The sequence below is a fragment of the Protopterus annectens genome, chromosome 12.part0, assembly GCF_019279795.1.
Source record: "Protopterus annectens isolate FY-2018-M chromosome 12.part0, PAN1.0, whole genome shotgun sequence".
In the NCBI taxonomy this organism is placed as follows: domain Eukaryota; kingdom Metazoa; phylum Chordata; order Ceratodontiformes; family Protopteridae; genus Protopterus; species Protopterus annectens.
This window is the reverse complement of record NC_056746.1, coordinates 756,144,456-756,216,544: the sequence shown is the minus strand read 5'-3', so window position 1 is coordinate 756,216,544 and position 72,089 is coordinate 756,144,456.

Genomic DNA, 72,089 nt, shown 5'->3' with positions numbered 1-72,089 from the left:
AACCCACATCCTTCTGCATCAAAACAAGTACACAACCTGTTGTGCTATAGTATTAACTATGAATGAATAATCAATAAAATTGTATATAGTTTTAGTAATTTCACTTTATTTGTTAAACATTGTTATGTGAATGCTTATGTGAACACTTTTTGAATTGTAAATATCTTTATGTTAAAAGAACATGTAATTGTTTATATTTATTTCTTTAAAATCAATAAAATTGTTTAAAAAAAACAATGAGTGCATTGAACTGCTCCATTGAGCCCAAGAGTAAAAATGCATTTATTTGTAGTATCCATGCTGTTCAGGTTCAGCGTTATGAATTGCCTTGGTGATTAAGTGCCTCTGGCTGTGCATATGGAGTGCACTTTCAAACCTTTCCCTGGAGTTTGGACCTGGTTTAGAAATGAATTTATTCCCTTCTCCAATTAAAACTGAGCCCGCATCCACCTGTCACTGTCATAGGATTACAGGAGGTTTCTAGGCTATTGGACCTAATACCTCTACAAGCCTAGCCATGTTATACCCTTTTCCTTTATGGAGCAAGATATATAGTCTATGTCTGTGTGCAAATCTAAGATCAGCACTGGCTGCCCCTAAGAGGCACATAGGTGAAACCCTGGTGTAAATGTACAGCTTCCGATTCAGATATCTAGGTTATGCTTACATAATGTCATTGAGAAGCTCTGTTTTACATGAATTGGGAGTTTGTTCCAGAGGAGTGGCAACCTCTGAGAGATATATCTGTCTCTCCAGCATGTCCTATTAATATTGCAGACTAGGTTAAGATTTCTAGAGTGAATGAATCTTGTCCCATTGGATTCGCAGATGTGCAGCAGCTCCATCAAGGCAGGGTCTGAGATTGCTCTGTAGGCCAGGCACAAGTCTCCTCTGAGCATTTTATATGATACTGAGTAAAGTGATAGGGCCCTCAGTCTGTCCATGTAGGTCATGCATTGTAGGCCCTGAATTTTCTTGGTGAGAAACCTGTGATGTCTCTCCATATGTTGCAGGTGTCTGGTGAATTACACAGAGAAGAGAGCATTGTACTCTATTATTGGTCTCATGAGAGCCGAGAACAGTAGAGTTGTAACTTCCTTAGCTTCGGATGCTATACCCTTGCTTATGAGGTGTGCAATGTAGGATGCCTTCCTTATTACTGCGGACACCGGATGATCAAAATTAAGGTTACTATCAACTTGCATTCCTAATCTCTCAACACTGGGTTTGAACTTAGGGAGGTATTATCAATGCTGTAATTAACAGGGGTATCTCCTTTGCTAAAAGGGATGATAATGCATTTTTTTGCATTTAGTTTAAGTCCATGGCTTTGACACCAGTCATTTGTCTATGTAAGCCTATTGTGTAGTATGTTGACATCTTTGGGGGATTCGATGATTGCACCCAGTTTGCAGTCATCAACAAACTTGGTAAACCATAGGCCATCTACTTTCACCTGGACTTCTGACAAATAGATACTAAACCCTAGAGGGGGCTAGCACATATCTCTGTGGAGCACCACTGGTAACAGGTCTGCTAGTAGAGGTGGTATCCCCAATTTTGACTGTATGTGTTCTGTTTGTGAGCCAGTTGGCAACTCATATAGTGACGTAAGGGTTAATCCCAAGCTGGGTGAGTTTCTCAATGATGCCTGAGTAAGGGATTGTGTCAAAGGCCTTGGCTAGGCTAAGATAGGCAGTGTGAACTGTTTTGCCTTCATCCAGGGCCTTAGTGACATTCCTGAAGAAGTCCACCAGGTTTAGCAGGAAAGATCTGCCCTTAATGAAGCCAGACTGGGTTGGGTCAAGAGTTTGAAGGTCACCTATAGCTTTGTTGATAACTTGCATGATGACTCTCTTTGTGGCCTTGCAGATAAGGCCCATTAGGCTTATGGGTCTATGCAGGGTTGGTTGAGGGACCCCCTTTATACAGGTGGATTTCAGTTTCTGTTTTCCACTCAGCTGGGACAAAGCCATTGCTTAGACTGAGATCAAAGAGCGTGCTCAGCAGTTCCACTAACTCCTGTTTTAGACCATTTAATAAGCAGCCTGGGATGTTGTTCGGTCCCATAGAGGCTGTGCTTTTGGCCTTGGAAAGTGAAGCTATGACCTGCTCTCTGGAGATACAAGGCAGAGGACTGGTGTTATGGGGTATGATTGTTGGGGACAGGGGGGTAAAGTTTTTGCCAAACCTGTCTGCTAGTGGGTTGGCAATTTCCTCATGCTCAGTATAAGTGGTGCCATCTACAGCTAGTTTGGCACAAAGCTGGGCCTTCCCTTTCAGATTTTGGATGTAGCTAAAGAATGCTTTGTGATTTTCCTCAGCTAGGGGTGCTTATTTAGTTTCATAATTAGCTTTAGAGGACTTTACAAGATGTCTAATCTGCTTATTTATGCTTTGGATGGAGTTCTTTCTTTGCTGGGGCCATTTCCTCTTGTTTTTTGACAGCAGTTTCTTTCTCTTATTGCATAACCTATTTATGCTGGCTGTCCACCAGGGTGGTTATTTTTTCATGAGAATCTAGATTTGATTAATTCCAGTACAGCTGAGCCTACACATTTATATAGGTGTTTATACAGGACATTTGTGTGCACCCCAGTATAGGGTCATTGCTGTCACTGTTGGCAAGGGGCCTACAACTTTTGATGCCATTGCTCAGTAGAATATAGATTGCTTTGGTGAAAATTTCTTAAACTTTTTGCTCCTGAGGGTGGGTTAGATATGATAGGTACTTCAAACAGGACAGATTTATGATTGGACTTTACCAGGGAGGGCTCCACACACAGGGTGATGCAGCTATCCCCCATGCTGGTGAGTACTATATCCAGAATGTTAGAGTCCCTTGTGCAGGGCTGACTATCTGCTCCAGAGCATTTATGTTAACAAAATCCATGAACCTTTGGGCGAGCGCATTTGTGCTCATATATATTACCCAATTGATGGAAGGATAGTAAAAGTCACCCATGGCCAGGGTTTTTGGTTGTGCTGAGAATGATTCAAGTAGGTCCAGGTAGGCTGTGTGGTTTTCATGGTTCATGCTGGAGGGCCTACAGCTAACAATGATGTGGGGGAGCTTTCCTACAGTTAGTTGGACTTGGAGTAACTCTAGGGAGTTGTATTGTTTAACCAGTCTAAAGGTGTATTTGTCTTTAATGAAGATGTATACTCCTCCTCCCTTGTTTTTTTTCATGTTTGTTTTCTGGTATGAACATGTGGAAGGCATTATAGCTCTGCATGGCCAGGGTACTCCGTGAGGTATTGAACCATGTCTCTGTGACTGCACAGACATCAATATCTTCCCAGGTGGGAAGTGCTTTAGGGGAGTGCAGTTTCTGATTTAGACTTCTAGCATTAAGCAGCATAACCTTAAATTTGTTTATAGAGGGTGTTTTTATGTCAGGAATTTTGTTCTTATGACATTGCTTAAAAAAGACACTAAGGGGGAGGCAAGTACCTTTGCCAGAAACCCAAAGCCTAGAGGTGACAGGGGAAGACCATCTCTGGCAAAGCATCATGATCTGTCAACCATATCATCCCAGGCTGTCAGATACTGGCTCTCCCTGGACTGACACCACAAGCTAAGCCAATTGTTGAAGTCGACCATTTTTGGTTTGTACTGTGGCATCATCCCGGGTGAGGAAATAATGCTGCTTAGGGCTAGGGACATACCTGCCTGGGACACATAACTGAAAGCTCCATTATGTCTCTCTTCATATAGTCCAGTGAGGTACATCTAAAGTCATTCACAGCAGTATGGACTATGACAGAGTCATAACAGTGCTTCTTGTTGACAGACTTAAGTGCATGCGTGATTTGGTGGATCCTGCCAACAGGCAGGCAGCTGACCGTTACTTTCTCCTTGTCCAGCCTAGTGAGGGGGACATCTGTGTGCCTCGCAATGGAGTCACTTATGACCAAGACATTTAGTTTAGATATGTTTTGCCTTTGGGGCTTATTGGGTGAGACACTGATGTGTGTGTTATTATGTGTAGTGTGTGCTGTTGGGAATATATTGTGTGCAGAAGGTCTGCGCTTGGTAGGGATTTGATCTTTTGGTATATTTCTAGTAAGTATCTCGGTGTATGTGGGTTTATGTATTGTGTGCTTGGTATGTGTGGGAGGAGAAGTGTGGGTGCTGACAACCTGCTTGGTATTTGGATTGTTGTTACATGAGAAAGAGAAAGAGAGAGAGAGAGCACTGATTCCAGATTCATAGTATAGCTACATCTCTCACATATTGTATTTGCATGTTTTAGGAGTAGTAGGTTGTCTGCATACATGAGGCATTTGCTGCATTGCCTCTGGATTCCCATGTTAGTCAGGCTGGCTGGAGAAATGGTGGGAAACTGACCTGCCATTATGTCAGGTGTATTGTGTAATAAGTGGTGGAGGGTGGGATAGATGGACTAGATTCTGCTGTAGAACTAGTAAAATCAGTTAATCTATGGGAAGTTTAGGGTAGAAACCTGCAACAGTGCCTCAAAAAGCACAGCTGGGTTGCTCTCTGGGAAGCTGTACACAATTACATTGCCCACCGAGAAGCAGGGAAACTTAGGAGGGTTCCCTGGCAGTTATCTAGGGGAAATTTGACTTTTTAAGCATTTGTGCCTCTACACGGCAGTGCTAACCCTCATTGTTCAATGCACATCTACACACAAAAGCTGTATTTAAATGTCAACCAGTAAAACAGTTTTCAAACAATCTCACCAATAGGGAAGCCCAAGACTGAGCCTTGTGCCAAAAATCCCCAACTCAGATGGGTCCTTAACTACACTCTTCTGCCACAAGGGTATAGGAAGGCCCTCTTGATATAAGATGGCTGGCTTTAGTGCTCAGAAAATGCCAGTCTAGAGTTAGCAAGTCTGAATCTAGCCTATGCTATAAATTGTTCAAGTACTATAAATAGGCAGTTCATAAAAGACAGTCACAAACAATAAAGGTAGGTGGCAATTCAGTTGGAAACACATGATAAAAACAGTTTAAAGCAGCCAGCAAAACAGTTCAATTAGTTTAAAAGTCCAAAGAAGGTAATCATGTAAAGTTTCAGTGCCTTTATATTATGCTAACGATATTAGTACAGTGTGTGACATAATTAGAATGAACTGGTCTATTTTACAGACTGAAGAATGCATTAGAGAGTTGGTAGGGGACAAGCCTAGTTTTGTTTTCAAAAACAAGAAGTCTTTGAAAAGGCAGTTATACCACAGAGGCCACTATCAAGTGACATCTCATGCAAATGATATACCTGGTATGCAATGTCGTAATAAATGTAACTTTTGCTTATACATTGATACCTCTGAAACTTTTATTCATCCACAAACAGGGGTGGTCTTTAGATTCAATGTCCAGGCTGATTGTAGAACCATGGATTTTGTATATCTTGCAAAGTGTAGTGACTGCGTGAGAATTTATGTCTGGAAGACGAATCATTCCCTAATGTAACACATCAGGGAAAATGTATATTATATACGCACTAGAGATCTCAGAAGTGCGCTTGCTTAGAATGGAATAGAATATCATAATAGCCATTTCTTTCACTTTAAAGTTATAGAGAAGGTCACTAAAAGTACATGATTGAGTGATCATTAGAGCTTTACTGAAAGCCAGGAGCTATACTTGATAATTAAATTGCAGGCTGATAAATTACCAGGACTCAATGGTAGGGTCTCTTTAAGACCTGTTTGAAGGCTAGAGATTTATTCAGGTGATTTTAATGTTTTATTGTTCATCAGTGATATGTGGCTGATTCAAAATTTTATTCAAGTTGATTATACAATAGCTGGTAGTTTTTCTTCTTTATAAATGTGTTAGGGTATGTTGATTTGTATGGTCTGATAAAGCATTTGTAATAGTATAAAAGTGCTTACCTGTTTGATGTGAATAAACAACTTTGGTTTTATTCAGCTACCTTTTATCATGTTTCTGTGCTGAAAAGTCTTTTCTTTGCAACAGTGCAAAGAAGGTTAAACAAATACTTACTTTCAGTGGAATTCACAGGGTTACTTGGATTTCATTCAGATAGACTTCAGATCTCTGGCTAAGGAGGCCAAACTCTGAGTAGCTCTGGTAGACTAAGTACAAATCCCAGCAAATGCTGTGTTTAAATATCAACTAAGTAAAAAGTTTTCAAACAATCTAACCAATAGGAAAGCCCAAGACTGAGCATTGTTCCAATAATCCCCAACTCAGAAGGATCCTTAACTACACTTTTCTGACACAAGGGTGCAGGAAGGGCCCTCTTGATGTAAGATGGCTGACTTTAGTGCTCAGAAAATTCCAAACAGTCTAGATTTAGTAAGTCTGAATCTAGCCTATGCTATAAATTGTTCAAGTTCTACAAATAGGCACTACAAATCAGTCACAAACAATAAAACCATTTTAAAGTAGGCTGCAAAACAGTTGTAAACAAACAATAAAAACAATTGTTATTACAGACGTAGCAGAGGAAGCTGGCATTTTTGGTAATATGCAAAAAAATTAAGGAGCTTAAGCAGGATAAATCCAAGACAAATGGCAAGAAAACACATGCAGCAAAAGAAATCCAGCTCAGGAGACCAAAGAAAATTTAAAACATTGCTATGAAGGTTAGAATTAATAGGTATAATTAAAATAATTAAATATTATAAAGCCACAAACATTTTTTTCACAATAGAACTACCTTGAAGCAATACATCCTGCATGAAAAATGTTATTTTTTTAACATTATTATGATAGTTAGCTTAAAACATGTTTCTCTTTGCTTGTATTTAATTAAGCCTCACATTTATGTGGGCTTTGACATAGATACCCAAAGCTGCTCTTGGGTTGGTGAGTTTGATACTGATTGCTGAGAATCTGCTTTCACCTGGAGCAGTTCAGTACTAAAAAGACAAACAATAAGTATTGTTTTTGGACATCTCTTATATGCTGTGACTGTACTTTAGCAGTTTCTTAAGCTATTTACTGTCAGTTTTGCACTTTATAACAAAAAAAATAAATAAATAAACTGCATCTATAACTTGTAGGAATATTGTAGGTAGTTTGTGTGGTCTTGTTACACTTGGCCTCCAAACCAGCTATTCTATATTAAGAAGTTTTTTTTTTCTGCACCCTTGTGGCAGAAATGTGTGGCTTTAACCTGTCTGAGTTGGGGATTGCTGGTGTGCTTTCCTGATTTGAAGTTAGCTTAAAACTTGTTTCTCTTTGTTTTTATTTAAGCCTTTAATTTGCATGGTGCTGCTCTTTGAGAAACTCAGTTGTGAACTGAGCAGCATTGCCTAATTGATCAACCTTAGCCTATACAAAGTATAAGTCCCTGTTGTCTAGGCACTACCAAGACAGTCCTGTCAAATGAACCCATTCCCTTCCCTACTAAAACATACAGTAAGAGCCTGCTATCATGGATAGGCCCTACTAAAACATACAGTAAGAGCCTGCTATCATGGATAGGCCCTACTAAAACATACAGTAAGAGCCTGCTATCATGGATAGGCCCTACTAAAACATACAGTAAGAGCCTGCTATCATGGATAGGCCCTACTAAAACATACAGTAAGAGCCTGCTATCATGGATAGGCCCTACTAAAACATACAGTAAGAGCCTGCTATCATGGATAGGCCCTACTAAAACATACAGTAAGAGCCTGCTATCATGGATAGGCCCTACTAAAACATACAGTAAGAGCCTGCTATCATGGATAGGCCCTACTAAAACATACAGTAAGAGCCTGCTATCATGGATAGGCCCTACTAAAACATACAGTAAGAGCCTGCTATCATGGATAGGCCCTACTAAAACATACAGTAAGAGCCTGCTATCATGAGAGCCTGCTATCATGGATAGGCCCTACTAAAACATACAGTAAGAGCCTGCTATCATGGATAGGCCCTACTAAAACATACAGTAAGAGCCTGCTATCATGGATAGGCCCTACTAAAACATACAGTAAGAGCCTGCTATCATGGATAGGCCCTACTAAAACATACAGTAAGAGCCTGCTATCATGGATAGGCCCTACTAAAACATACAGTAAGAGCCTGCTATCATGGATAGGCCCTACTAAAACATACAGTAAGAGCCTGCTATCATGGATAGGCCCTACTAAAACATACAGTAAGAGCCTGCTATCATGGATAGGCCCTACTAAAACATACAGTAAGAGCCTGCTATCATGGATAGGCCCTACTAAAACATACAGTAAGAGCCTGCTATCATGGATAGGCCCTACTAAAACATACAGTAAGAGCCTGCTATCATGGATAGGCCCTACTAAAACATACAGTAAGAGCCTGCTATCATGGATAGGCCCTACTAAAACATACAGTAAGAGCCTGCTATCATGGATAGGCACTTTCCCATCATCTCTCAGACCAGCCTGATAGACATGGGCATCCTGAGACAATGTAGCAATTGTCTCATGTATACTGACAACCACTTACTCCTGAAACAAACAAATACTTTATGTGAGAAATGTAGTTATACTATGGAATTGGAGGTAAGACTTTCATATAAGGATATATCAATGCCAAACAGGTTGTCAGCACACATACTTCCCACACTAAATAAGGGCATGACATTAAAAATCATGCCAAGGTACTCGCTAGTAAATTACCAAAAGATTAGTGGCCTCCCAAACATAAACCACTTACACACATAACAATGCAAAAAACAACCTCAACACAGTAACACACACACTAGTGTCTCAACAAATAAGCTCATAAGCCATAGCACCACAAAACCTAATGTATTGGACATAGGTGACTCCCATGTGAAACACACAGATGTCCCCCTCATCAGGCTGGATAAGAAGCAGGTTACAGTTAGCTGCCTGTCTGGTGCCAGGATCTGTCAAGTCACTCAAGCACTCAAGTCACTCAACCACATGTACTGGTATAACTCCATCATAGTCCATGTGGGGATGAATGATTTGAGACTTACTTCACTGGACTATATGAAGAGAGACATGACTGAGCTTTCAGATTATGTGTGATGGGCAGGTATAAGCATACCCTTAAGCAGCATTCTACCTTCTCCAAGGATGATGCCACAATACAAACAGAAAATGATTGATTTCAACAATTGACTTAGCTTCTGGTGTCATGTCCAAGTGGATCCAATATCTGTTAGCCTGGGGAGACACGGATGACAGGCCACACTGCTTTGCCAGAGATGGATTGCACCTGTGTCCTCTAGGATTTTGGCAACCAGCAAAGGCATTAACCATCCCTATTGTGCCTTTTTTAGGCAGTGTCAAAATAATCAGTCTCCCAACATAACATAATCCTCTTTAGATAAACTCAAGGTACTGCTGCTTACTGCTATGAGTCTAAAGAAGAAACTGCACTCCCTGGAAGCACTCCTTACTTTGCAAAATGCTGACATCTGTGAAGTCAGCGAGACATGGTTCAAAGGTGTGTAAAGCGCCCCGGCTATACAGGGCTACAGTGCCTTTCATACATTCAGACCACAAATTGAGCAGGAAAGAACCAAAAGAGGAGGTGTATCCATCTTCATTAAGAATAATTACACCTCAAGACTGGTCAAACAGTATGACTCTCTTGAGCTACTCTTTGTCCAATTAAATATAGGCAAAGCCCCTTCCACATCATAGCTAGCTATAGGTACCCACCATGAAACAGGAAAAGCATATCACATACCTGGACTTACTGGAGTCACTTGCCATGCAGCCCAATACCTTACTCATGGGTGCTTTTAATTATCCTACCATTATCTGGGAAACATACACAACCACAAACATGCTGGCTCAGAGGTTCTTGGACTTTGTTAATGCAGATGCTCAGGTACAGCTAGTCAGCACACCCACAAGAGGCTCAAATGTCCTGGACAAAGTACTCAATAACATGAGAGAGTATTGCACTCCACCCCATGTGATGTTCTCCCTAGTAAGATGGGACCATAAATCAGTTTAATTTGATGTAATTACATGACCCGTTACCCCACTGAACTCAAAAATGCTTAAGAATTTTTCAAAGACAAACTACCTCCTACTAAGTGATGGTATAAGAAGTTTCAAAGCCCCGTCAAATGTAGATAATACAGACTCTTTTGCAGAGGTGTACACCAATGCCCTGCATAACCACTTAAGCAGATGTATAGAATCAGCTGTACCTGACTAGATTAATACCAGGTCTTCCTGAAAAAACAAGGCACCCTGGTAGACCCCAAGTAATAACAGGCTATATAACAAGAAAACAAAAGTAATGTCCAAGAACAAGAAGGAGCTGGCTCAACAGACGAAGATATCCCTCTCTAACTTAAATGAACAAATTAGAGATCTTGCTAAGTCCTCCAAAGCTAATTACAAAGAAAAATTGCCTCCCTAGCTAAGGAGAATCACAAGGCATTCTTTAACTATATCCAAAACTTAAAAGGAGATAACCAGCTGTGACATAGGGCAATATTGCCAACCCAGCTATAATTAATGTCATTTGTGAATATTGATATGATTCATACAGAAGTATGTGTAAAGGTGTAAAGTACTGGGCTAAAATGTAACCTCAACCTGCCCTGCTGGCTTAGAATAGAAATGTATATAAACTATTGTAATTGTGTAAATCTATATGTTTTAACAGTAGAAACTAGAACCGAGAGGGTTAACTTGCAAAACTTCAAGAACATAAGTTGTCTTGAAAGAGACATAATTACTAGGTTTGAGATGTAGAAGTGTTTTATTGTTTTATGACTTGCTAGCAGCTGCAAAGTTCTGAGAGGTATGTATTTTTCACAGAGAGATGCTAAATGCTACAATGGGGGTTTAACTTGGGAAATGAAAGTCAGGTGACAAAAAGTCATGTCATCCAAGCTAACCCAGCAGTAATATTTGACATTAATTTAAGAACTCTCTCAGAGAGACTGTGCATTTTGTATCTCGTCTTTGACCTAGAAACATTCACTCATCACCACCTTCTGCACTTGCCTTGCTGTAAGTAGGTTTTTAGGGCATAATAACTGTTTTAGATTCAAATAGGAATATAGTAAAGTATAGCTTAGATGTTTTCTTTATTTATATGAGACTGTCCTGTAGTGTTGTTTAAATATTTCCTCTGATTTTGAACTCTGATGTAACTCATTACTTACTGAGTATTGTCTTATTCTTTTACTATTTAATTATTATTAAATATATTTAAACCTATCTTTGTGTCTGATATTTGTGAGACATATTTAAACTCTTAGAGTACTTGCATATATTTATCGTGACACTGTACAGGCCCCTCCTACATAGCCTTGCTTTTGGTGAGACTACCATTTGGATTATTAGTAACATTACACAGTAGGACTGGACATACTTTGTTAAGGGCCTTAGAGTAGCTGATAAAGAGATGGCTGGTGGCAGCTGGAAATACCTTATAGTTTGGGCAGAAGGGGGCATAGCTAGTAAACCTGTGGCAGCCTTTCCTAGGTGTGTGTGTGTTTGTGTGTGTGTGTGTGTGTGTGTGTGTGTGTGTGTGTGTGTGTGTGTGTGTGTGTGTGTGTCTTTGTGCTTGTATATAAATCAAATCTCAAAGTGTGTGTGTGACAGCTACTTGGGCAGGGACACGAAGCACTGGTTGGACAGAGAGGATGCTGGAGGTTTTGACTTGGCCACTCAGCTGAGATCTTAACCCTATAGCTCTGCCATTGGGGACTCTTATTGGGGATCTGGAGAAAGAGGAAGAAACCAGCCCCAGGCTGACTGTGATCTCTGTGTGCTGTTAAGGTAAATTGCACTTTACTGCGTATGCACTTGTCATCCTTTCAGTATGTACATTCCCCACTGTTCCAGTGGTGAGGATTGAGGTTCCTTGATTATTGGGCCAGTGCAGGGGCATCGCACCAGCTATGTGCTTAACTGGTTGTAGATGGCACCCATACTCAACCAGATGTATTAGCCAACCTGCTAGTGGACAGATTTGGAGCACAATTCATCACCCTGTCCCCTCTAGTCACCCCCCCCAAAGTATACCTGTTGCAAGAGGCCCAATCGCCATCCTATTCCTAGACCTTGTTTACTGTTTCTGTTTGTACATTCTGCTAATGCATTGACTGTCACTGCCTACCAGAATGAATGTTCCATATACCCACCATCCTTTGTGCCAAAAACTGCCTCTTCTTACCTTACCTGTACTGACCACATGCCACTTTTATAGTTTGTTTGCTTCCCCTCAGTTTGCAGTCGTGTAGTGCTAGGATATAGAAACTAGTAAAATCACTGAAATGTTATTTGATTTACTTGACTAATTATTATTTCAGGAAACTAATTTCTTTTCATTAGTGTAGAACTGAAAAACAACCCAAAACTAAACTGTTTTCATCAGTGACATTTTCTCAGTCATATGGAAAACTGTGGGTCCTTATCCCTTTGCATCTAAAAACTGTCCCATTTAAAACACTCCACCATGTTTCTACAAATTGAGCATGCAAAGAATTTAAGGTCAGCAAATGGCACAACCTTCCTTTTAATTCCACAGTCAAGTTACTGACCTAGTGCTTAAACAAGATCCTCAAAGGCTGCACCACATCTTTAAAAGCAGACCTCTCAAATGCCCATGTTTTATAGAAATATTTCTATTTTTAGGCCTGATTGAGGATGTCCCTATTTTTGGAGGTATGTTCTTATTTTCCATCTTGATTTACCACGTCACACAATTTTCTGAATCCCCCCATCTCATGTGATTTTTGAAACTGTTAGTACACAGAAAACTACACTACATGACCAACATAATGGGGGCAACAATAATTTAAAGAAAAAGAACACGCATCTTGCAACTCTCTTTTTCTGAAGCAAAAAATAAATGACCTTGTGTTGTAGAATTTTGTGACACAGTTCATTAACATCTACAGATTTTACACTGTCTCTTTGATAATATGCTTATATTTTTCTATAATTTTTGTCACTGTGTTTTTTAAACCTGTGTTTATGAGTAGTATCCCATGTTCCTAATGGAACTGGAAATAGTCATTGAAGGTTGACATTCAAATATTATGATAATTAGATGTCCAGCATTTTAGCTAAACATTCAAGGGCCTTTGTTTATATTTTCTATCTCTGCAGACTGAGAGGTGTGTTTAAAAGGCCAGACAGAAATGCAAGTAACTCCAAAGCATGCCAGCCAGCAGGATCTTCATCTTCCTTCTTTGGCAAGCTCCTGATTGATATAAACTGCCTAACATGGGACTATTGGTGCTGTTTAAAACAGGCTTCCCCTTTCAGTCTGAAAAGCATTTTTTGGGGCTACCATTTAAGTTCTAACATCTGGTGTATCTCTATTGAACCACGAAAAGCAACAAACAAAAACTTGTAAATGGAAACAAATGAAGCCGGATACAGAACTTGGATATAATTCACACTGTTTTAATTTAAGCGCTTTTCATCTAACTTGATAGTTAGACGTCTTCAGACAAAACACCATTCAAAAATTCAAACTTAAATAAACTTATTAATTACAGCCATGTGATGGCAAGAGCCCAACATTTAAAAGGGCATGACATTTAAAATAAAAAAAAATGTTAAAAAAGCAACAGTTTAAAATAGAGCAGCATTATTTCAAATTAATATATATATATATATATATATATATATATATATATATATATATATATACTAATTCATGTAACACCTTAAATAATTTCATATACATAACCATATAAAAATAAAAAATAAAAACTATTTAAATTAATTATATAAATACATGTATTATGTATATCTAAATATTTAAACTTAAAACTAAATGTATTAATGAAAAATATATATATATATATATATATATATATATATATATATATATAAAGGACTAAATATAAAAATACATATAAATAAATATCTATCTAAATATCAGTTTCATCTAAACATGCTTTTTAATTCTAACAAACATATTAAAGAGCATTTATCGTTTAACCCTAGGTAATAATATGCAGATAATCTAATTTGCCAATACAGCTCTAACTTTTCAAATATAAACTAGTGAGTCCACCTCTATCACAATGTTCAGTTTGTTGTATAACCCAAAATGTAAAAGTGTGATGTGAAAAAGTTTTAACATGTTGGCTAAAGCATTTTCTTCCTTTTGTCTTTGAATGCTATATAAATGCTCATAAATTCTGTCATGTAATCTACCATCAGTCTTTTGAATGTAGAAAGATGGGCAGAATTCACATTTAGCCACATGAACAACTGATCTAGAGTTACAATTATATTTCTTCTTACTTGCAAGCCTAATATCATTAATAATTAAAATAGCACCAATTTCTACATATCTACAATAAGGGCAGTTACCACATTGTGTCATCCCAAGGTGTCTACTTGCTAACATTTTATTTTTTTTCAAAAATATTTTTAAAATTCAAACCTTTTCTATAGAATTACTTAGGTCTGTCTCTCACTTTGCTAATAACATTGGCATCATCTTGAAGTAACCTCCAATTTTTGTTAATGATGTTTCTAATGTGCTCAATTTCCACATAATATGTCATAATAAAGGACAAGCCAAATTTGTTACTGTTAGGTGGAGTATTCAGATCTATATTATTCACACCCATTTCACATGCTGTACTCTGTTTTGCAAGAATGGGGATATATAAACCTACATTCCTTCTATTTTTAACTTCTTCAATCAAACCATCTACCAGACCCTCAGGATAACCTCTTCTAACAAACATACTTTTCAACTGAAGACATTCTGAGGCAAAATCATTAGATGTAGTGACCATACGTGCAGCACGCACTAACTGGCCTTTCACTACAGAGCACTTTTGTTAAAATGGATGAGAACTGGTAAAATGAAGGAAAGTATTGGAATATTACAAGACTGGCTTGTTACCCCTTTAGGTCTGTCAGTGAACAATAATTCTCAAGAAAGGGGAAACTCAGTTGTAACTGTTGCTATGCTTCCAGCTCAATTGAATGAACTAGATAGAAAATTATTGAAATTTAAGAAGCTGAATCTTGAAATTGAGTACTTTAACATTTATATACAAGAGAACATAGTCCCTAAAGGACTTCACTTTTGGCAATATCTGACAGGATTAATTGCGGATTCAACATTTTATGTAGAATTAATTGAGTTGTTCAACAAACAGGGTTTGCAATTGCTTGAAGTTATGTGTCGGGATTACCATAATATAGAAAAAGAACTGCAAGACTATTGTTCAACTTGACACTGATATCAAGTCTCATGTTGATTTTGAAAGATACAAGTATGATTATACTCATGTCTTTAACAGTATAGATCAACATATTGTGAAGTTACAAACCTGTTAAAATTAAAAAGCTGGAAAGGGATTGTTTGCAATATAGTAATAAATCTGTGTATCCTGCACCTCCACCTTCTCAGGAATGGCATAATATGGATGTTACTAACAGCAATGTTTCTAATTCAGGTTTGAGTGTTAATAATACTCAAAATGCCCTCCCTCTAAGGGAAAATAATGACATTGGATAGGATTTTTCTAATGAAGAACCATCTACAAGTTATGCGGTTAGTAGTAATAACATCAGAAGGAGTGAACGTATCAAAAAACAAATGACAAGCTCTAATCAACCTGTTTATAACAATAATGACAACCAACGTGTACAAGGTGATGACAACCAATACAACCAGTATAATCAACATTCTAATTCTTCATCATGGCAGGGTTTTACCTGGGGCAAACAACGTTATTTTCAGAACCAACGCAGGAGGAACAACAACAGGAGATAACATTTGAAATCGCATCTAGTGAAACTCCAGTTATAATTACCAACACTGGAGGCAATTTTTCTATTTATAACTATTCTTCTTTTCATGTGTCTAGAGAATTGGCTGACATTTTTGCAAAAGGACTAACATTTGTTCCTTCAAGAAGAATGGACATTGCAAAACTAACGTGATTTGAAAATGTTCGTGAGAAAATTAAATTTACAGATTTTATTAGGAGTAAGTAACATGAACAACAAAACTTTTAGAGTTTCTAGTTGTTACAAAACACCTTTACATGTTGCTTTTGAAAGAGTTTGTGAATTAGATTTAAGAATGCTTTATTGTAACAACAATAAGAACTTCAGTGTTCAGCATAATATGATATAATATGTGGAAAAACAGCTAGTGAATGTTTTATGTGAATCTCAGGTCAGGGTTATGAAACCTGACATAGGAGGGGGCCTGGTATTTATGGACATAATAGATTATAATAATAAAATTAAATCTATTTTAGATTCTGAAGTCTATTAACTAGCCTCCCTAAATTAATATAATGTAGCTAACCAGAGAATTAAAATTTACTTTAATGATTTATTCATTGAAGGTAAAATTGACGTTAGTATGTATAATTATATTCAGATGTTAGCACCTATTATTCCAACTATGTTTGGTTTACCCAAAATACATAAGGGTTTAACCAATCCTTCATTTAGACCACTTGTCGACAGTAGACAATCAACAACTTATGCATGTGCAAAAATGGTAGATAACATTTTACAGAAATATGTAATGAGAGAAGAGAAGATAACTAAAGATTCTTGGTCATTTTTGGAAAAATTGAATAGGATTGATTGTGACATGAGTTTAAATTTTGTCACAGTGGATGTAAAGGATCTTTTTACTTGTATCCCTCATGACCAAGGCATTGAATGGGTTGGTCAGAGAATGAGAATTTTCGGTGCACCACAAGCTGAGATTTCTTTGATTGGAGAGCTTCTTGATATAATTCTTACTAATAATTTCATCATATTTAATAAGAGTTTTTATTTACAAATCAGAGGAGTAGTGATGGGTTCCCCCTGTGGGTCAAGCTATGTGAATTTAGTTATGTCACAGTGGGAGAACACTTTTGTTTTCTTGGAGGAACAGATATGTAGGAATATTAAATTCTATATTAGATATTTGGATGATATTTTTATGCTGTTTAATGGTAATAAAAATGAACTGATTGAATATTTTAACAACACTTCTAACTTTTTAGAATTTACTAATGATTTTCAGGAAGAACAGATTTAATTTCTGGATGTGTTTTCTTAAGAAAAATCGATTAGAAAGTACTTGGGAAGCAAATATATTTAGAAAAACTACTTATTAAAATACTTTCCTACATTTTACCAGTTCTCATCTATTTTACCAAAAGCGATCTGTAGTGAAAGGCCAAGTAGTGCGTGCTGCATGTTTGGTCACTACATCTAATGATTTTGCCTCAGAATGTCTTCAGTTGAAAAGTATGTTTGTTAGAAGAGGTTATCCTGAGGTTCTCATAGATGGTTTGATTGAAGAAGTTAAAAATAAAAGGAATTTAGGTTTATATATCCCCATTCTTGCAAAGCAGAGTACAGCATGCCAAATGGGTGTGAATAATATAGATCTGAATACTCCAACCATAACAAATTTGGCTTGTCCTTTATTATGACATATTGTGTGGAAATTGAGCAGATTAGAAACATCATTAACAGAAATTGAAGGTTACTACAAGATGATGCCAAAGTTATTAGCAAAGTGGGAGATAGGCCTATGTTAGTCTATAGAAAAAGTATGAATTTTAAAAAACCTTTTTGAGAAAAATAAAATGTTAACAAGTAGACACCTTGGGATGACACAATGCGGTGACTGCCCTTATTGTAGATATGTAGAAATTGATGCTATTTTAACTATTAATGATATTAGGCTTGCAAGTAAGAAGAAATATAATTGCAACTCTAGATCAGTTGTTTATGTGGCTAAATGTGAATTCTGTCCATCTTTCTACAGTGGAAAGACTGATCATAGATTACATGATAGAATTTATGAGCATTTATAAGCATTCAAAGACAAAAGGAAGAAAATGCTTTAGCCAAACATGTTAAAACTTTTCCACATCACACTTTTAAATTTTGGGTTATACAATAAACTGAACATAGTAATAGAGGTGGACCCACTAGTTTATATTTGGAGAAGTTAGAGCTGTATTGGCAAATTAGATTATCTGAGTATTATTACCCAGGGTTAAACGATAAATGCTCTTTAATGTGTTTGTTAAAATTAAAAAGCATGTTTAGATGAAATTGATATTTAGATAGATTATTTATTTATGTGTATTTTTATATTTAGTCCTTTAGATATATTTTTTCATTAATAAATTTAGTTTTAAGTTTAAATATTTAGATAGACATAATACATGTATTTATATAATTAATTTAAATTGTTTTTATTTTTTTATTTTTTATTTTTATATTGTTATGTATATGAACTTATTTAAGGTGTTACATGAATTAGTATATATATATATATATATATATATATATATATATATATATATATATATATATATATATATATATATATATATATATATATATATATATATATATATATATATATATATATATTTACATACATACATGTATATATATATATATATATATATATATATATATATATATATATATTAATTTGAAATAATGCTGCTCTATTTTAAACTGTTGCTTTTTTAACATTTTTTATTTTAAATGTCATGCCCTTTTAAATTTGGGGCTCTTGCCATCACATGACTTTAATTAAAGAGTTTATTTAAGTTTGAATTTTTTAATGGTGTTTTGTCTGAAGAAGTCTAACTATCAAGTTAGACGAAAAGCGCTTAAATTAAAACAGTGTGAATTATATCCAAGTTCTGTATCCAGCTTCATTTGTTTCCGTATCTCTATTGAACTTTGCAGAAGAAAAGCTACCTATATTGATCTACAGGGTGTTCCTGTTTCCTTTTTAGTTGAACACTTTTTCAGTAAATCTCCCTGTGGAACATACTGTAGATATTTTGTTGAATTACTGCTTTGTGTCTATATTTGCGGCTGCATGCTGTGAGTCCAGTCATATTTTTATTAATACAGAAAACTTTAAGTACTTTTTCTAAGTATCATATACCTTAGTGCATTGCTAGTTATATGTTATATACTCAGAAACATTTATAAGCAGCCACTAATAAGTAATGTACTATAATGTTTATAGTTTGCCTCTTGTTACTATGCGATAACTTTTGTTTTAAGCAGGACAAATGCATTGTATCTGTTCCTGATGCCCTACATAATCTTTTTGTCTGGAATTACAGGAATGTATACTTGATGTCTTAAACATAATTCAAATGGACATATTTTGCTTCTTTAGGCCTTATTATCATTTGAAATTGTTTTCAGCCTTTTTCTGCCCACACAGTATACAATGGTTCTGCTTTTTTATGTCCTTATACACATCTGTTGAGTCTTTTTTGTTTTGTTTTATTTACTCTGTCCATTCCACCCAACTTTCAACTGTTATTCGTTCAGCTTTATGTACTTTCCTTTGCACCTAGTGCTGTTTGAAACATCCTTCTCTTCCTGTCTCTGCAGTGACGTTATCTTAAAGAATTAAAGAACATTTGTAGTCCATTAAAGTGGATGATGAGAATAATGCCCTTTTTAAAAATGCAAATGTCTGCTCTCCTTTTAAGAAGTTTTATTTTACAGTGTTGGACAATGTCCCTTTGTGGCAAATTAAGTTACAAGCTTATATGTTTCTAAGACGTAATGAATCCATTAATATTAAGTATTCATAAAGTGAGAAAAAATGTGTTAGGTAGTTGGATTTTGCTGATTTTTTTTTAATTTTTAAAGTTTTAATTTAAATAAGGTTTTAAGGGTATATGAAAATAAATTAATTATGGTTTATTTTTTTTTTATAAAAAAACCCAAATTTGAAAAATTTTGTATGCTTATCTTTTTAAATTTGTTATTGATTGTAATTGCTTTCCCATTTTGATTGGCTTGTTATATAAATTGATTGTTTTGCATAAAGTGTTTATTCTGAAGACGTCCAGAGTTCTTTGATGGACTAAAGTACTTACTGTAATAAATATTTTTTGCTATTTGCAAGGTTTCCGGTCTAAATAAATTTTGACTTTATTTTCCAATAAACATTTTCTAGAGAGCTGATATAAGCAGAAGTGCATTAGTTAGAGTATTTGCAATTTTACATTCACTTAATTTAATACATGTCCAAAGAATCAACTGTTTGCATTTCAGCTAGTATAGTTAATTGTGGGTACATTCCTAAATCAATAAACTTGACATTTCATATTATTTAGAAAAACATATGAAGTTAAATATAATATACCTCAGTAGGAGTAATGAGTATTGTTAGTAAAGGTAAAAGTCAAAAAGTTGATATATGATAATGAGTATGTACTGCTTACGATTTTGTGGTATGATACGTATGTTCATATTAACAATATCGAATATAGTAGAAATGTATCTATCTGGAAATTATGCAATGAATTTAATGCATTTAACCTTAGTAAAGAGCATCAGTCTGACTTGCTTATTATAAAAGATATATTTAAGCAACAATGTAACCATAACAAGAATCTCTCATATATTAAACATATGCAAATATAAAAATCTTTAGACAGCTCCAGAATCAACTTCAGAAACTAGTCGCCAGTGATAAAAACAATTATATGCCAACCTGGAAGGCAACAACAAAAACAACCACAATAAATTCTGCTAATCCATTAATTCACTATTTAATCCAGGAACCAATAACTCAAAGGGACTTTAATCTACACCCAGACAAATCAACTCTTCCAACTTCCACCATAATTAATATATATTTTATTGATAGTATAGCCAACCTAACTATAAATAATTTATGCCAAAAACACCATTAAACCAATCTCATATCAACATCACCCCTACAACACCTTCACCATTAAACCCAGTTTGTACCTTTCCTCCTCCTATCCAAACTTACTAATTTCAAAACCCTACAATAAATTCTCATAGGTTTCTACTAAAACATGTCTGTATAAACTTCATAAAAATTTCATATACAAATTTAAACCCATCTCAAATTCTGTTGACAGTCTTTCTGCTGAATACCTTAAACCTGCTGCAAAGGCCACCACTTGGTATTCTAATTAACAGATCTTTTACAGAAGCACATGCCCCAGTCATCTGGAAAAAATCATTCATAATTCCATTGCACAAAGGAGGAAACTTCACTGAAGTATCCAACAATTGTCCCATTACTATTTTGTCACCCCTGTCCAAAATATTAGAAAAATGTGTCCATAAGCAATTTCTTAATGGTCTTCTCCAAAATAAACTACTAACTTTAATTCAACATGGCTTCAGACCTGCCCACAGTGCTACAATCGCTCTCCTCTTTTTTACAGATATCATAAATAATGCTACAGACTTCAGCAAATTTGTCTCCTGACTATTTTTAGAACTTACTAATACATTAAACACTTTTTTCCCATACTAAAAGCTTACACCAACTGTCTGCACTTGGTCTCTCCTTCAACTCCTTGAAATAGTTTACAAGTTATGTATCTATTTGTTTTTTATTTATTTTATTTATTGCATTTGTTTACCAGGAAGATCCACTGGGCCTAAAAGAGCCCATTTTCAGTGGAGGCCTGGGGAGAAAAGCTCTGACAAGAACATAGATACAGAAAAAAATTAAATATTAATCGGTACAGAAGTAGAACAGTGTTACGCATAGTGATTACAGTAATATACAGAATGCATACATAAAAGCAGGAATTTAGTTGGTTTGATTACAGTAATATATATATACATAATATATACATAAAAGCAGAAATTTGGTTGGCTGTCAGATGAATTCAGTAAGGTATAAACAGAGATTTATTAATCAGCATTATTGTACCAGTATCAACAATTGATGAAAAAATAAATAAATACGGAGAATGTATCATCAGTCACTAATAGCAAAAGCATAGGAATTTAGTTATCATATAAGGAGAAGGAAGAGGTTAGGTTATAGAGCAGGTACATAGCCAGGAAGACAACAGACTGTAAAATGGCAGGTCTCTCTTTCTCTGTCTTTCTCTCTGTGACTACCAACCTACTATGACTGGCATTCCTCAGTGCTGCATACCTCTTCCTGCCAAGGGTCTCTAATTTAATATGCAGATTGAAATCTGGCTTAATTATTCCGAACTGTAACTCAGCCCTAAAAAAAAAGAAGAAAAGAAAAAAACTCCTACACTTTACCCCAAAAACCCATTCTATGGACATATCAAATTTTAAAATTTAATCCCAAAAATAACACAGTAATTCAAGTAGACCCACATACCAAGCTTATAGACATGACAACTGATGAAAACCTAAAATTTGATCTCCACATCTAGAATAACATAAAAAACATCAGAAAATGGGTATGCTCTATAGGCATAAACTTTATCTAAGCACTCCTACCAGAATCCCTCTGGCAAACACCTACCTAATACCTTCACTCTTATATGGAGCTTCTAATCTCCAGATTTCAGATCTCCAGATTTTAGAGATCCAGATCTCTAATCCTCTGATCTCCAGATCTCCCTCAAACTAAAACTGGAATCTTGTTATAATAAAATAACTAAATTTTTTACTAGTTCCACATACTATTCCCACCACTACTTCTGTGCAGTCCCTTAAATGGCTTGAACTACCATAATACTTCACCTACCTGCAACTCTCAACAGCCCATAACATTATTTAAAAACCCACTGCTTGCCCTACTCTTAGTTCTGTTCTACATAACTACCTCCCCACAAGATACCTATGATCCGAAGATAAACAGCTTCAGTAAACTAAACATATCTGCTGGAAAAAGCCTTTACTCTTATTCCATTGCCAAAGTCTGAAATAACCTTAACACAAATATCAACCTGTAGTCATTCAAAAATGCATTAAAAGAATTCTTAAGCAAAGCTTGGATCTGGTCCTGCTCAAAACCCACTTGAAAGAAATAGAACCCTTCCTACCTTTACCCTCCCCCCTACCATTACCCTTCTCACCTCTACTTTTCTTATGGTCCTTAATTTATCTTAGTCTGCTCCTATATTTCTATCATCCTATTACTGTCCTCTATCTAAACTATACTCTTTCCCATCAACCCACTTTCAATACAGCTTGACATCTCTCGCTCCCTTATTTCCTACTTTCTACATTATACAAACCTCTTTACCGCTCTCTCTCTCTCTCTCTATCTCTCTCCCTTATTTTCAACCTCACCTTTTTTCCTATCTCTCCTGTCATATCATACTATCCTCTCTTTCAAGCTCATTCTCAATTTTATATTATTGTGTTTTATTATCTCATGTGTTAAAAAACCTATACAGAGAAGAAATTCCCCCTTTAAAGAAACTACTGTTTACTTTACAGGATTTTAGCTCAGTCCCACTCACCTGCTTTTACTCAATGAATGACTCTGTGATTCACTGATTATAAGCTAGTGAGTGGGACTTAACAGAAAACCTGGAAATTTTGAGCACTGGATAGTATTTTGAATGAGTACATTCATGCAGGTCCAGTTTGTAGCAGGTATTTTTTAAGTCCTGGCAAACAACTAACCAGATACTGTCCCCAGTTTCTAAAATATCTATGACTTTTGTCTCATCTTTTGACCCTTCCCCATAAGAAGTATTGTTTTTTTTGGCAAATCATTGAGGATTGCAGCAACTTGCAACCACTAAGAAAGATAAATGTGAGTTTCAGATTTCACTTTCTTATTTCATGAAAGTGTAATGCAAACTGTAATATTGTAGCAATGTTGTAAAAACAATACTGAAAATCTGTTCCTTATTTCTGGTCTTTGTCAGAGACTCTTTGAACAGGTGTTTTATATATCTATATCTGTATATATACATATATATAATAGGTTTACTATCAAAATATGAATTGGCAGTTACACGAATTTGGGATGGTCAAATTCGTGTTTTCCACTTTCCATAATGCCGATCCTGAAATGTTCAAATTCTCATTAGTGAATGGTAGTGTGCATTCGTTAATATGGGAGTGACATTTTTATAACAGATTGCACTACAGTGCAATCTCAGAGTTGTAATATATAATATGCAGGGGGTGTGGAGGATGCAGCCCCACCACATTGGAAGTACATGGGGGCTTGCCCCTTTGCAAAACTGTAAAAACTTGTGCTTAAGTATAAATCCTATGGCTGCTTCAGGACAAGTGCCTGAGGGTCTGACATCACCTCCTGACATTTCAAATCAGTTCGAATGCGAATATCGAGGTGATGCTTTCTGACATTCTGTAAAAATGACATTCCCAAATTCAAAATGTCAGTCTGGGCAATTGAATAGATTCTGGAGAGTCAACATATATATGTGTGTGTGTATATATATATATATATATATATATATATATATATATATATATATATATATATATATATATATATATAGATATAGATAGATAGATATATATAGATATATATATAGATATACATATATCTGTATATTTATATATATATTTATATAAGATACAGATATAGGTATAGATATTAGTGTCTGAGGTATGCACAGGCAAAGCAGTTATAATTGCAGAGGCTGTCTGCAGAGCAAAGTGACTCTGTTGTTTGTTGACTAAATTGTCATGCTGTCTTTGCAGGACTAATGTGATTTGTGTGAAAAAAACTTGGAATACTATATATATGTGGAAACTGTGTGGAATAAAGTCAAAAATAATTATGTGGCCATCAATTTTATCACAAACAGACATCTGAAGTATACACAGAAGTGGCTAGAGCACCTGGGTTGGACTGCCTGAGGATGAAAGTAACTGAGCTGCTTATTTGTTGGTCAGTTTAAACTGTCACTAATATGTGTTTGCAAGAATGGTATGCATTTGTGTAGAGTGAGAGGGACTATTTTACAGTATGGTTGTATGATGCAAACTGAAAATAATTAAGTGTGACTATTATTTCTTTTCATCTTTATTTATTAAGTTTTTCTTTTGTTGATTAGGTTAGTCCCACTGTGCTAGTTGCCTCTTTTCTGCAGAGATGTAAAGTGGTATTTATGCTGCTAGGGAAAATTTGGCCAGGACACCAGGGAACTTCCCCTACCCTTGAATAAATGATTGAAAGAATTTTGTAGTAAAATTGTATTACGGAAATTAAAAAAAGAATGTGATAGAACAGGCTAGAAAATAATGGTGTGTTAACATCATGACAGCCTTTTATTTGGTGGATCCATGGAAACAGAAATAGCTAAGTAGAAAGTAATAATGATGAGATACAAAAATTATAAAACGATTAAAGAATTCAGTGTTTTTTGTGGCGGTTGTCCGTAGGAAAATTACCAGAGGGGGCACATACAAGAAAAAACAGGATAGAACATGTAATAAATGTAAAGAAAAGGAAACTACAGAATATGTTTTTTTTAAATGTGACAGAATTCAAAACAGTGTATAGAAGTATGTAAACATGATTTGATTAAAATATATTTAAATTTTGAAATGTTAAACATGGACATGATAGAGTATGGGTTTTGCAGAAAAACAACTGTCTCCAGCTGAAAAAATGTATAGTCCAGGCAAATCCAACCAAAGCTCTCTTTTATTCCAATAAATGAACCAACGATAGCTGAGCGCTTTCATCCAGATACAACTGGACTTCATCAGAACTACATAACAAAACACCCACCTCCTTATTATACAAAAAATTCCCGCCTAAAACGTAAATTATACAATTAATTATTCAATTAAGAAAATACAAATTTAAAAACACAGTACAAGATCTATTATAATGCACTTTACATTTGGGTTAAAATGATTCCGCAATAATTAAAATAGTTCAACTATATGTAATATACTCTCATCTTATTAAAGTTAATTTCTAAGAAGGGTTCCATACATTTTATAAATATTTCATCTGCTAACACAAACATTCATTCTAGTTTTAACTCGTGGTTAGAAATAATGTCAATAATATGTCTTCCTTGTCCATTATTATTAGTTATCCCAAAGTTATTAATATTTAATGTTTATTACATAGTCATATTTATAACCTATTCCATAGAGAACAAAGCACATATGAAATTTTATTCTATATGTACATCTAAAATTTTATTCTATATGTGCCTCAACAGTGTCAAGATGTATACAACTCTTAATATTATTGTTTTAATTTTTATTTTCATTTTTATTTTTATTTTTGACATTACACGAAGCATACCCTTATAGCTTAAGATTTACATTGTATTACTTGCCTACTATTTTAACAATGGCTTAGTAGGTATTGCTTCATTAAGTCCTGGTACTACTGCCGCATTAAGTCTAATCTGCCATCTAACTTCTTTGTCACTCACTAGTGCCTTAATATTTCCTCCACGTGGATTTGGTTTCACCAATTCCAAAATGGCAAACTTAAACCCTGTGCAACTTTTATTATTCATAAGGTGCCTAGACAAGGCATTATTGGGATCATTCTTTTTTATACAATACAAGTGATCATATATTCTGTTTTTCAGAAATTGATCAGTTTTCCCAACATAATAATTCATACATGTGTTGCACAGGGCTAAGTATATAACATGCTGGCTCATACAGTTCCCATTCATAAATCTAATTCTTGTTTTAACAGTATTATTAAGTGTAACTGAATCCTTTTCAAGAATGTAACTACAGTAGTTACAGTTACCACATTTTTTAGTACCCACCTTCACACTCTTGGTATTACTACTAAAAGAATTATAATTAATATCTAACTTGCGTAAATGCATTGACTGCAATGTAATACCTATGGGCTTACGGTTTTTAAAGAGCCAATAGGTATAGAAATGAATACAGAGAATGTTAAAATCTGCAATAGCATGTTTGATGATTTTGGAAAACGTGTCATGAAATTTATTATAACCAACAATGATATGAAATTAAGTAGCCTTTTGAGTGAGGCAGAAGAAATGAGCAATAGTATCACTAGGGATTTGTTATTCCCACAATGGGAAGTACTTTACCAAAAACAGTATGATTATGCAGAAACAAACAGCAAAAAAATGTTTGAACGAAAGAATAGGAAATTACAAAGAGATATTTTGCAGTATGAACAGGGGAAGGCTTATAGATGGAGAAGTGGAAATATAAGAGGTAAAAATAATACATATGCGAAAGAGAGACGAAATTCATATAGGCCCAACATCCCTGAACAAGATTTTTTATGGGAGAATGGGGAAGCGGAAAATTGGCCGACCCTGAAGAAACAGGGGAGGGGGAACCAAAGGTGGAGCAATTACAGATAATGAATGAAGTGTGGAACAATGAGCCCTTTAATGCAGGGGAGATGTCAGTGATAGTGCCAGTTAGGCAGACAATTGACCCTACATTCCCCAATATATTAGAAGGAAGGGGGGATGTTAAAATATTTAATTATACAGCATACAATATCAACCCTGAACTACTACAAATTTTGACCAGGGGAATGAAATTCATCCCAGACAGATCAATGGACCTTACTGATACACTAGTTGAGACCAAACTGTTTCTTCGGAAATTAAATCTTGGAATTTTTTTCCAATCTGACACAGAATATAGATACAATAAAGGTTTAAGAAAGAAGAGTACTTTTACCCCCCCGCTTGCCAAGACATTAATTTCCTTTGAGAATGTTATAAATAAGGAAATATATTCATTGTATAATAAAAAGAAATATAATAATAAGCATAGAGCAGCAAACCAGCAGGCTATTCTAACTTTGGAGAAACTCAAAGAGAATAATGTAAGAGTATTGGCAGCAGATAAAGGGGGTGGGATAGTACTATATGATAACATCAAATATATTAATAAAATGTTTGAAATATTATATAATACAGACCAATATGAAGTATCATCATTAAATGAAGTTAACATTTCATATAGACGTATTGACTCATATTTGGAAGAATTTTTATTAGAGAACAGAATAGATGAGGATCTGTACAAATATTTAAAGGTGGATTTCCCCATACTGGCAACAATTAAAGGGATCCCTAAAATTCATAAGGACCTATCTGATCCTCCCTTTAGGCCTATTATCTCTGGAAGTAATAGTAAAGTATTCCCCTTTGGGAAATATATTGATTATAAATTGAAGCATGTATACACATCTATAAAACACATAATTAAAGATTCATGGGAATTTTTGGGATTATTTACACATGATTTATGGAAATCTGAACAGGGAGGGGAACCAAAGGGGAGCAATTACAGACAATGAATCATCTAGAAAAATCATTCCATAGTTCCATTGCTGGAGGAAACTTCACTGAAGTATCCAACAATTGTCCGATACTATTTTGTCACCCCTGTCCAAAATATTAGAAAAATGTGTCCATAAGCAATTTCTTAATGGTCTTCTCCAAAATAAACTACTAACTTTAATTCAACATCAACTTCAGACCTGCCCACAAGTGCTGACAATCTCTCCTCTTTTTTACAGATATCATAAATAATCTACAGACTTCCAACAAATTTACATCTCCTGACTATTTTTAGAACTTACTAATACATTAAACACTTTTTCCCATACTAAAGCTTACACCAACTGTCTGCACTTGGTCTCTCCTTCCAACTCCTTGAAATAGTTTACAAGTTATGTATCTATTTGTTTTTTATTTATTTTATTTATTGCATTTTGTTTACCAGGAAGATCCACTGGGTACTAAAGGGCCCATTTTCAGTGGTGGAGGCCTGGGGAGAAAAGCTCTGACAAGAACATAGATACAGAAACAAATTAAATATTAATAGGTACAGAAGTAGAAACAGTGTTACGCATAATGATTACAGTAATATATACAGAATGCATACATAAAAGCAAGTATTTAGTTGGTTTTGATTACAATGTATATATACATAATATATACATAAAAGCAGAAATTTAGTTGGCTGCCAGATGTATTCAGTAAGGTATAAACAGAGATTTATTAATCAGCATTATTGCACCAGTATCAACAATTGATGAAAAAATAAATAAATACGAATGTATCATCAGTCACTAATAGCAAAAGCACATAGGAATTTAGTTGTATCATATAAGGAGAAGGAAGAGAGTTAGGTTATGGAAACGCAGGTACACCAACCCGGGAAGACAACAGTCTGTAAAATGGCAGGTCTCTCTTTCTCTGTCTTTCTCTCTGTGACTACCAACCTACTATGACTGGCATTCCTCTGTGCTGCATACCTCTTCCTGCCAAGGGTCTCTAATTTAATATGCAGATTGAAATCTGGCTTGATTATTCCCAACTGTAACTCAGCCCTAAAAAAAAAGAAGAAAAGAAAAAAACTCCTACACTTTACCCCAAAAACCCATTCTATGGACATATCAATTTTTAAAATTTAATCCCAGAAATAACACAGTAATTCAAGTAGACCCACATACCAAGCTTATAGACATGACAACTGATGAAAACCTAAAATTTGATCTCCACATCTAGAATAACATAAAAAACATCAGAAAATGGGTATGCTCTTTAGGCATAAACTTTATCTAAGCACTCCTACCAGAATCCCTCTGGCAAACACCTACCTAATACCTTCACTCTTATATGGAGCTTCTAATCTCCAGATTTCAGATCTCCGGATTTTAGAGATCCAGATCTATAATCTTCTGATCTCCAGATCTCCCTCAAACTAAAACTGGAATCTTGTTATAATAAAATAACTAAATTTGTTACTAGTTCCACATACTATTCCCACCACTACTTCTGTACAGTCCCTTAAATGGCTTGAACTACCATAACACTTCACCTACCTGCAACTCTCAACAGCCCATAACATTATTTAAAAACCCACTGCTTGCCCTACTCTTATTTCTGTTCTACATAACTACCTCCCCACAAGATACCTATGATCCGAAGATAAACAGCTTCAGTAAACTAAACATATCTGCTGGAAAAAGCCTTTACTCTTATTCCATTGCCAAAGTCTGAAATAACCTTAACACAAATATCAGATCAAATATCAACCTGTAGTCATTCAAAAATGCATTAAAAGAATTCTTAAGCAAAGCTTGGACCTGGTCCTTCTCAAAACCCACTTGAAAGAAATAGAACCCTTCCTACCTTTACCCTCCCCCCCTACCATTACCCTTCTCACCTCTACTTTTCTTATGGTCCTTAATTTATCTTAGTCTGCTCCTATATTTCTATCATCCTATTACTGTCCTCTATCTAAACTATACTCTTTCCCATCAACCCACTTTCAATACAGCTTGACATCTCTCGCTCCCTTATTTCCTACTTTCTACATTATACAAACCTCTTTACCGCTCTCTCTCTCTCTCTCTCTCTCCCTTATTTTCAACCTCACATTTTTTCCTGTCTCTCCTGTCATATCATACTATCCTCTCTTTCAAGCTCATTCTCAATTTTATATTATTGTGTTTTATTATCTCATGTGTTAAAAAACCTATACAGAGAAGAAATTCCCCCTTTAAAGAAACTGCTGTTTACTTTACAGGATTTTAGCTCAGTCCCACTCACCTACTTTTACTCAATGAATCACTCTGTGATTCACTGATTATAAGCTAGTGAGTGGGACTTAACAGAAAACCTGGAAATTTTGAGCACTGGATAGTATTTTGAATGAGTACATTCATGCAGGTCCAGTTTGTAGCAGGTATTTTTTAAGTCCTGGCAAACAACTAACCAGATACTGTCCCCAGTTTCTAAAATATCCATGACTTTTGTCTCATCTTTTGACCCTTCCCCATAAGAAGTATTGTTTTTTTTGGTAAATCATTGAGGATTGCAGCAACTTGCAACCACTAAGAAAGATAAATGTGAGTTTCAAATTTCACTTTCTTATTTCATGAAAGTGTACGCTAATGCAAACAGTAATATTGTAGCAATGTTGTAAAAACAATATTGAAAATCTGTTCCTTATTTCTGGTCTTTGTCAGAGACTCTTTGAACAGGTGTTTATATATATATATATATATATATATATATATATATATATATATATATATATATCTGTATATATACATATATATAATAGGTTTACTATCAAAATATGAATTGGCAGTTACACGAATTTGGGATGGTCAAATTCATGTTTTCCAGTTTCCATAATGCCGATCTTGAAATGTTCAAATCCTCATTAGTGAATGGTAGTGTGCATTCCTTAATATGGGAGCGACATTTTTATAACAGATTGCACTAGAGTGCAATCTCATAGTTGTAATATATAAAATGCAGGGTGTGTGGAGGATGCAGCCCCACCACATTGGAAGTACATGGGGGCTTGCCCCCCTGCAAAACTGCAAAAACTTGTGCTTAAGTATAAATCCTATGGCTTACCCCTTATTATAGTCTAAAATGTCGCTTATGTGAAATTTTGTGTATATCCATGCATTTTATGTCACTATATTTATTTTAGAAATTGTAGTCAATTGTAGGTTAAAGTATGATTGATTTTTTATTAATGTTATTTCAGTAGTGATTTTTTCCCCTTTTTTTCTCCTTTTTTAAAAATGTTTTTTATTAATGTAATCATGTTTTATTGCAATGTTTATTTATATTTTAGTGTGATATTATTAAAGTAAGGAAAGAGATAGGATAATGTTCATTATATGTAGTGATGTTGTATCCCTTTAAAGGTGAATTAAGGGAAGTGATGTCATGGATGTAAGAGTTTAAAGGTCAAGGTGGCCATTTTGTAACTTGGTGTAGATGCATTTAACTATTTCTGAAGAAGTTGGTCTTGGGACTGACGAAAAGCTATATTTTTAAGGCTTAAAAAAATTGGTGGCTTTTTACAGAGACTTTTATTTGACTTCAACTATTTGGATTATTATCTGGCTGACAGACTTGCTGCATTGTAGTTTGGTTCGTTTCCAGGATTCCTTTTGGGAGCTTCCAGGCCGTCTGTTTCTTTTTGTGTGGTTCAAAAGTTTTGTTTGAGTTTCCATTTTCCATAAATACTATGGCTGCTTCAGGACAAGTGCCTGAGGGTCTGACATCACCTCCTGACATTGCAAATCAGTTCGAATGCGAATATTGAGGTGATGCTTTCTGACATTCTGTAAAAATGACATTCCCAAATTCAAAATGTCAGTCTGGGCAATTGAATAGATTTTGTTTAGAGAGTCAACATATATGTGTGTGTGTGTGTGTATATATATATATATATATATATATATATATATATATATATATATAGATAGATAGATAGATATAGATATATATAGATATACATATATCTGTATATTTATATATATATATATATATATATATATATATATATATATATATATATATATATATAAGATACAGATATAGGTATAGATATTAGTGTCTGAGGTATGCACAGGCAAAGCAGTTATAATTGCAGAGGCTGTCTGCAGAGCAAAGTGACTCTGTTGTTTGTTGACTAAATTGTCATGCTGTCTTTGCAGGACTAATGTTATTTGTGTAAAAAAACTTGGAATACTATATATATGTGGAAACTGTGTGGAATAAAGTCAAAAATAATTATGTGGCCATCAATTTTATCACAAGCAGACATCTGAAGTATACACAGAAGTGGCTAGAGCACCTGGGTTGGACTGCCTGAGGATGAAAGTAACTGAGCCGCTTATTTGTTGGTCAGTTTAAACTGTCACTAATATGTGTTTGCAAGAATAGTATGCATTTGTGTAGAGTGAGAGGGACTATTTTACAGTATGGTTGTATGATGCAAACTGAAAATAATTAATTGTGACTATTATTTATTTTCATCTTTATTTATTTAGTTTTTTTTTTGTTGATTAGGTTAGTCCCACTGTGCTAGTTGCCTCTTTTCTGCGGAGATGTAAAGTGGTATTTATGCTGCTAGGGGAAATTTGGCCAGGACACCAGGGAACTTCCCCTACCCTTGAATAAATGATTGAAAGAATTTTGTAGTAAAATTGTATTACGGAAATTAAAAAAAGAATGTGATAGAACAGGCTAGAAAATAATGGTAGATTAACATCATGATAGCCTTTTATTTGGTGGATCCATGGAAACAGAGATAGCTAAGTAGAAAGTAATAATGATGAGATACAGAAATTATAAAACAATTAAAGAATTCAATGTTTTTTGTGGCGGTTGTCCGTAGGAAAATTACCAGAGGGGGCACATATGCCATACAAGAAAAAACAGGATAGAACATGTAATAAATGTAAAGAAAAGGAAACTACAGAATATGTTTTTTATAAATGTGACAGAATTCAAAACAGTGTATAGAGGTATGTAAACATGATTTGATTAAAAGATATTTAAATTTTGAAATGTTAAACATGGGCATGATAGAGTATGGGTTTTATGGGACAAGATCCCAGAATGAAGCTAAGAAAATGGACAAAATCATATTCTATGTAACATGGACTACACAGAATGAAATCTTAATGAAATCAGATACAATGGAAAATGGTCATTGACAAAAATACTGGAAAATATGTTTTTTGTTGGTGGTAAGAGAGTGGAGGGATATTTAAAATGAAAATATCAATATATTGAATGATGTTAAAATATGTAAATATGTAAAAATAGGAATTGTATATATGTATGCAAATTAAAAAAATACCTTTTGGAGGAGAAGAACTAAAGAACTCTGAAGGGCTAGGTAGTTCCGCAGGGCTTCTACTGTAGTTTTGGAAACTCCAAGATGGAGAAGAGTGCAGCAGAGATATAGACAGGATCTTTAGAATACATAATGAATGAAGGAGAATGAGACAAATTAATTGTTGCAGAGTTGGAAATTGGAGGATTGGAGACACAACAGCGCTAGATTTGATGAACCATGTAGAGCCAAAGGAAGGAGAGGAAGTGAGGTGTAGTACATGGTGGAGAGAGTATTACAAGAGAAAGAAACTGAAAAGCTGAAAACAGAAGTAATAGTTGGTGAATGGAAAACACTGGAGGTATTGTTGACTGGTGGAGTAATCAGTTTTAAGAGCTGACCTCTGAAACAGGGTTTCTTTCTGTTACAAGAAAGAAGATGCTATGCAGTTGTAACAAGGCAAGCAAGAATGGAAGAAGGAGTTGGTAGGAACACAGATCTGCAGTTTCTCAATAGCCACAGAAAATATGACCAGTGTTAAGAATAAAAAGTAAAAACAATGGCAATAGGAACAGTCATGACACTATGGATAGTATTATTTTGTCACCAGGAATTTATATTAAATATATAAAAACATTAATTCTTTGGGAGCTGAAAAATTTGGTGAAGTGACATTTTAAAGCTTTAACATGCTGGAAACATTGATGACTGAGACTGAAAAAAATAAGATTATATATTTCACAGCTTGGGACTACAACTACAAAGAAAATAAATCTGCAGTTTAGGATTTCAGATATGCATGAACATGAGTTAAAACTGTATTTTTCTTTCACTGTGTAGTAAAGTACATGATGTTAAAAAATGTGCGATAAAAGAAAAGTATGCACTTGTGGATGGGAAGTGTGGGTGACATTGAATTTTAAGGGTGGTATAATTCAGCATATTTCAAATACAATAATTGCAAATGGCAAGAGAAGATTAGTTATGTTCTAGAGCCAAACTAAAGCATGTATTTCTGTGGGGATGAAAATCATTGATACAAGATTGTAACAAGATAAGATGTGGCTAAAATGGTGAGAGGGGCCATAAAGCAAAAATGTAAGCCTTTTTTCCTAGAAATTGTAAAGAATGTGGACACTTCTGGTTTGACTGTCCTATATTAGAAAAGGAAAGAGTAGGTGAAGAGAATGCTTAGAAGAAAGGCAAACAGTTGAAAATATTACTCTAGAAGATGTAAAAAATGGGTAATAGAGAAGGGATACCGAAGAAAGGTTAAACAATGAAGAGGTAGTTAGAAAAAAGAATGATAACTCAAGCATTTGCAGATTTAGAAAGTAAAGAAGAGGGAGAAATGAGAACACAAGAAGATCAAGAACAAGATAGTGAAAAATCAGTTGGTCAGTTGGTAGAAGACTTAGGAAAAGAAAAAGAAAAATGTGATCTGGAAGTAAAACACAAAAAAGGAAAAGGATGATATAAGAAGTTTAGCAGTAAATATGAATAAAATGATATAAGAGGTTTGGTAGTGGTGGAATGGTCTAAAAAATAAACATCACTTTTTGGTCAGTAGGAAATGAGACATGTTCCAAAATAAGAATTCTTATGAAAATGATGAAACAAGAATTGTAATTGTAACAATAATAGTATCAGAAAGGGTAGTACCATGTGATATAAGTATATGACAACAGGGTGTGAGATTAATAGTGATTTATGCTTGTGTTAATATGATGGAAAGAAATTAGTTGTTTAAAGAAATAAAACAATGTGTTGGTAAAAATGCCAATATTGATGGTAGGAGATTTTATCTGTAGCCTGGGGGAAAAAAAGGGAAAGTAACACAGAATATTAAGTTGATAAGTGAATGAATAAAATGTGGGAAATTAAATGTTGGAAAGAATAGAGAATGAATATAAAAGGGGAATTTTTAAGACTGAAATTGTTTATATGGTTTCCTTTAAATACATGAAAGAAATAACGGGAAGTGCAGATGGCAGAATTTCAATAATCGAAGAGTATGGGCTACATTAAAGGAATACAGTGAAATATAAAGGATGGGAATGGATAAAGAGATGAACTGCAGAGCTTAGAAAGAGAAATAAGTGATAGAGAGAAATATTAGGAAAGCTGAAATGACAATGAGACCATTTTATAAATAAAAGACACAGTGGTAGGTAATATACAAGCATGTATATATATATATATATATATATATATATATATATATATATATATATATATAGATATACACATATACACACACACACAGTCATTTTCTAGAATGATGAGAAATAGAAGAAGGAGGTGATAGAATAAGGGAAATAGAAAAACAGATGTGCAAAAATAATAGAGAAAATGTAAAAAAATGTTATATAAGCAAATATTAACTTAAAGGAAAGGAAAATGAGCTTTCCCATTATTTTTGGGAAAGAGGTTAAAAAGAGAGATGGAAGGATGGCTGCTATCTTAGATGGCAAAGTAGACATATAATACAAACAAAAAGATACTATGGAGGAGATAGAACATTTTGTAAAGAAGAATAGTAAGTGAAAAAATATCTGCAAAAGTAAATATGTTTTAGAAAATGAAGTAACAATAGAAAATGTGATAAAAGATGGTAAGAATGATTCAGTATCAAGACTGGATGACATAAGTTATGAGTATTACAAGGAAATGAATAAAAACAAAAGAGCTTTTTTTAATATTAAATGAATGGCTAAAGGAAGGTATGATGGAAGAAGACATATTTGGACACACTGGTAAAATCTATATAAAAAAGGTTGAAAGAAAAAATATTACGGTTGGAGGCCTATAACACTAGGGAATACTGACTATAATCTATGAAAATACTACATATATTGGTAGAGAGGTAAAATAAAAATTATGGTGAAAGAAGTAGAGATGATACTGAAAGAAAAGTAAGACTGATAGCATGTGCCAAAGCTAAAGCCTTTGAAGTGAACCATGAAGCAATTGGAGCAGACTTTAGGAGAAAATTATTATTGCAATAAAAGAATTCATGGGTAAAAAGTTATGATAAAATGAATGGACTGGAAAAAAAAATTATTAACTAAGGATAATGAATGCATCTATATTAGTTTGTCGAAATTTATTTAGAGACAAATGCCTTCTTCATCAACCCATTATTCAGTAAAGTCACTTCTGTGGTTCACTTGATTTACCAAGGGCAATGAAACGAATTGCCCTGGGCAATACAACAGAGCCCACAAGTAACCAAAATCATATTCACTTAGAGTGGGGTCTTCACCCCCACACCCCCAACTATATATACCAACTCCAAGATCACACTACAGTGGGGAATTGGTGAAGTTGTGTAGTTGGCCAAATACTTCATTGCCCTTGGAAAATTCAGTGAACCTCAGAAGTCATTTTCACTGAATATGGGTTGACAAAGAAGTGTTCACTGGAAATAAGTTTCAGAAAACTAATATAGACCCATAATGAATGCAGTCATGCAGATATGTATGTATGAAATGAGGGAGCCAAGATGGAAGGAAATGTTATTTTACTAATATATATGACATATGCAGATGATTTAGCTTTAATAACAAAAAAAGGATGTACAAACACAGTTGTAATAAAGATCAAAAAGCTGTTAAAAAGCTGGTTTGCAGTTAAGCAAAATTAAGTGTAAGGGATTTGGTGAGATAAAAAAATCAATGGAATATATTTCACAAAAAAGGAAATAAAGATTTTAGGAGTGACATTTGTTGTGTATGAAAGTGTAATAGGACAGTGGAGTGAGTTACAGGAGCAAATACAAAAACATTATCTTAGGAGAAAAACTTTTATTAATCATTTTAGAAAAAGACATATTTGTTGAATATTTATGCATTAGGACAATTAGCATATTTAAGGGGAATATATATGCATATATATATATATATATATATATATATATATATATATATATATATATATTTCCAACAGAAATGGAAAAAAGAGTTATTAAAGATTTGTTTAGCTTCATTTTGGACTCAAGGCTAAACCCAGTAAGAAAAATTATAATTTATGATTGAAAGGAAGACTGTGGTTTGAATTTAAAAAAAATTGAGTGGTGCATTTAATATATGTATATGCATTCATTTTGGATAATAAGAAAGATAAAATAAAGACATAATCAATGATAGGTAATATGTTATATGAAAAGTATAAAAATGCATGGGAATTAACATTAAGGAAAGACATAAAAAGGGACAGGGTAGAAGAAAAAGAATATGAGAATGAAATGAAATTCTGAAAGTAAGGTTTATGAGAAAAGAATAGTACAATGATTTTAGAAAAATGATGTGGGTGTACCCATGGAAGGAATGAAAAGAAGATGAAAAAAGGCAATAAAAGACAAAAGAAAAAGGGTTGAATTGTTTTATGAAGTAGAGGATATTCCTGTGGAGAATTTTATTAGACCATGTACTTTTAAAAGGGAATATGAAATATAAGGTGGTGGAGGAAAGAAAAAGTGCTATCTGTAGTGAAGAAGAAACAACAAAACATTGCTTTTAAATTGCAAAAAGAATAAAGTATAAAAATGACTATAGATAAGAAGTATTGAAATATATATACATAGAAAGGGTAGTCCATGTGTATAAGTATATGCAACAGGGTGTGAGTGTGTATGTGTGTATGTTGTGTTAATATGATGGAAAGAAATTAGTTGTTTAAAGAAATAAAACAATGTGTTGGTAAAAATGCCAATATTGATGGTAGGAGATTTTATCTGTAGCCTGGGGGAAAAAAAGGGAAAGTAACACAGAATATTAAGTTGATAAGTGAATGGGGGGGGGGGGGGGGGGGGGGGGGGGGCGGGGGGGGGGGGGGGGGGGGGGGGGGGTGAAAATGTAAAAAAATGTTATATAAGCAAATATTAACTTAAAGGAAAGGAAAATGAGCTTTCCCATTATTTTTGGGAAAGAAGTTAAAAAGAGAGATGGAAGGATGGCTGCTATCTTAGATGGCAAAGTAGACATATAATGCAAACAAAAAGATACTATGGAGGAGATAGAACAGAAGAGTAAGTGAAAAAATATCTGCAAAAGTAAATATGTTTTAGAAAATGAAGTAACAATAGAAAATGTGGTAAAAGATGGTAAGAATGATTTAGTATCAAGACTGGATGACATAAGTTATGAGTATTACAAGGAAATGAATAAAAACAAAAGAGCTTTTTTTAATATTAAATGAACGGCTAAAGGAAGGTATGATGGAAGAAGACATATTTGGACACACTGGTAAAATCTATATAAAAAAGGTTGAAAGAAAAAGTATTACGGTTGGAGGCCTATAACACTAGGGAATACTGACTATAATCTATGAAAATACTACAAAAAAGGATGGAGATAGTATTGGTAGAGAGGTAAAATAAAAATTATGGTGAAAGAAGTAGAGATGATACTGAAAGAAAAGTAAGACTGATAGCATGTGCCAAAGCTAAAGCCTTTGAAGTGAACCATGAAGCAATTGGGCAGACTTTAGGAGAAAATTATTATTGCAATAAAGAATTCATGGGTAAAAGTTATGATAAATGAATGGATGGAAAAAAATTATTAACTAAGGAGTAATGAATGCATCTATATTAGTTTGTCGAAATTTATTTAGAAACAAATGCCTCTTCATCAACCCATATTCAGTGAAAGTCACTTCTGTGGTTCACTGAATTTACCAAGGGCAATGAAACAATTGCCCTGCAATACAACAGAGCCCACAAGTAACCAAATCATATCCGCCCAAGTGGGGTCTTCACCCCCACACCCCCAACTATATATACCAACTCCAAGATCACACTACAGTGGGGAATTGGCAAAGTTGTGTAGTTGGCCAAATACTTCATTGCCCTTGGAAAATTCAGTGAACCTCAGAAGTCATTTTCACTGAATATGGGTTGACAAAGAAGTGTTCACTGGAAATAAGTTTCAGCAAACTAATATAGACCCATAATGAATGCAGTCATGCAGATATGTATGTATGAAATGAGGGAGCCAAGATGGAAGAAAATTTTATTTTACTAATATATTTGACATATGCAGATGATTTAGCTTTAATAACAAAAAAAGGATGCACAAACACAGTTGTAATAAAGATCAAAAAGCTGTTAAAAAGCTGGTTTGCTGTTAAGCAAAATTAAGTGTAAGGGATTTGGTGAGATAAAAAAATCAATGGAATATATTTCACAAAAAAGGAAATAAAGATTTTAGGAGTGACATTTGTTGTGTATGAAAGTGTAATAGGTCAGTGGAGTGAGTTACAGGAGCAAATACAAAAACTTTTATTAATCATTTTAGAAAAAGACATATTTGTTGAATACTTATGCATTAGGACAATTAGCATATTTAAGGGGAATATATATATATATATATATATATATATATATATATTTCCAACAGAAATGGAAAAAGAGTTATTAAAGATTTGTTTAGCTTCATTTTGGATTCAAGGCTAAACCCAGTAAGAAAAATGATAATTTATGATTGAAAGGAAGACTGTGGTTTGAATTTAAAAAAATTGAGTGGTGCATTTAATATATGTATATGCATTCATTTTGGATAATAAGAAATATAAAAGAAAGACATAATCAATGATAGGTAATATGTTATATGAAAAGTATAAAAATGTATGGGAATTAAAATTAATGAAAGACATAAAAAGGGACAGGGTAGAATATGAGAATGAAATGAAATTCTGAAAGTAAGGTTTATGTGAAAAGAATAGTACAATGATTTTAGAAAAACGATGTGGGTGTACCCATGGAAGGAATGAAAAGAAGATGAAAAAAGGCAATAAAAGACAAAAGAAACAGGTTTGAATTGTTTTATGAAGTAGAGGATATTCCTGTGGAGAATTTTATTAGACCGTGTACTTTTAAAAGGGAATATGAAATATAAGGTGGTGGAGGAAAGAAAAAGTGCTATCTGTAGTGAAGAAGAAACAACAAAACATTGCTTTTAAATTGCAAAAAGAATAAAGTATAAAAATGACTATACATGAGAAGTATTGAAATATATATACATATATATATGTGTGTGTGTGTGTGTGTGTGTGTGTGTGTGTGTGTGTGTGTGTGTGTGTGTGTGTGTGTGTGTGTGTGTACATGTGTGTGTGAGTGAGTAAGATATTATATAGGAAGTTTGAAAAAGGAAATTAAATTGATGCTGATAAATGTTTATGACAGCATGTCTGCTTGGAAAAAAGATATGAGAATTTGTTATATAAAAAGGAAATCTAAGAGGATGATTTATTATAGGTTCATAGATGATAGATGTTTACTAGGCTAACGACTGCAAGGGCCTTATAAATCCAAGCCTTGCATTCCAAAAAGAATGAAACCCACTCCAATAATATTACCACTGTTTATTAACTGCATATGCTACAGAAATAGTATTAGCTAAAATAAGAAAATAGTTATGGAAGAAAGTGTGAAGGATAGAGTGTAAATATCAAAGAAAAAAGAAAGGCAAAAATAGAATTGTTTAGATAAGTTATTGTATGTTAATAACTTTTAAATAATTTTAAGTATGAATGTAAAATAAGGAAAGTATAAATAATTGATTTAATGATTTTTAACTGTATAAAATAAATGTATATGTTAATCAAGCACCTCTACTTTTTTTTTCAGGATGTGCTTTGGGATCTTTTACATCAAACTGAGATCTCACTAACCCAAGCTAATGGGTCCTCGGTTTAAGGTCTTATCCAAAGGACAGCACACTTGGAATGCAGCACTCCCTACTGTTGTGCTGCAGTGTCAGCAACTGAAAATGAATACAATCGCCAGGAGTGGGAAGAACACACAGCCTTCTGCTCTTCTAACACCAAAGATGAATTTGCCACTTGTAGAGTCACTTAATGTTATTGTTATTATTACTGCCATTATTATTATTATTATTATTATTATTATTATTATTGTTGTTGTTGTTGTTGATTCATTTATCTTTACCACAATTCGACATCTGAGGTGTGTACAATCAGTAAAGTTGCTGTATTTGATGGGTGCAGAGGCTGTCTGTAGATAAAAGTGACTTATCACTGCTACACAGTAGTCCCTGATCCATTGTGACAGTACTAGTGTTTCTTGTTCATAGGTTCATTGGTTCATAGGTTTTTAAGCCTAGCCATGCATCCCATATCTCTGATAAGTTCTGATACCCTTGATAAGTGTAAGCATGGGTCTGGGAGATGAACCATTTACAGGTTACCTGTTTGCATTAGAGACTAAGGTGCTAAACCAGGGATGAATTTCTGGTTCCTCATCTAATTGTCCGAGTTTCACTTGAATTGGGTTAGGGTGGAACTCTGCTTTACATGGATAGGGAGCCTGTTCCATAGATGGTGTAGTCTCTGGGATACATACCTATCTCTCCAGCAAGTCCTATTTATAACACAGGCAAGGTTTAAGTCTTTAGAATGGGTAATTCTGGTACTGTTTGTTTTGTGGATATGCAGAAGTTCCATCAGAGTGGGATCTGACAATGCCCTGTATGCCAGGCATGCATATGCCCTCAAAAGCTTGTAAGAGACAGAATATAGGAATAGGGCCTTGAGACGGTATGCATAGGACATGATATTTATACCCTGCATACGTTTAGTGAGGAACCTCTGTACTCAGTGATAGGTCTGATGAATGCTGAATAGAGTGGAACAATGACTTCCTTGGAATAGATGCCATACCTTTGTTTATAAGTTGCCAAACATAGAATGATTTCCTCACCACTGTAGACACATGATGATCAAAGGCTAGATTAGTATCTATCTGTGTCCCCTAAGTCCCTGACTAGTGGGTCAACTCTAAGGGGTGTGTTGTCCATATGATAGTTACCAGAGATGGATGACGTCACAAAGAATACTATTATACATTTCTTGGTATTAAGTCCATGGCTCTGATACCAGTTATTTGTCTGTGTCACTCCCTCCTGGAGAATGTTTGTGTTAGTGTGACATTCAATGACAGCTCCTAACTTGCAATCATATGCAAATTTTGCCAGCCAGAGACCATTGACATTGGCCTTGACTTCTGAGAAGTAAATCCCAAAAAGGAGAGGTCCAAGGACTGATCCCTGAGGCACTCCACTTGTGACTGGCCTCTTTGTAGAGGTGGATTCCCCAATTCTAATGTCTTAGGTCCTGTCTGTGAGCCAGTTGGCTATCCATTGGGTAACATACAAGTATGTATCTAACCTCTTAAGTTTGTCAACAATGCCTGAGTGGGGTATTGTGTCAAATGCCTTGGCCAGGTCAAGGTAGGCAGTGTGAATGATTTTGCCCTCATCCGTTGCTTTGGTGATATTCTCAAAGGAGTCCACCAGGTTGAGTAGGCATGATCTGCCCTTGACGAAACCAAACTGATTTGGGTCCAGTGTCTGGAGGCTTACTATATCTCTATTGATGATCTCCATGATAATTCTTTCCACGGCTTTACATATAAGACTAGTGAGACTTATGGGTCTACAATTTCCAGGGTCTGTAGATGGCCCATCGTTGTGGTATTGAATTTATTGAATTTGGTGTAAAACTATTATTGTTATGGCACATGCTTGTGTGTGTGTTTGTGTTTGTGTGTGTGTGTGTGTGTGTGTGTGTGTGTGTGTGTGTGTGTGTGTGTGTGTGTGTGTGTGTGTGTGTCTTCAACCCCCCATTGCAGTGTATTAAAGAATAACAAGTTTGCAATAATTTATTTCACATTCCATAGATAAAATCAGCATTGCACATGATAAGTGTCTGTCTTTGATGGTCTGATAGGAACAGGATGTATGTGAAAGGCTTCTTCTGTGTGAAGTCTGCATACCATGTTTGTCTCTGTGCGGGTTTATCCATGCATACATACATACATATATAAAGACAAATATTGTACACACATGCCCTGTCCAAATTGTTCTTAAAAATACCTAAACTAGTGCTTGCTTTAATATAACTTGGTAGTCTAGTCTGTGCATCAGCTCCTCTCTCTCAGTAAACTGATTAGCACATCTTTAATTCCTATATAATCTCTGACAGCTTCATCCAACACCCCACAGACATGCTCTAGGTGGATTGGCATTTCTCCAGTTTACGTGTAGATTAATCTGCAGTGTGTGTGTGTGTGTGTGTGTGTGTGTGTGTGTGTTTGTGTGTGTGTGTGTGTGTGTGTGTGTGTGTGTGTGTGTGTGTGTGTGTGTGTGTGTGTATGTCTGCAACCCTCCATTGCAGTGTATTAAAGAATAACAAGTTTGCAATAATTTCTTTCACATTCCATAAATAAAATCAGCAATGCACATGATAAGTGTCTATCTGTGATGGTCTGATAGGAGCAGGATGTATGTGAAAGGCTTCTTTTGTGTGGAGTCTTCAGACCATGTTTGTCTCTGTGCGGGTTTATCCATGCATACATACATACATATATAAAGACAAATATTGTACGCACAAGCACTGTCCAAATTGTTCTTAAAAATACCTAAGCTAGTGCTTGCTTTAATATAACTTGGTAGTCTAGTCTGTGCATCAGCTACTCTCTCTCAGTAAACTGATTAACACATCTTTAATTCCTATATCATTTCTGACAGCTTAATCCAACACCCCACAGACATGCTCTAGGTGGATTGGCATTTCTCCAGTTTAAGTGTAGATTAATCTGCAGCGTGTGTGTGTGTGTGTGTGTGTGTGTGTGTGTGTGTGTGTGTGTGTGTGTGTGTGTGTGTGTGTGTGTGTGTGTGTGTGTGTGTGTGTGTGTGTGTGTGTGTATACTATGTAATAGATCCTACTTGCCAGCAACAATGATTCTTCGCACAAATACTGACACTAACAAACCAGGTTTATCAAAAAATGTAGTGTCTGTATCAATCTGTGTAAAACTTAGTGGAGTTATTTTTATATCTGTGGACACATACACTCTTCTGGGTAGCAGTTAAAAAAAGTTTACACTCTTCTGGGGAAAAGTTAAAAAAAGTTTTCAAACCATTTTTCAAAGGTAAGAAGTAAAATTCATCACACAACAATTAGATCCTCAGAGCTAGCAGCCTCCACACCCAGTGCTGTATAAGTGGATTTGGACACAGACTTAGTAGTGGTCTCTGTCTCAAACCCTAATTAGTCTGAAATTAATTGTTCTGCTCAGAGATGTGCACAGAAGGACTTTGTGGTGTTGTGGGGAAACTGGAGACAGTACAGTCACTATTTCTGCAATCCATTAAATAAATTCAGAGATGTACACAAATGATTGTTATAGCTTGTGTGTGGGGAAGGGGACCAGGGTTAGGAACAGTGTGGCTATTATTACATTAACTCTCCTGTCAAACATTGGAGGTGTGTCCAGAAGTTGTTTTGTCTAGGACAATATAGTGTCTAGGAGCAACAATTTATAATGCTTTCCTATTATCATCATTTTTTCTTACTTTGCTCACATTTATATACGTCTGACAGCAACATATTGAAATATGTTATTATATTGCATTTGTTCTTACAGTTTCATCTCAGTCTGTCATTGATGAGGAGCACAGAAGGAGGCTGCCTTTTGCTGGTACAGGAGAGTAGACATGTCATTATATGTTTGATAGCGGCCATGTTAAATATATGATTGTGTCCATTTGTGCCTTCATCTCAGTCCAGCACTAAAGGAATGCACAGAAACTGACTTTTTTTTTTGGAGGGAGGGAGGCAAGCAGTATTATGTATACTTCCAGGCATTAGTCTTCACGGTTTATTGTGAAGTGCTGTTTGTCAGACTCAACATATTTCTTCCTTGAATGAAAAATGGAAGACTGAAATTATTTCCTTACTCATGTTTTTGTTCAGGCCATCACTGGATCAAAAGGTGGGAAAAAAGTTCTAAAATACACCTTAAAGCATGTGTCACACCATGGCTCAGATCGGTTCAGTATTTCACAATTATTACAATGCACTCAGTTAGGGTATGTTGCTAGGATGCAGGAAAAAGCAAAGTTGAAGAGTAAGGCTGAATTTCTTTCCTTAGTTATTGTAGATCAATATGTGTGCATGTACCTTTAAGAAGCTATCCAAGGGTTTGCACAAGTGCATAAATACTGAGCATGTGCAAGCCAGACTGCCATTTTGTGGTTAGCTGTTGAGATATAAGCATGTATGTATGTAAGGTCTGCCTGTTAAATATTTTGTTCATATTGAATGATTTAATGATGCTGCTATCCATTCTGATGTGTTTCTATGTATTAAATCATCTAAACGAAACCCCTGCCTTCTTGTCATATGTGTTAGAGATGAACGGGCGACATGGTGCCAGAAGTGGCATGTCTAAAGGACATGGAGTCAGAATAGGCATATTCAAAGGGTATAAAATGAAAGGCGGCTTGGCTAAAATGACTTAAGGCACTTGCTTAGAGCTGGAGGAATATAGACGAGTGGATCATCCCTAAAATATGCAAACTTCTCAAAACAGGTCAGAAACAAATTTCAGGTAGTAAAACTTGCTCAGCACTATTTCTTTTCGCATAATATGAAAGGGAGCATACAGAATGTTCTAAATGATACTTAAACCAATATGTACGATATTGATAAAAAATATTTAAATTGCTATGGAAAATATATGAAATAAAGTCTGAAATGCATAAAACGAATAAAATAAGAGGAAATGACCGCATTTTTGCAAAGCACGTATTTTCGTATTAAGCAAAGATATCCAAGTTATCAGAAGTGTATATTGTTTGCACATTTGTGCAGTATTGTGGTAAAGTTATTTCACAAAGTATAGCCTTTACAGGGCATATTTCGCAGAATAGTATGCAGCATGTGGTTAAAAGAAACAGGCCCAAGCACATGGCAACAACTGTAACCCCTGCAGCACTCACTAGTAAACCCCATAACTTTCCAGCAAATTCCAGAGTTCGCACTGTCTAGTGAAGCATGACAGTCATCAGCAATTTCTACCAGCAAAAGGCATGGGCCCCAACCTAGTTTCATTACCAAACTGTCGTAATTGTGGTGGAAGTCATGAATCTAAAAGGGAGAAATGTTTAGCTTTTGGTCAGCAATGCCACAGATGCAATAAGTGGAATAATTTCAAAAGATTTTGTAAATCAAAAGGCCCACATTCTTTTATTAAGAGGGAACATTTTAAGAAATGAGTTGATCAGTTAGACAGTGGCAATCATATGTTTTATGTTGAGGGTATGTCAGTGCTTCATGAAACAGTCAATGCAGTAGATTTAAGGACCAAGAATGAAGTATTTTGTACTGTTTGGATAAATGACAAGCCCACATAGCTCAAAGCTGACACAGGTTCCAAGTGCAATGTTACATCAGCAGAAACATTTGCGAGAGTGTGTAAAAGTGAAAGGCTTGATTTGGCAAGGTGTGCGAAACTTGTTGCTTATGGAGGTGAAGAAATTCAAACCAAAGGCTCAGTAGTGCTTTCATGTTACTCTGCTGGGAAAAGCTACAGCTTGTTATTTTATGTGGTCAAGAGGCACGTCCAGTCATTATTAGGGCTCAGAGACAGTTTGAAAATGGAACTGCTTTCATTTAATAAGGAAGTCCACCATGTTAGCTTAAAAGACTACTATTCTAATTTTGCCCAGTACATTTTTTTTATCTATGCTGATCTTTTCAAAGACAAACTAGGCAAACTTCCAGTTGTGTACTCCATGAAGTTAGACCCAGAGGTCAGTCCTGTTATCAGGCCAGCAAGCAAAGTTCCAATAGCCATACAGGACAGTTTCAAAGCTGAGTTAGATAAAATGGTGTGACAAGGTGTGATTTATCCAGTTGAAACTCCAACTGAATGGGTATCTTCCTTGGTGGTAGCTCATACGAAAAGCTCAGATGACATCAGAATATGCATTGATACATGAGATTTGAATAAATCATTAAAAAGACCTCATCATCCAATGCACACAGTCAAAAAAGTCACAGCCTTGATGCCAAATGCCACATTTTTTCTGTCTTAGATGCAAAGAGTTAATTTTGGCAAATTCAGCTTGACAACAAAATCCTCATTGCCCACTATGTTCAGTACTCCATTTGGTAGGTACAGATTTTTGAGAATGCTATTTGGGATAAATTTTAAATGTGAAGTCTTTCAATGTGCAATGGAGCAAATTTCTTCTCAATATCCTTGTGCTGTTATAGTAGGCAACATACTAGTAGGAGGTCATGATGAAGCCGAACATGAGAGAAACCTCAGAAAAGTTCTAGAAAGGGCACGTCAAGTGAATCTTAAGCTCAACCCACACAAATGCAAACTTGGGCTACAAGAAGTTACTTATATTTGTCATTTATTTACCAATACAGGCTTATGACCAGACCCTTCTAAGCAAACAGCCATTCTCAAGATGCCAGCACCAGACAGTGTTCAAGCCCTGCAATGTTTTCTTGGCATAATCAACTACCTAGGCAAGTTCATTCCAGACTTAAGCCAACTATCAGCACCACTAAGAGAGCTGACGTAAAGATGTATCCTGGTCTGGGTTAGAGCAACACCAAAGAGAATCTGATGTCCTGAAACAGAGAACTGACAGTCCACTAACTCTCATATACTGTGATGTTCACAAACCAGTTACACTTTCATGCGATGCTTCGAAATTTGGTCTTTGTGCAGTCATTCTACAAGAGGATCAATCTGTTGTCCATGCATCAAGAACTCTTACCCAAGCTGAGATGCAGTATGCCCAGATAGAGAAAGAGCTTTTGGCAAATGTGTTTGCATGTTCGAAGTTTCATAATTATTTTTATGGTAGACCTATCCAGATCGAAGCAGACCACCCATCTCTAGTCACTGTCTTGAGAAAGCCTATCCATTCAGCTCCAGCCAGAATGCAATGTATGATGCTGAGATTATAAAAGTATAATTTCAATCTTGTGTACAAGAAAGGGAAACTTTATTTTGCTGATACATTATCCATATTGCCCAGAAACAGCACAAAACAGCATGAGGATGAGAACCTTAATTTTGAAGTCATAGAAGTGAGAAATTTTTCTTCCACACATCTTGAGAGATCACTCAGCCACAGATCCTGTTTTGCAGAGGGTCAACCACTTATCACCATCAAATCAATCTAATTTACCTCAAGAAGTGCAACCTTATTTTTCATAAAGCAATGAGATTTTGTCTGACAAAGGTATCATTATGAAAGGTCCGAAAGTAATTGTTCCAAAGTCCTTGCAACTAGAGTACATTACTGTCTTGCATTGGGATCACCCAGAGACCGAATCAACCAAAAGAAGGGTGAGAGAGTTAGTATTTTTTGGCCTTCTATATCACAAGACATTGAGAGATCATGTTCATATTGTTCAGTGCATAATAGTACTAAGCCACATCAACAGAAGGAACCACTTCAGCTTAATCAGATTCCGGAACAACCTTGGTCAATAGTAGCCACCAACACGTTTGAGAGGAATGGTCAACACCATTTGGTGTAAGTAGACTCTTACTCCTATTGGTTCAAGACTGACCTCCCTAACCTAGCATCCAGTACTGTCATTAATAAGATGAAGCATCATTTTGCAGTACATGGTAGCCTGCACAAAGTTATTTCTGATAATGGCACACAGTTTACAAGCCAACAGTTCAAAAATTTTGCTGAAGAATGGGACTTTACTCATGTCACAGGTAGCCCTGAGTACCTCCAGTCAAATGGTTTGGCAAAATGTGCAGTGCAAAGTGCAAAGCAGTTACTATAAAAATCAAAACAAGATAATAGTGATGTTTTCCTGAACCTCTTAAATCTCAGAAATGTTCCTCGTGATAAACATCTTGGTTCACCTGCTCAGACACTTCTGTCGAGACAAACCAGAACTAGATTACCAATCAGTAGTCAGTTGTTGGTTCCATGTGTCAAGAACAACAGGTTTGTAAAAGCCAATTGGTTGAAGAAGCACTTAACCCAGAAGTCCTATTACGATAAGACCAGTAAACTGCTCAATCCATTATGAGAAGGAGAAGGGGTAAGGATACAAACATCCAAAGGTTATGATTGGATTGTTGTCATGGAGAATATTGGTCCATAGCCGAGACAGTACATTGTGGAATCAGAAGGAGCAGTTTTTAGGCAGCATCAGAACCATTTGAGACCGGTGTCTGTACCTATACCACAGAACATAACCTGTGAGAAAGACTATCCCGGAGTGAGTTGTCCATTTTTCCAATTCCAGAGGAAGTTCCAGAGGACATTCCCATTCCTGTGATGAATCCAGAAGTTCCTTATACAAGTTGTACACTGCAGGCTGTCCTTGTTGCTAAATTTGGTCCCAACTGTTATGTTATGAGATATAGTTGCATCTCTTAATCCTGTAGCAGATATGAAGCAACTTGGACATGAACATTGTGTTTTGTTTCTAATATCTATAGTAATGCATGTTTAACTCTGATGTTATTTTTTTCCAAAGGTCAATCTTTTTAAGAGAGAGGATGTAGATCAGTATGTGTGTATGTACCTTTACGAAGCTATCCAAAGGCTTGCAAAAGTGTATAAACAATGAGCATGTACAAGTCAGACTGCCATTTTGTAATTAGCTGTTGAGATGTAAGCATGTATCTATGTAAGGTCTGTCTGTTAACTAGTTCATTTGTATTTAATGATGCCATCCATCCTGCTGTGTTTATATGTATTAAACCCAGGGGTGGCTCGTGCTGTCGGACTGCAGCCCCCTCAAAATAAAAAAATAGAAAAAAAATTATTTTTTAAATTTCGCGCATGCGCAGTAGTCCCGACTACTGTCGGTCTATGCGCATGCTCCAGGCAGTCCGGCAGTCCCCATAGAGGGACACAAGGAGACGTCTGTGCACTTTTAAAGTGCACAGACACGCTGGGATTATGTGTCGCGTCCAGACTGCAACAGCAGCAGTCAGGACAGTCTCGTCGTCGGGAAGGAGCTTTGGTTGGGATCTCGTCGGGAAGGAGTGTTGGTTGGGATCTCGCAGGTCTTTGTATTGCACAGGCAGGATATACATTAGCTGGATATATTCAGGTAAGTGCATGGTGCCTTTTACTGTTATTTTACAATGTTTATACTGGATTGATGTGTGTATGGTGCTTTTTACTGGATTGACTTTATGGTGTGTGTATGATGCTTTGTACTGGATTGACTTTATGGTGTGTGTGTGTGTGTACTGGATTGACTTTATGGTGTGTGTATGATGCTTTGTACTGGATTGACTTTATGGTGTGTGTGTGTGTGTAAATGCCCCAGGTGCTCATGGTGGTGTGGTAGGGAATACCTCAGGCTTGAACCCTGTACCCTGTATGCAGGTGTTAAAGACTTGAGTTCCCTACCCACCAGCATTTGTAAAAAAATTGCAGATTTTTGCCTCATATTCGATCTGATCTGTTCCTCATAATATCTGTGGTTTGTAAATGGTGCAATGATTGATATTTGATGGTGTAGTTGTAGCATTGTTGCCTCCCAGCTGCAGGTTCTCAGGTTTGATTCTTGGCTGGGGTTCCTTCTTTGTGGGGTCTGTTATATTCTCCCTGTGTTTGTATGGGTTTGTTTTTATTTGATGGTGCACTGGTAGCATTGTTGCCTTACAGCTGCAGGTTCTCGGGTTTGATTTTTGGCTGGGGTTCCTTCTTTGTGGGGTCTGTATCTTCTCCCTGTGTTTGTGTGGGTTTGCTTTTGTGTCCTCCCATGTTACAAAGACATGTCTGCATTATTTCTTCCTGGGCCTCTGCTGAAAATTGTTTTTTTGTTCCAAGTCAGACTGTCCTGATTAAAAAATGTTAAATAAAATTGACAGGCATTTGAATTTCAGACAAGGGTTTCTGAATGTTTAATTTTTTGCATATTTGATGGTGCAGTGGTAGTATTGTTGCCTCACAGCTGTAGGTTTTCTGGTTTGATTCTTGGTTGGGGTGGCTTCTGTGTGGAGTCTGCATCTCCTCCCAGTGTTGTGTGGATTTGCTCTGGTGTCCTGCCATTTTACAAAGACGTGTCTGCAGTATTAATCCCTGCGTCTCTGCTGAAAATTGTTTTTGTTCTGTCAGCAGTAAAATTGACAGGCATTTGAATTTCAGACTTCAGGTTTCTGAATGTTTAATTCCTTGCATGTTTGATGGTGCAGTGGTAGTATTGTTGTCTCACAGCTATAGGTTTTCTGGTTTGATGCTTGGTTGGGGTGGCTTCTGTGTGGAGTCTGCATCTCCTCCCAGTGTTTGTGTGGATTTGCTCTGGTGCCCTGCCATTTTACAAAGGTGTGTCTGCAGTATTCATCCCTGCGTCTCTGCTGAAAATTGTTTTTGTTCTGTCAGCAGTAAAATTGACCGGCATTTGAATTTCAAACTTCATGTTCTTCAGAATACATAGTAGCACAACCTTTTTTTCTAGCAATTTTCTAAGTTTATAAGATGAATATTTTAAATTTGTCCCTATTTTTGGGACTGTATTCCCCCATTATTGGCTTCGTCCAGGTTTTTATGCTAAGGTTGACAGCTATGGGAAGAACTGAATTCACTGAATATGTTTGAGGGCTGTATTCCCTCATTACTGGGTTTGTCCAGGTGTTTTGTACTAAGAGGTTGACAGCTATGGTGAGAACTGAATTCACTAAATGATAGCCGTTTAAGTTTCAGTCTTCCTCTCTTTTACAAAGCAGCTGATGTGGCGTAGTGGTATGTTACTCTGACTGTTTTTTGCTCAGGGACCTTGGCAGTAAAATGTATGGTGGCAACACAACATTTTATTCTAGCAACTTTTCAAGATTATACAAGCAATGTTTAATGTGTCCCTGGTTTTTGGGCTTTTGACCCCCCCAATACATTTTGGCTTTTCCAGTTTTCTTGAGCTGCGAGTTGAGATGCAGTTGAGTATTGAGTAGATTTACAAGGAGCTGAGAGCTGCAGGGGAATAGAAGTTTAGTGCTTTGCCTAGTTAATACTATAGCACAACAGGCTGTGTACTTGCTTTTGATGCAGAAGGCTGTGGGTTCTACTCCCACAAGGGTGGATGCTGCCCGTGCCAGAATGTTCTCCTTGGTGAAGATACTAACTATGAGTCTGTTATCAGTTTGCCATCCATTTCCTGTTGCAATATTATTACTAGCTTATCATTTTTAATGTAATATAGGCAATTTATTCCTGAGGGCAACAGACACTTTATTTTTCGATGAAACCATGAAATATAAAGGTGATTGCTAGCAGCAACCGCTTCATTAGTTACAGATTTCTTTAATGTGGAATTATTTAGATGACTTACTTCAGAGATTGTGCATATTTACTGATAATGGACTGTAGAATTGTACATATTTACTGATAAAGGTGGACTGTAGAATTGTGCATATTTACTGATAATGGTGGACTGTAGAATTGTGCATATTTACTAATAATGGTGGACTGTGGAATTGTGCATATTTACTAATAATGGTGGACTGTAGAATTGTGTATATTTACTAATAATGGTGGACTGTGGAAGTCTGAGTAGACTTTTTTATGATAAATGTTCTCAACTGGGCAGTTTTGCCATTATGGGTGCATATGGTTTGTTTCATTGCTTACTGGAAAAATGTTCAAAACAAATTTAAAACACCCTCTAACAAGTGTACTGTATTGTACAAGGAATATAATTTTAGTACAATGAGGAAGGTGTATCAAAGAGCACATGTATGTTTCATATGCAAGGGCGTCTGATTTGAAAACAACCAAAATTAATCTTTATCTGCCACTGGCAAAATGTATTTTCTTTGAATGTGGGTTTCAATGCTGTTTCAATGAATGTGAGTTTCAAGGGCAGAGAAGTTTTAATGCTAAGTTTTCATTGTGAGACTGCATTGCTTTGTTTAACAGATGACTTAGTGTTTGTGCTGTAAAATGCAAAATAAAACTTTCAAATGAAGTCCAACTCATCATAGAAGTAAAGCAGTATGCACATTAGTGTTTATGGTAAATGGTGAAATAGCCAAGTAATGGTTCATTGAAATGGCTGCAGAGGCTCCATTCAACCATTATTTTGTCAGGGGGGAAGGGCAGCAAACTCAGACAGGCCCAGCTGAACTATACCTCCCAACTGTCCAGATTTTCAAAGAATGAATAGATTTTTGCTTCTTATTTTTGGTTTGTTCTTCATAAAATTTGTAGTTTTCTGGCAAATCATTTAGGAATTAAGTCACTAAATAATAAGTTTCAGACTTCATAACCTTCAGAAAAATGCATGTTAAAGTAAGAGCTGTTCTATCAACTGTCTCAATTTATACAAGAGCAATTTTTAGTACTGTTTATATGTGCCCCCAATATATTTGGCCTTGTTCAGATTTACTGCATTAACAGAGAGGTACATGCAAATAAATTGCTTTATAGAATTAGGCATAGCCAACCTCTCAACTGTCCCCAATTTTTGGCTCAAAATGTTGCTCTTCCCCTAATAATCCCTCCATAAAATAGCAATTTTGGAAGAAAACATGGAGGGTTTACAATTAAGAAATAACTGTAATAATCAAAGTTATAGATTACTTGAAATGCATGTAGATTCTTTTACTTTGTCAGCTGCTCAAGGTAGCAGTACTAATATTAAAGTGTCCCTTCTTTGACAGGTAGCAGCTGTATTGTGTGTCTATTTTATATTTTTGCATCACATTTTTGGTCCATTTTTCATAAAATTGTGTTTTTTGGCAAATTAGTGACAAATCACTAAAGACTGAAGTTAGAAAATGACAGACATTTGAGTTTCAGATTTTATACCCTTCAGAAAATTCATACTAATGTGGGGGCGTGGCCAAGGATGAACACAGGATAGCAGCAGATTTCTTCAGCTCCACCAACATTACTGCTCTGACAGGAAATAATTACTTTAAAAATCAACTAATATAATAATTTTCTTTTTGAATACTTTTGGAATATCAGTATCTTGAATAATATCAAAAAAAGAAAGAAAATTTAAATAATTTTCCTGTCAGAAATCATCTTTGAAATTTCTCTTTCATCACCTCTCTTCAGAATGAGTTCCAGTAAGGCTAACACTCAAGATTCCAGCATCAAGAAACAGCTTCAGTCTTTACTATTAACAATTCAACAACTAACAACTAAAATGGACAGACTGGATACTAAAATTGATAACTTTATAGAAAAAACTACAAAACAAATGGATTTGTTACATCAAGACTTGCAACACCAGAAAGCTCAGATTACAGGTATTGAAGAGACTCTTAATTTTATGGACAACAGAATCCAGGAAGAAGAAAGTAACATTGAATTTTTACTGAAACAGAATACACAGCTACAATCCAAACTTGATGACCTGGAAAACAGATCCAGACGCAATAATATTAAGATTTTTGGACTGCCAGAAAATACAGAAGGTAACGACATTATTTCCTTTCTAAATACTTGGCTCCCTAAAACTTTAGATCTGTCAGAAGCATTTTCTTTTGGTATTGAAAGAGCCCATAGGTCTTTATCTAATTTTAACACTAATAAAAAGTTTCCTAGATCTGTTATTGTAAGATTTTTATCATCTTATGACAAGGAGATGGTATTAAAGGCTGCATGGGCTAAAGCTCCTATAAAAATTAATGAGGCAACTGTGCGTTTTGACAATGACTATTCTTCCTTGGTAATAACTTAAAGAAAAGCTTTTTTGCCATTAATAAGAGAGCTTAAGAAAACACAGTTCAAAACATACCTTTTGTTTCCTGCAAAACTAAAAATCTTTTTACCTGATGGCCCTAGAGTTTTTGAAGACTTGGACTCTGCTTTGCTGTATATAAAAAAAAATAAAATATTAGATAAAATAGAAGAAATGGAATGGGCTAGTCCTTCGCTAAAGAGGATGGCAACAGGAACTTCTTGGAAGACTTCGGAGAAGCAAAAAAGACTAAAAAACAAATGACATGTTCTATATTTTTTTCTTTTGAACTCTTCAATTACAGTTACTTCATTTTCAGAAAGCCACAAATGTTTTAAAGATTTATTCAAGGTTGCTTGTTTGTGTTCAAGGAACTCTTTTGTTTTATAAATAATCAAACATTCTGAGGAACAAATAACATGCTATGAATCAACTTGTTTCTCTTTGTGATAAAGAGACCTAAGGTTAGTAATTTGATACATTTCCTTACTCTTCTTGTTTTAAATAATAGCATTCTTTCTAAACTATGCATTCACTGAGGGGTGGGGGAGGGTTGGGAGAGAAGTCTGATGAAAAAAATGGAATAAGTGAAATAATAACTTATTAGCTCTTTAAAATTATTTATGCTGTTTAAACACTATTGCTAAATAATATACAATGACTTAATTGCTTATATATGATTTTAAATAATATGTCATGATATAATTGCAAATAATTAGAACTAAAATAGTAGTATGTTATAAGTCACATGTTTAACATTATTAAAACAAACAGCAAGTAATATATCTTTGTAAATACTCTTTGTAGCTTCTTTTCTTTTTTTCTTACTTTCTTCTCTCTCTCTTTCTTTTTTTTTCTCTCGCTCTTCTTTCTCTCTTTCTTTCTCTCTCTCTCTCTCTATTATATATACAATTATATGCTTTTGATAATACTAATTTATGTATATAATAAGATCTGTATGAGAAAATGAACTGGGGCATATAAAAATAAGTTGTATAATATGTTAAATATTTGTAGACTTGGTTTCACTGTCATAGAGACTGTAATGGCTTGTAAAATACTTCGCGAAGGTTTTACACTGTTTAGATTCATTTGTGCTACTAAATGAATGTCAGTCACTTGCTTTTACTAAAATTCCCGCCAAAATGTTATGGGAGACAATCTGGGATGTGGGTTTCCTCGTGAATAGTGTCCTTGAGATGTTTTTAAAGCTTCAACACTCAGAACACATGCAGAGAAGCTGAAAGCAGCCGATTTGAACTTTGACCCCTGATTCCACGCTGACACATCGTAGATTCAAGAAGAATACTGTTTCAGGAAGTAGAATTGCTGTAAATGCGACTTTGTGATGAAAAATGAACTTTAAGACATCTAAATGTGAGTTATTTCTTATAACAACTTATTTATTTAAGATGTAATTTATAAAATATAAAAGTTATAATGATTTTAAATGACTTAGTATGTCATAGTAAACAAGTGAGACATTTTAGAAGGAATAGAATGTGAAACACATATACACTTGTTCTTGAAAGCTTACATGACTGCAGCACATTAATGTATATAAATACTTATGATTTAAATATATATAATGTTATAAATCGTTTGCTTTGACTAATTCACAAACACAAGTATCTTTATGATTATATATAAGAAGAAATTGTCAGGTGACATATTTTAAAGCTGCAGTTCAGATATATAAAATACAGATGGCTTTCATCACAATGATTCATGTATAACTAGGAATTAACATTGCTGTGCAGTATGATTTTTTAACCTATGTATGAGAATGAATATTTTATTTAATTGGCAATAATAAATATGAGAGGAAAGCTTATGGTGCAAGTAATTGAAAGTTTTTAAAACTGTTAACTGCATTTCTATGGCACAAAGTAGGAATACTCTAACATATGTAATGTCTGAACCATAATAGTCTAAGATATTGAATTCAAATGAATATAAGAACTTATTCTTACAAATTTTTAATAAAATAACATATGGAAATGCTCCCTTTTTTTTTTTTTTTTTTTCTTTCTTCTCTCTTTCTCTCTCTCACTCTCTTCTCTGTTCCCATTATCAAGACTGTTAGAATGCTATTTTGATTATGAGTGTATTATACAGAATAGATGTACATAGTAATATGAGCTGTTTCTAAATGTTCTTATTTGTTTATATGAAGCTCATTTATAAATTGTTTAGCTTTGTCATAATAGATAATCTAATTAAATGAGGTTAACTTTAGTTAATAATAGTTAGTATTGAATTAATTTGGTGGCAGCTGAGGTACTGCTGCTTAGGATGGGGGGATAACTTGAGTGGTATGTGCTACTCAAAGTTGAAGTTTTTAACTCCAGGCTGGGTGCAATGTTTAATCCTAACATTATTTTCACCTGATTTTTGTTGTATGTATATAGTTCTGACATTCACATCACATTTTATGAATCCATTGTCACTATGAACTAAAGTGAAACTTACACAAAATTCCATAGGATTTTCATTAAATACAGTTATAATCAATGGAACACCTAAAGGAGGAGATATAATAACACATATTTTGTTAATTGTTATTCTGATTATATGTCTTATATGTTTATAAAATCAAAATGATATCTCTAAAAGGAATTTCTTTAAACATTAATGGATTAAATAACCCATGTAAAAGGGCAAGTTTAATGAGATATATTAATTTGCATAGAGCCAACTTAATATTCCTTCAAGAAACACATTTCCTGGAAAAGGATATAGATAAGTTAGCCACTAATAAATATATAGTCTTGGTTAGTTCAGAACACACACAAAAGAAAAGAGGACTGGCTATGTTATGGAATAAAAGTATGCCCATACTTGAAACTATAAAGTCTTATAAAGATGATAAAGGAATGTTTTGTATGGTTACAATAAAGATTAACGGGAAGATATACACATTAATCAATGTATATTGGATACCAGGAATTGGCATTAATACAGTGAAACAACATCTCAATAAGATCATATCATTCTCTATAGGAGATATTATTTTAGCAGGTGACTTTAATTGTATCCTACATGAAAAATATACTTCTACTATAGGACAAAGGAAAATTACATCTAATGCAAAACATTTAAAAGATTTTATTAATTTATATCATTTGAATGATATTAATAATCAGATAGATTCAAAATCATTACCATACACTTTTTTTTCTAACAGATATAAAACTTATTCAACAATAGCTAGAGTCTTTATTTCTAACCAGATGGTATCATATTTAATTAATTCCAAAATCATTTCATGTCCTATATCAGATCATAATACAATTGTCTTTGAATTTATGGTAAAAAGTACTTATAATGTTCAGATCAAAAGAATACCAGCATACTTAACTCAACTAAAAGACTATAAAGATTATATACTTTCAGAAGTGCAACATTTCTTAGACTTAAACACTACACCTGATGTCTCCATTGTTTACATTTGGGATGCTTTAAAATCATATTTATATGGACAAAGTATCAGATGGTATAATAATAAAAGGAAATCTTGGGACAAGGAATTACTAGATATTCAAAACAAATTAGACTCATACAAACATAATAATAAAGATAATATTATGGATAAAAAAGTCATTGAGGAAATAAATAAATTAAATGAGAAATACAAAGACATTTTATCCCATAAAGTCAAAATAACATTAGATAAATATAAGTTTTTGTCCTACTCGATAACTCCCAAATACTTACATAGACTTAAAAATAAAACAAAAAGGTTGATTAAGAAAAGTCATATCAAAGAAATTTTCTCTCCAGGGAAAAAGAAGAAAGTTTCAAGTTTACCAGAAATTTTAGATGAATTTAGAAATCACTATCACAAAATTAATCATAATAACATTAATATGGATCCTAAAGATAAAATAAAGGAATTTATAACTACAAACATGAACAAAAAACTTAACAAACAACAGACTAAACTAATGGATAAAAACATTTCGTATACAGAGGTTATTACACAAATAAACAAACTTAAATCAAACAAAGCACCAGGTAATGATGGTATTATATCAGAGATTTATAAAATTCTTCCTAAAAGTACTTATTCATTAATACATAAGGTTTTTATTCTGGCTCAAAATGAGTTAACAACTCCCCCATCTTGGCAATACACATTTATTTCACCAATTTTAAAACCCAATAAAGACCCAACCAGATGCACTTCATATAGACCTATTTCATTACTTAATGTTGACTATAAAATGTTTATGAGCATTTTTGCTGATAGATTAAAGACAATCATCCCAGGCATAATAGATATAGATTAGACAGGCTTTATTATAAATAGAAATACTTTTGATACTATTAGGAGAACTTTAACGTTAATTGATTTTGCAAACAGGAAAAAGAAAGATTTAACACTTATTAGTCTTGATATAAGTTCAGCATTTGATTCAGTAAGTTGGGACTACTTGTTTATCTTACTGAAGTGCACAAATTTTTCTGATGCATTTGTAAATCTAATAGAACATCTATATAAAGGAGCATTGGCTTATATTAAGATAGGAACATATGTCTCACAAAAAATACCCATTTTAAAAGGTACAAAACAAGGGTGTCCACTTTCTCCACTATTATTTACTTTAATAATGGAGCCTTGGGCTAATTTGATTAGAAACCGTACTGATATAGAAGGATTTGATATAGATGAAAATGCAATATCTAAAATTCAACTTTTTGCAGATGATGTTTTAATTACGTCATCAGGAACTAACTCTTCTATGCAATCCTTATTTGATAAAATGTTGGACTTTTAAAATATCTCTGGTTTGATATTTAATGAAGAAAAAACTAAAATATTACCAATATATACACGAAAAAATGTCCTCATTAGTGATTTTAACAAATATATACCCAACTCAGCTCAGATAACTTACTTAGGTATAATATTATCCAAAGATATTAAAACTATCATACATAATAATTATAGTACCTGTCTTCTTAATATACAAAATCTTTTCAATAGCTGGAACAATATGTTTTTCACCATGGAAGAGAGACTCACAATTATTAAAATGATAATATTCCCTAAGATATTATATTTAATACAATCAATAATACTCCCACCTACAAAAATAATTATTAAGAAATTGAATACATTAATGTTAAATTTCTTATGGGCACCTATTAGACCTAGGATTGCATTAAAGAAACATACTAATAGCTGGTCTCAAGGGGGCATTTCATTTCAGACTTTAATTTATATACTATCTCTTCTATTATAAAAGTTATTACTTTGTTAATAGATCAGTCATATGTTGCAAGATGGAAAGATTACTGGGAACTAATTAGCATTCACTTCATGAAAATCTCTTTAGTACATAAAAATACTATTGTAAATAATCCCATGTTATGGTTACTTAAAGAAATTTGTACTTCATCTATCACACCAAAATATATAGTTAGTTATCCATTAAACATTATTATCAGTTATCGTAATTTTATATTTATGCATCCTAAGTATAAGGAATGGAATTTTATCCTATTTCCTATAATGTATACGCAAGGTGTTCTTTGTCAACCACCTCTGAGAGTACTCTTTTAGTCACAGAGAATGATTTAAAATATTGGTATCAGTTGCTGTCAGATACCAAAGTTAAAAATCTAGACTTCTTAAAGCAAGAATTTGATTTGAGAGATGCATGTTGGTTAGAGATTCAGACTTTTAGACAACATCTTATTAATAAAATTGATTTAATGTCTTTAACAGTTAAAGAATCTGTTCCAATTCTGATTGATTACTTGATATTAAACTTACAACATAGAGTTTCTGATAAAGGTAAGCTCTCACACATACATAAAATTATTAGAGAAGAAACTCATTACAGTTCAGATACCTATTGGAATTATTTCATTTCCATTAATGGTGAATCACCTAAAAAACAAGATAAACAATATATATTGGAATCTGCATATAAAACTACTTCTTCCATTAATTGGAGACTTTTTACTTGGAAATTTTTACATAGATCTTTCTATACACCTTTGATGATGAATAAAATAAATAATAAAGACATCTTATGTAAAAGATGTAATGTACAAATAAATGCTGATTGGCAAATATGTTTTATGACTGTGTAAAATTGAAGGAATATTGGAAATTAATCAATGATTTTTTGCAGGCCCTTTTCACAGATAATTTCATTATTTCTAAATCACTTATATTATTTAACACTCCTGTTCCTATAAATGTTAAAAAAGTTAAACTTCCCTTATTATGGTCTAATCTAGCAGGGGCTAGAAAAATAATAACCAGAAATTGGATTTCAGATACTCCTCCTTCGTTTAATGAATTTAAAAATGTTATGACTGAAGTGTGTCATATGGAATTGATGACAATAAAATCAAGGACTACTAGAAAAACGTCTTACTATATTATATGGGATACTTTACAAAATCTGTTAAAAAAATCTTTGTTTCAATAGTAAGACATTACAGTTTAATCAATTGATTTGATTTGTAGTGGATGTCTCTGTAAATACTTTGGTTATTTTATTGAATGTTATAACTATTTATATTTCAATTACTTGTATAAGATTGTTATGACGTTTATTTTGTATGTTAAAACAATAAACCTGTTTTAAAAAAAAAAAGAAAATTCATACTAATGCAAGACCTATTCTATTATCTTTCTAAGTTTATTAGAGCAATATTTAAAAATTGTCCTTATTTTTGGGCCTTTGTCCCACTTCTGTGTATGGCTTTGTCCAGATTTCTTTCTCTTGAGGTTGAGAGGTATGACAAATGTGTCAGGGCCATCACAGTCAGCCAGAGAGATTTCAAATTGTGACATGCTTGTTGCACCCCACTCCCCCATGTAGTGACTCTGGATGTGTCCAAGCAAGGCAAGGAGTAGTTGTATCTACCTTGGATGGGGAGGAAACACTGCATAAGTACTACAGTGGCTTTGCATCTGTCCTTGAATTTGCAGAATGGTCTAGTTTCTGTCATATTTTTGTACTGTTGATTTATGCTTATTACTCAGATTTATGCTTATTACTCAAAGTGCCTGTTGCTCTGTGTTTAAGTAGCAATGCTTTAATGACCATAAGGTAAGCTTGTCTGAGATCGTAAGATGCAAGTAAGCTTTAATAAGCATACTGTTAAAGAATTGCCAACATTGAAAGCTTTCTGTTGTTGCCATGCAGAGAATACTTGACTAGATAATGTATAAGCCTTGGGTATTAAAGGACAGGATTCCATTATTTTAAAAAGCTCATTACACTTGTTGGAGACTTCCAGTCATCTCTACAGACTTTACCTGTAAACTAAACAGAATGCCAATCATGTGTGGTCCATAACCTGTACAGTAATCCTTTAAGCAATGTATCTTGAGCTTGTTTCTTGTTTGCTTTTCATTTTTTACTTTTATCACGTTTTCCCCATGAAACAAGTTGTCAGGCAGCAGGTCTTTTTTGGATAAGAAACATTTTTACAAGTGGGGGCATCACATAGATTTCTACTTTCAGCATGTTACTTGGTACTTTAATAAAGCTGAATATATTATATATTAAAACTGCAGTGCAAGGAGAAGTGGTTTGAGTTGAGTGCTTCTGGTTTTTCTTATACTTGATTTTGACTGGCATTCCAGTAATGTATTTAAAAAGTAATTCATTTTTTCATGCCTCACAACCTTTTGTTTCCATCTAGATATTAAGTAAGCTGTCATGCAGCCAATGTATTGAAATATTTTTATTCTTCTACACTTATTTTTGTCTTGATTGGACTTTCATAATGATGGTTTGCCACCCAGGGCAGCCCCCCTGTGACTTGAAGTCACCAGCCGCCACTGATTAAACCATATAAACGAAAACCCCAGCCTTCTTGTTATATGTGTTAGAGGCGAACGATTGACAGTCATGATTTTGCTCAGGCGATAACTGGTTGAAAGGGTTGAAAAAAATGCAAAATGCTCCTCAAGACATTTAGAACTCCCATGGCTTATTTCAATTATTTCTTTCACAGTTATTAAAATGCAGTCTGGTCCAGTTAGGTTGTATTGAAAGGATGCGTGAAAAAAATAAAGAAAAGACAAAGGGCTGGATTCAATAAACCCACACAGTTCACTGAAACTGTGTTTGTGTAGCAGTTTGATGCTCACACGATGGTGCTCCAATTTGTACTCAGTAACCTGCTCTGTAATGCAAACCAGGTATACATTGTGGAATGCTAATTAGTGCATAAGCAGCTGAGTTATATGCTAATTAACCAATCCACGATGTCAGAGCTATTCAGCAAGCTTTAAAGCAATCGCTTACACTTTGTGTAGCCATGTGCGCTGTACTCCAAAATCTTTTGGAATAGTGCCACATAAATTACACTGGAAAGAAAGGACAATAGGGGCTGCTGCTGCTCTTGGTCATGTGTATGTTTAATAGGCTCAAATCTATTCTTCTGTTGCTGCTGATAGACCTCAGGCAAGGAGGAGAAGCATATTTAGAAGCTGTTTAACTTTTCATCGTCTGCATGAAGTGGAAAAAGTAGAGTGCTACAGGGTGGATAGAGACACACTCCAGGAACTCTGCTCTGCAACCTCGGTTGTCCTCAACTGAAACCAAGAGCAAATCATGTAGAACCAATACCTGTGGAGGCCAAGGTATGTGTAGCACTTACAATTTTAGCTACAGGAACCTTTCAGAGACCCACAGTGGATATTGTGACAGTGTCTCAGGCATCCACATCCAGGATTTTACACCAGTTCCTGAATGCTGTGACTCCCCTCCTTCCAACAAAAATGAAAAGGTTTGGACAAACTCTTGAATAGCACATAGAAATATATGTTTTCTAAAGGCTGTATACCTGTTGTCAAAATAAAACACTCAAAACACACTTCCCATTTAAAACAGAATGGTAAGTTGCCCCCACCAAACCTCTAACAGAAATTAAAGTTTCTGGACAAACAGCAATTCTGTCAACATTCTTATAATCAAGACTGCAGTTCTGTCATTGATTACTGCATGACAGTTATCTTTCCTAAAATTTCAAGAATGCAAAGGAAAATGCCAATCAATTTTCAGTGTGCCCACCACTGTATTGGAGGTTGCACTGGGACATCTGAGAAGCCTAACACTAATGTTAGCCACAGGTGAAACCCCTTGCATTGGATGAACAAAATACAGTTGTCTCCAATACCAGGCAAAATTGCAAACGTAAATGCTAACAATATACTGTGCTGTAAGCATAAGCTTCCCATCTCACAAATCTACAGTCCTGCAAGAACTGCTGGTGCCAACAGTAAAGAAGTGGATACAGATCAAACTTTATTTTTCTACTCCTATATAGATACATTTCTAATGTTAGAATGCAAATTTCCTTGAATAAGAGAAATATACCTTGGGAAAATATGCAATTCTTTGCAGGAAAAAATCTCCTTCAAAGAAATAGCAGTCACAATCTTCTCTGTCTCAAACCAGTCACCTCAACTTTAAGTTCCCTAGCTACATACTTACCTTTCTATAGTGTAGATTCAGCACTCTGAGCACTCTGAAGATGCCAATGTGGTGTGACCTCATTAGAATTGTTGAATACCAAACTTCTGACTTTGTGTATCATATATAAACATAGTGTAGCCTTTAGAGCATTATTAGATGCTAATGGCTTGCAACTGTAAATAATTAGTCTGACTGAAGCAAAATACGGTAGTTCAGTGAAGATACAGTTAAACAGTACGGAACTAACTGCAGTGAGCTTTTAAACAAAACCAAACACCCCACATGTATATTCCCTTTGCATAATAGCATAACTTCCTGCTTTTGTAGTTTTTGACTACCATTTGTATCACACCTTGAAAGAAAAATGAGAGGTTATGCACTAGAGATTGCATGTCCCAGAATATAAAGAGAAGATAGAGCTGTGGTTTTGTCAACACAATCATAAATAAATTGTGTGATCACCCATTCCAATAAATATGTTATCTCCACATGTACAATCAAGTGAGAATGTTCAACCATATGAACTGTTTAATACTGGATATGAAATGTCAGCTGCTTGTATGCACATTATTTGATTTCTATTACAAAGCTGTATCTATGGAAAAGACAGATAACCCACTACAACTCTGTTGTGTAAGTGCAATAGTCTGATGTTTCAAATCCAGAGACCTCTAATTGTTTAACCTTTGTTTCCCTTTTTTAATCTTATTTATTTATTTAAGTGTGTGTGTGTGTGTGTGTGTGTGTGTGTGTGTGTGTGTGTGTGTGTGTGTGTGTGTGTGTGTGTGTGTGTGTGTGTTTTGTCTTTACCATGTGTGAGGCACATGGCATAGTGCAAACACTGTTCACTTCTTAAGGAAAAAGTGAAAATTTTAATTTCATTCACCTTATATAGTGCAAACATACTTAGTGGCATTGAGTGGCTGGTGGATGGTAATAACTGCAAAAATTCTGTTTGCTAGCTGACTGTCTCAGTGGCACTGGTGTAAATATGGTAAGCTAGGAAAAACAGAACAGTGTCATCATCTCATTCTATCTAATACAGAGAGAACATTTGAGAAGGCCAACTCACTTAGGTCCTTAACCGTGAATTATCTTCTGTTTCTCCTTTCTCCCTTTCCACTTCACTAAAAAAAAAAAAAAAAACTTTGCTAGAATCTCCTTGTGTTCTGACTGAGTGTGCTTCTCAGCTGTTAAGCATATTTTTGGCACTTTTTAACTGTTCAGAGTTGAATAAAACAATAATTGAATTGAGCTCAGGATACAGTTTGAATAAATTGCATTTATTTAAACTGTACTTGCTTTAATATTGTTACACACTCAAGTGTGCTAGCTTGCATTGCACTTGAATTGTGTTAGTGCTGTTTTAGCTGCTTTTCTTTAAAAAAAAATTCTAAGCTTCTTTCCTGTAACTAGTCTAGTCAAAATACAGATCTGTTGTATCCAGAACTGTTTGTAAGCTTCTGAGCCCCACAAGCCTTTCTGTGTTGGAGGGGAGCCTTCTAGCTTATCAGTGGCAGTGGGAAGCACTAGGTAGCCTATTTAACACAAGAGAGGTTTCTGGCTCAGAAATTGTAGTTTGTTGGCCGTGTGGGCAGTTTTTCCATCTATTTCAACTTTCTGGTCTAAAAACCCACATTTGCACTTGTTTCCCATCTTTCCATAGCTAGTCTAGTCCAGATACAGTTTTGCTATATCCAGGACAGTTTGTAAGCTTCTGAGCTCCCCAAGCCTTGCTGTGTTGATGGAAGCCTTCTAGCTTATCAGTGAGAGTGAGTAGTAAGCACTATGTAGCCTATCTACCACAAGAGGAGTGGTTTCTGGCCTAGGGATTGTAGTTTATTGGCCATCTGGGTAGTTTTTTTCCCATCTCTTTCAACTTTCTGTTTTAAAAGCTCGCATTTGCACTTGTTTCCTACTTTTCCTATAATTAGTCTAGTCCAGATACAGATTTGCTGTATCCAGGACTGTTTTATTCTATTATTTTATTTTATTTTACATTTGTTGACCAGGAAAGTCTGACTGGACACAGATCCATTTTCAGTGGAGGCCTGGGGAGAAAATCTCCAATAGCAATACATACAAAAAAATTCATAAAAGAAAAAATAGCATACAGAAAAAAATACTACAGCCATATAAATATCTGTAAGGTATAGATTAACAAATTCTTAAAGGAGACACTTAGTAAAGTGCATAGGTTAACATTATTCATAATTACAACAGTAAGAACTATAAGAACTATATAGATTTTTTTTTTAGTTGTATTAATGTATAGCTGAGTGTTTGCCTGTAATTATGAATACTTAAAGTAATTTTATTAAAGTAATAACAACTGGTTATTAAACTTTACAGGAAAAGGAATCAGGAGACCCTTAGTAGAATCATTGCAACAAGGCAATGGTAATAATTAACTTGGGGAGTAGCATGAGCAAGGCCAACTGTTTGAAAAGTGGGTTTTCAGGAGTTTTTTTAAATTAAATAGTGGAGGTAGTAGAGGTTATTTGGCTTGGTAGTGAGTTCCAGATTCTGGCAATAGTGCAGGCAAAGAGAGATTTGCCAGCATCATTTTTGTATTTTTATGATGTTTATGAGGTTCTGGCAACTAGATCTTAAGGCTCTAGTGGGAATGTGGGGGTTAATTAGATACTGGAGTGCAGGGTTTTTTTCAGGAAGGTAGTAGAGTTATGTGCCATTGAGAGTTTATTGAGTAGGAGTAGTTGAGGCAACTCAAGCCAATTGAGCTGCTTAAGGGCTAGACAGTGGTGGGATTTGTATGAGGCTTCAGTAGCAAACTTGGCAATCTTGTTATAACAAGATTCCATTTTGTTCAGATCAGTTTGGTGGAGATTAGTAAGGATGGGGGAGACACAGAGAAGGATGGATAAGAGATGAGTCCTTGCAATACTCATACAAGCTTTTGTATGTTTTGTGATAAACTGTTTGTTCCTATAGAGGAGTCCTAGCTTTTTGTTAACTTTATTGATGATTTCTGCTATATGGATGTCAGATTTCAGGTTATTGTCTATTTCTACACCTAGAAATTTAGTGTGTGCAGTTGGAGTGATTTGAATGTTATTTTTGGAGTGAATGGTAAAACTATTGTTTAGGAGGAGCGTGACCAGGGCTGAAAAGAATTAGTTGAGTTTTTCTGGGGTTAAGAATAAGTTTGATGTTAGTGAACCATGTTTCAGCTAGAGTAAAATTATTTTGGGTTAGGGTTTGCAGTTCGTTTAAGGTGGGGGCGGCACATATAAGGGTGGTGTCATCTGCATATTGTACTACTGATGTTGTGAATGAGGAAGAAGAGATTTGGTTGGTAAATAGCGAGAACAATAATGGGCCTGGGATGAATCCTTGAGGGACTCCTATGGATACTGGTAGAAGAGGGGACAGCTGATCATACCATAGGACTGCTTGCTGATGGCCAGATAAGTAGCTATTGAACCATGATATAGTGGAGGAGCTGAAGTTTAGGGTAGATAGAGTTTGGAGAAGAATACTGTGGTTTACCATGTCAAAGGCTTTTGATAAGTCTAAGAAAATGGAAGATACAAATAGTCCCTTGTTTCTATGGTGGTTAACTATATCGGTAAATGATAGTAGTGCTGTGGGAGGGTCAAACGCCATGCTGAGTTTTGGAGACTACGTTGTTTTTAGGCGGTACTGCAGTAGTTGGGAATAAACAATGCTTTCTAAAATTTTGGATAAAGGTGAAAGGATTGCGACTGAGTGTTAGTTGGTGATCTCTAAGGAGTTGCCTCCTTTGTGCAGTGGAATAATATGTGATGTTTTCCACAAGGTTGGGTGTTTGTATTCTGCAAGTGACCTATTTATGAGGATGGACACGGGATAGGCTATAGTCTATGCTGATATCTGAAGGAAATCTGCTGGTAGTTTGTCATCTGCTAGTGTGGTTGGTCTGAGTTTCTTAAGGAGTTTAGAAATTACTTTAGTGGGTACAGGGTGTAGGGAAAAGCTGGTGGTATTGTTTTGTGTAGTAGGGTGGGTTGGGGTAGCTGCTGCTATCAGGCTACTAGTGCTATTTTGGGCATTGGCAAGGGTTTGAACTGTTTCGGTAAAGAATCTGTTAAATTGTGTCGGAATATTGTCATGGTTGTTTGGTAGTACAGGGGTTGCAGTAGTGGCTTTTCCTGGGTGGAGTATACCATTTATTGTGGCCCAAAATTTTTTAGGGTTATGAGTGTATTTTTCTTGCATGTTTTTGTAGTAGTTAGTTTTGTCGTTTGATTTGTTTTTTGGCTTTGTTGCAGAGTTCTAAGTAGATTTGCCTCAGATTAGTGGTTTTGTTTTTTTAATATTGACTCCAGGCCTTGTCCCTCTTTTTCATTGTAGTTTTACTATCTTTAGTTAGCCATTGAGTATAGTTAGCTTTTATTCTTATAGTTTGGGAGGAAGCATGATAGTTTAGGATTTTTAGGAAAGTAGAGTTAAAGTACTATACGGCTTCATCTAGAGATAGTTGTTTTAGGGGAGTCCAATTACAGCTTTGCAGTGCATTGATGAAGTTAGTAGTTATTAAGGTATTTTTATTATTTACTACTCTGAGGTTGGGTTGGCTTATGTATTGGGGTCTGCGCCTAATTAGGTAGATTGGTTGATGGTCACTTAGACTATCAGGAAGACAGCCAGAATGCCATGCTAGAGTGGGGTCAGATAACAGAATTCAGTCTAAGATGGATTCTCGTTTTGAAGTTTTGTCTGTTCTGGTTGGGGTAGCTATAATTTGGGTAAATCTATGGAGGTTAATGCTGGTAGATGGAGTGTGGCTAGAGCAGTTAAGCCAGTCAATATTAAAGTCACCTAATAGTATGGTTTCTTGTGGCAGGGAGTTTGAGATCCAGTTTAGCAGGCTTTCCATTATAGTGATTTTATTGCCTGGTGGGATGTAGCCACCTGCAATGATTATATGTTTGTTGGAGTAACCTTTCCTATAACTAGTATAGTCCAGATACATATTTGCTGTATCTAGGACTGTGTGTAAGCTTCTGAGCCCCCCCAAGCCTTTCTGTGTTCGAGGAAAGCCTTCTAGCTTGTCAGTGGGAGTGGTAAGCACTAGGTAGCCTATCTACCACAACAGGAGTGGTCTATGGCCAAGAAATTGTAGATTATTGGCTGTTTGGGCATTTTTTCCATCTCTTTCAATGTTCTGTTCTAAAAGCCCGCATTTGTGCTTTTCACACCTTTCCTGTAACTAGTCTAATCCAGATACAGATTTGGTGTATCCAGGACTTTATGTAGGCTTCTGAGCCCCCTAAGCCTTTCTGTGTTGGAGGGAAGCCTTCTAGCTTATCTGTGGGAGTGGTAAACACTAGGTAGCCTGTCTACCACAAGAGGAGTGGTTTCTGGCCCAGAATTTGTAGTTTCTTGGCTGTTTAGGCAGTTTCTCCATATCGTTCAACTTTCTGGTTTAAATGCCTATATTTGCCCTTGTTTCCCACCTTTCCTCTAACTAGTCTAGCCCAGATACAGATTTTCTGTATCCAGGACTGTTTGTAAGCTTCTGAGAGGTGCCAAAGTCTGCTCTTCAATTTTTCCCTTAGATCTGCTAGTTGTCTCATCTCCTGCACTTTTACTAGCTTATAAGTCTAGCACTTTACCATACCAGACTTATTGTAGCAATTATTGTAGCACACAAAAGTGCTACCAGCACTAAATGTTCTACAAGGAAACAGCCCCAGTACTTATTACTAATGCCTACCCCTCCAGCCATGTCTAAAGGTCAGTTCCCTGTGCTTTCTCCTATTAACCTGGTGAACTTCGGCATCGTGAGGCAATGTAGTGACTACCTCATGTACAATGACAAACCTCTCCTCTTACCTCCCAACACTCAGACTTGCGAGAGGTGCCCTTATATATCTAAACTGGAAGCTATGCACTCTCCATCCAAGACTGGAATAGCTGGTCAAGAGGAGAACATCAACTCGCACACCACACCACATGTAACACAAAGCCCTCCAGAACACACATTAGCACAGCCTTCACAAAAAAACACAAAACACACACCCACCTTTGCAGATGCTCTCAATAAAAATCTACCCAAACAGCAGAGACCTCCAAGGTAGAAACACACTCGACCACCACAACACAACACTAATCATAAGACATGAACCTCTCCTAAACAGTGTGTCACTCAACCAAAGCCCCTAAGGCAAAACAGCATGCGAAACACACTAGTCATAGGTGCCTCAATAGTGAGGCACACTGATGCCCCACTCACTAGGTTGAATAAGGCGAAAGTAACTAGACTAGTCCAGATCCAGATACATCTGCCTGTCAGGCACCAGGATACACCACATAACATGCACACTCAGGTTCCTCAACAAAAGGTACAAATATGACTCTGCCATTGTACATGTGGGTGTGAATGACATGGCACATACCTCCCTGGACTACATGAAAAGAAACATAGTGAAGCTCGGGGATTATGTAGGCCAGGTGGGTATGACCCTAGCCCTGAGCAGCATCCTACCAACACCCAGAATGATACCACAGTACAAGCAGAAAATAATTGAGTTCAACAATTGGCTAAGTTTCTGGTGTCATTCTAAGGGGATCCAGTATCTGTCTGCCTGGGATGACATGATTGACAGACCTGGATGCTTTGCCAGAGATGGCCTGCATCTGTCACCCCTGGGCTTGTTGATACTGGCCAAGGCTCTTGCCACCCCTATAGTGCCTTTTTAGGCAGTGTTACAAAGACCAAATTACCACCATAACAGCTACAAACAAATGTAATCTGAGGGTCATGCCGCTCAATGCTAGAAGTCTAAATCTCAAAATGCACTCACTCAAAGCACTCCTTAAAATGGGAACATCGACATTTATGTGTAACAGAGACCTGGTTCAAGGCAGCAGAAAGCACACCTGCACTGCCAGGCTATAACTCATTCCACACTTTTTGGCCCCAGAACTTGGACTGAAGCTTCAAATGCAGTGGCGTTTCCATATCCATAAAGGATGCACACACCTCCAGACTGGTAGCCCAATATAACACATCAGAGGTACTTCAGATGCAGCTAACATTGGGTAAGACAGCAATTCAGGTTGTAGCCTGTTATAGGTCCCCAACCATGTCCCAAGACTCACACTCCTTGTTCCTAAGCACCCAGGAGTATATGAGGGTCCAACCTATCACTCTCATACTGGGCGACTTCAACTACCCCTCCATTAACTGGGAAAATTACTCATGTACCAATACACTTGCCCAACATTTCCTGGAATTCATTAATTCCAATACCCTGGACCAGCTTGTTCTTACTCCCAGTAGAGGTAGCAACATCCTTGATCTGGTCATTACTAACATGGGTCACCATTGCTCTACACCAATAGTCAACTCCTCCGTGGTTAGATCCGACCACAAACTAATTATCTTGGAAATCCACATCCATCCCACCCCCGCTGTAAAGGTAACCAGCATGAAAAACTTCCCCAAAGCCAACTTTGGGCTCTTAAAAATAGAGGTGACTAACTTCACAGCACCCATGCAAATGGAGAATAGTTGCATGACCACCAAATCATACACCAATGCACTGTACAAATACATACACAAATGCATGGATCTTGCCATACACAATTGAACCAATATGCTCTCTTCCAAAAAAAAGGGAGCCAATCTAGTGGTTCCCTGCCATAAACAAACTCTACAACAGAAGGAGGAAACTGATGCAGAATAAGGTGAAGTCCCAAGACTGGAAAAACTCCCTTATCAGCCTCAACAAAAAGTTGAGATCCCTGATCAAATCCTCTAAAGCTAGCCATGAAAACAGAATTGCAGCAGATAGTAAATACAACCACAAGGCCTTCTATAATTATGTAAAGGATCTCCATGGCAATACCCAGATTTGCTCTGAGATACTGC